Below are 72,089 nucleotides of genomic sequence, written 5' to 3' on the forward strand. Positions count from 1 at the left end.
CAATGATTTCCGTCTCCGATTCCGGAGACGGAACTCGTGTTTTTGAATATATTTTTTAAAAAATAACTTACCGAAATACCTATTGTGCCTTTTCCTTTGCCGTGTTTTGGTGGCATGATGATTTTTATTTGGGTTTTGGAAAAACTAAAAAACTTGAGAGGATTTGAGAGGATTCTTATTTTTGGGTGAAAATTCTGTACTGATGTTTTTTCTGATGATGTTTTTTCTGATGTGTGCAATGTGTGTAGGACCGCTCTTATGACCCTAAAAAGGGTAGGAAGACAAACGAACATTGAAGTAAACATTTTTAAATGAAAATTAACATCCATAATATATTAAATCTTTAAGTTTAACTAAGTATAACAAATTAATTTAATTAGAACAAGAATTATAGAGAACCTCTAGTATACCTTTTAAAGCAATCCTCAGTGGAGACTTCTGAACTCTGCCTGACACCCGTTCTTCATCATCATGGGCTATGGCTATGTTCCAGCATCTCTACACACCTCTTGGAGTCGTCTGAAAGATAACTATTGTTGCTCTATAACTCGTAATCTTTTCAAACTAATATGCTATACGGAAGTTAAACGTAAGTATTTAACAACTATGAATGTTAAAAGGGGGAGTTTAGAAAGCCATGGAAGGAGAGAAAGAAAGAGTTTATTACTCAAAGCAAGTTATATCTCATACATCATATGTCTTCTCCTTATATAGGTACAAGATCAAAGGTGAAATTACCAAAAAGAAGACTACATCATTACAAAAGTTAAAAGTACAAAATTTTAGGTTACACGTGTCGAATGCTTCTTATTTTGCTCTTCCACCTCAAGCTTTACATCTTGCCACTAATCTCTAATGTTTCCACCTCATTCTTCTTATCTTGACACTTGTTTCTTCATGTCTTCATGGTTTGCCACATGTCGATCTTATCGCCACCTCATCCTTAGTTAGTGCCACCTCGTTCTTATTTTTCTTATTTTTCTTATACATATTTATCTCATTTTTTACACAAATGGATCCTCTTCTTTTCCTTGATGGGCTTCTTCTTTGGGCCTTATGGAGTCAATATTCATGGGCTTAGGTCTTATGGGCTCAATTCTAATTAAACATGATTTTCTGGGTCCATATATAGATTCATAATGGGCCAATGTATCTGAACTATGTTTATATTTCTTATCCATCAATTTCGTATGCATTTCTATCAAAATTTGTTGACTCGTTTCATCACCCATTTCCATTAAATAGTTGACAGTTATCATTTCTTCAACTTCTCCATGATTCGATCTGGCTATTATAGCAACCTTTTTATTTCTAATATAGTCTTCGAGTCAACATTTGATCGTATGGATTCCATGTGCTCGTTTTTCTCCTAACCAAGATTTAAAATTTTCTAATTTGCATGGAATTTCCCATTGATGGTCGGAATTATCTACATCAATCTTAGTGTTTCTACCAGTCTTAAAGATCTGAGCAATTATTATTGGTTTCCCTTCTAAGTCCATAGCAGCATCAAAAATTTGAACACAAAATATTCCTCTTCCAAATCTTAATCCAAGTTCGTCAATGGATCTGGGTATGATAGATGAGAGTTTTGAAACACTATTAAGGCTCTCATCAGTCATGACTTTGTCCAGAAATCCATATCGAAATAGTTTCTGAACAACATCTGGACTGCAGTCTTCTGAGCATATATACCTAGGGTATTTGGTCATCTTAATGGTTCGATATACGGTTTGAGATTTTTTATATGTAAAAAATTTCATGATATTCTTATATGCTTCTGTCATTTCTGGAGGAAATTGTATAACCTGGGAGGTTGTGATTTCTGATGAGTTCTGATTAACCAGCTTAGAATGGTTCAAGGTGGTGGCTCCTGAGAGTCCACTCGATGAAGTTGGCATCACAATTGGCTTCTTATGAAGATCTCCTAACAACTCATAAGAGGATCTAGGAGTCATGGTTCTTATATTCTGATTGTTCTGAGACTGGAGTTTCTTGAGTTCTTCCTCAAGGTTGTCCAGAAAGTTCTCATGATTTTTGATCATTGCCAGCATCTGGCGATTCTGATTTCTGATTTCTGATATTCGCTTGATCATTATCTCAATTCCTGCTCAAAAAATCAGCTAAGATATTTCGTTTTCCAGAGATAGGCTTAACAACAAAATTATAGCAATTGAAAAAACTTTGCCAATGCCTTCTTTTGTTCAGTTCTGGTAGGGGATCTATTTTATTTCTGATAAATGCTCCTACTTGTGTATTATCTGTTCTTATGATAAATTCTATGGGTAACAAATGATACCTAAACCCTTTAATTCCATTTTTAACAGCTAGTAATTCTTTCTCATTGATATGATAATTTTTCTCCGAGGGTTTCCAAGTTCCTGATCGATAGCCACATATTAAAGGAGTTTCTTTGTCTATATGCGATGAGGACTGCTCCCCACCCGATATCACTAGCATCTGTATATAATTCTAATTGATCATTATCTTTAGGTAGTCTTAATTTTGGGAGAACTTTTACTTCTTCTTTTATTTTTCTTATAGTATCAGTATGAGTTGTTGTCCATTCAAATACTTTATGTTTTTTAATTAACTCTTGCAAGGGTTGTCGTAATTTTGGTAAGTCTTTTATATAATCTGATGCATAATTTATTATTCCTAGAAATTGTTGGACTTCTTTCTTAGTATCTAATTTTTCTTTAAAATTTTCGATTCTAGTTACTATATGATGTAGTTGTAATCCTTCACTATCTATTATATATCCAGCATCTCTACACACCTCTTGGAGTCGTCTGAAAGATAACTATTGTTGCTCTATAACTCGTAATCTTTTCAAACTAATATGCTATACGGAAGTTAAACGTAAGTATTTAACAACTATGAATGTTAAAAGGGGGAGTTTAGAAAGCCATGGAAGGAGAGAAAGAAAGAGTTTATTACTCAAAGCAAGTTATATCTCATACATCATATGTCTTCTCCTTATATAGGTACAAGATCAAAGGTGAACCAGATTCAGTAGGTATTTTGGTTCGAAGGTGGTTATTTTATTACATTTTATAAAACCATTCGAAAACGATAATTCAGCTGGTTGAACCAACATCCAAAAATCCAATCATGGTTTTACGGTCCAAACGGTTGAACTGTAGTTTTTTTAAGGAAAATCAAAACCATTAATTTGAATAAATAATTACTAAGTATTTTACTATTTTATTTAGTATTGTTATCTTAAATTTAGATATTATATTTTTATATTAACAATTTATTATTATGTTGGCATTTTATTTAATTTATATTTTGGTACTAAAAAATATTGTTATTATTATTAGTTTAATTTTTCATTGATATTATTGACATTTTAGTTTTATACTAGTTTTTGGCCCGTGCGATGCACAAATTCATCTTAACATATAAATATTAACAAAAATATAATCTAATAATTACAATTAATTATATAAAGGTGCTATATAAATTAAATATTATTATTTTATTTTCACATTTACTTTAAATAATCTTTTTATAGATAAATATAATAATATAATTAAAATTAATATATTATATATTATATTATATTTTTTATCAGTAAAAAGGAGGAAGTGACAACTCAGCTACATTGTTACTATTTTATATTATATAATATAGATATACATATGCAGAGAATTAGAGAGATTTTAAGAATTAATTTAAATTCTGTAGAACTCTTAGATATAATACGTATAAAATAATCTTTTTATAGATAAAAATAATAATATAATTAAAATTAATATATTATATATTATATTATATTTTTTCTCAGTAAAAAATAAGGAAGTAACAACTCAATTCCATCGTTACTGTTTTATATTATATATATATATATATATATATATATATATATATATGGTTTTTCTATCATGTGCCCAAAGGGCACATGATAATAAAAGATTTTGCACATATTTTTTTTATATATAAAAGATATGGTGATTATTAAATTTTATGGACCTATCACATTAAATATTTGATTATAATAAAAAAGATGAAATTATATTTTATAGATTTATTACATTAAATATTTGATTCACGCAAAAAAAATTGGATTAGATATTTTTTATCACATTATATAAAAAAATTGTTAATCATATTTATTGGATAATTATCACTATGGATTTATCAATTAATTCAGCCACATTAGATTAGATTAGATTTTATGGATTAATATGGTGATTATTAGATTTTATGGACTTGTCGTATAAAATATTTGATTATAATAAAAAATCACATTAGATTTTATAGACATATCACATTAAATATTGATTCACGTTAAATATCAGATTAGATATTAAATTGAAAATATTTAATAATAATTAATTAATATTATATTTAATCAATAAAAATTAAGGAGTCGGAACTATCGTTACATCATTACTGTTTTATATTATATAATATAGATAGGTTTTTTTTTTATAACAATTATTATTTTTTAGAATTATTTGAATCCCTTCGAATTTAAGGTTTAACTATTCCGGTTCTTCCATAAAAAAAAAAAAAAAAACTATTCCGGTTCTGTTTGACAGGTGGGCTTTTGATAACAATTGGTGGTTGGTTGTATGGCAAAAGGTGTTTAACTTCTCCTGATCAACTCTGAAGAATCAAGCATTTTTAACGACACACAATTCAGCTATGATCGTTATGTTGAGCAGAGCCAGCTTGAAAATCAGAACAAATAAGTTGGGTTTGCATATATATACTCACGAATTTAAACGATGGATGTCAAGCGAGCCAAAGCGAGGAAGATATGCGGCTGTATGGGGCAATGGCGATTTTGGAAGATTGGGATTGGGCTGCTTGAATTCTCAATGGAGGCCTAAGCTTTTGCTTTTTTCTGCCTTTGCAAATGAAGGCCTCAAATCTCTTGCCTGCGGTGGAGCTCATACCCTCTTCTTGACAGGTTTCTCTTTTCTCTTTCTTTTCTGTTCCATCTTTTTGCTTTCATTTTCCGAATTCGGTGAGAGAATTTGTCTTATTAATTGTCAGAACTGTGGATTAGTTATATTTTATCTCGAATTACTTGTTTTTTTAAGTAACAATCTCCATTTTATCTAGATTTGACAAACATATGTTTATGTTTAGTTTTTTTTGTGACTCATCTGTCTGTCATTAGGCATTTGACAGGGGTAAAATATTTGGAATTATGAGATGATGCAGCAGCATCAGAGAAATCTCTCTTGACATGTACGATGTATGCGCACCATCATTGTACAGTTCTAGTTGCATGTTGGTAGAAGTAAACTAAAAAAAAACTTATAACTAATCCATCCTAAAAAGGATTAAGCAAGTCTAGGAAGCAACTATGAAACAACAGGTGGTTCTTCTTATACTCAGTCATTTTCAATAGTTTATTCCAATTTATACATCTAAAGCACCTTTTAAAACTTACAGTGCTGCGCAAGTACTTGGAATTTGAAGTTAGCCCTTTCTCTTTAGATGGTAAGAATGTGATTAGACGAGATCTCATTTTCATAATCCATCTTTACCTTCTAATTCATTATAAGGTGTATCAGTTTCTCTGATGTAATTTTGACGAAACTTCTTGTTTCCATCTAGGCTAGAATTGATTTCTATTATAAACTCACTGCTTTATGCGGGTGCCAATGGCTCTCTCAATTATCTTTGACTTAATATTAAATTGCATTTATAGATTCTGCTCTCCTATCTGGTTTGCATCTTACAATAACTGGTCCATGCAATTTCAAAATTTCTAAGAACTGTTACAGTTCATATATATTCTTAAGGATGCAACAACGGTTGAGAATTCTTAAAAAGATTACAATTTGGTCCTTACTTTAAAAAAAATAGGCAAAAAGCATCTTGACTGATCTTTCATTTTTTGGTTCATTAAGCCTTTCTTTTATTTGAACGCATTAAGCCCCAGATCATTTTTTTGTCCCATCAAGCCCTTGCTTGTCAAATTAGTTTGTTGTGAACATATAATTCAGTTAAAAAAGCGTTATTCGTTTCATCTGTGTTTGAAATTATATTTTTTACAGTTTAAATTAAGGTTTTTACAATTTCCCCATAGCCACATTACACATATCAAAAACTGCTTTCAAATAGTGAAAAGTTGAAATGAATAACACTCTGAGTTTTATGTTCAAAGCTTTCTTTTTTGGTCATCTAAGGTTTAATGTGACCAAAAATTAAATATAGGGGCTTAATGTATCTAAATAAAAGACCGGGGCTTAATGAACAAAAAAAAAAAAAGATTAGGGGCCCCATGATGTTTCTTACCAGAAAAAATCCCTTGGCCCTTTTTTTTTCTTCCTTTTGGTCCATGCTTGAGCAGTAGGAGTTTCAAATCCTTGTTTCTCAAGACCTGTTTAGCCTAGTAAAAGTTTTTCCTTTTTCTTTCTCCAAATGAATGGTACAAAGAAGCTAAATCAATGAAGGGGAATTTATATTAACTTGAGCTTTTGGGCTGAATTGTTCTTTAACATGATATTTTAGAGCCTCTTAGACCCAGCAGATGAGGTTCGAATCCTAGCAACATCATTTATTAATGAAATTTCAACACATAGTAGAGTCGGCTTCTGTTGTATATGCTTCAAGCCTAAGTGACATTTGCATGCCAGGTGTGTCAAAGAAAATATAAATACTATTTTTGGACCTTACATATCAAATTGAGTTTTTGGGTTCAATCGTTTCAAACATTGTCAAGAGCTCCAAAGTTGCCCAGGCAGGCGAGGCAGGGATGCTGTAGTGCCTGGCATATCCTTGGATGAGGCACTGCGGGCTGCAGTTAGGGTTGCCTAGGCAGCGCCCAAGCTTGCCTTTTATATATATTGTCTTTTCTGAAAATTTAAGGGGTTTCGGAAAAGAAGTATATAGTTTAAGGTAACAACATCCTATATAATAACAAAAAAAAAAAAAAAGAAAGAAAGTAAAAGGGTCTGCTTGGATGAAGGTTTCACAAGGTTCACTAAAGTCCAGTATAATAATTTGGTTTTCCCAAAACGTATTTTAGCTTGCAAAAAAAAAAAAAAAACTGTTTAAGAGGAGTGGGAGGTACAGGAAGAGAACAAAATAATAAATGGGGAAAGGAAAAAAAGATGCATCTCTTTAAGAATAAAGAGACTGTTCAGTGCTAACAAGTGACCACCGCTTCCTTACTACTCCCATAAAGAGACAAAGAATCAACATTTATTCGCAAAATGATGAAAAGATGATTTGGTAGAATTAAATGATAATGCATAAGAACATAAGGATTTGTGTGCTTAATTTTAGAACTTAGATGTCTTTATTTAGCTCGTGCTTTTATTCCTTTGGCCTTTTATCTTTTGGGCATTGAAACTTGATGTTATCGTAAGTATAATTTATTTGATTTTATGTTAATCTTGTGAAACTTTTGTACTGTTTATGTATATTTTACCCTTTTTTTAACTAGAACTTTACTTTAATTGGGCAAGGGCCTAGGGTGTTTCCTAGTGCCTTAGGTAATTTGAGGTCTCAATGCCTAGGGAACACTTTGAAGCACTGTATGAGAAATAACCACTTAATTAAAGGGAGGTTATTTTCCTAACCATGCTTGGAAAGGAGTTTAAATGGAGGTTATTTTCCTAACCATGCTTGGAAAGGAGTTTAAATGGAGGTTATTTTCCTAACCTTACTTGGAAAGGAGTTTAAATGGAAATGAAGGTTAGATGAGGGTTAAAAAACCTTGAAATAACCTCAATTTCATTCCCACCAAATTGGTGGGATCTGGAGGTTCTCTAAGTAACCTCCCCTCCCTTTAACGAACCTTGTGAAACCTTCATCCAAGCAGACCCTTATAATAAGCAAGTATTTAACATGACTTCTTCGGTTATCAACAAAGCCAAATAGTAATCATCATATTGTCCATTTGAAATTTGGTTATTCAAATATTCATTTGAATTCCATTTCAGATTTTTTTGGTACCAAAATGAAGTGTTCCCACGAATAATAACTTGCTAGGATTCTCATGCCTTAGAATGTGCAAAGCTCCTTTTTTTTTATAGTGTTAAAATGATGATCTAACATGTATTTTGACATATTTTTGTATTAATTATATAATCTTGTTAAAAGTAAAATAGAGAAAGTGGTAGTGAAGAGTGGGGTGAAGATGGAGAAAGTGGAAGCGAGAAGTTTTCAAATAGTTTTGCTTAAATAACTATACTTTTTGTGTCATGACAACCTTAAATTGTTTGTAATGCTTATCATGGTTGACTAAAAAATTATTCTTCATAAAATTAATTATTGTTGTGATATTATATTTCCATGGTAAATTGAAGTCTTATATATCTTTTTTCCTCCTTTAATAGAAAGTGGGCGAGTTTTTGCCACTGGTCTTAATGATTTTGGGCAACTTGGCATATCATGCAATGACACTCATGCTTTGGTAAGTATGTTGTTGACATTCAGCCTTTTTATTTATTATTTTTTCTTTTGGTTGTGGTTGATTTCAACTAAGGTCAATTGTAGTTATTGTTCATTTCTTCTTATTTTTTCAAGTTAGCCCGATTTGAACTTCAACAGCAAAGGTACAAAAGTGTTTTTCTTTCTCTACTGTCAGCAAACATCAAATGCATCGTATTTGATTGCCCAAATCAAATATAATCAACTCAAACCCCTGCCAAATATGTCCATCATAGTACTCCTTCACTCAAACAATTTCAACCTTACCCCAAAAGATCCAACAAGCAGTTTACTTGGGCATTTTGACATATAGCTTGAAATAATTGTTTCTCTTCTAATTTGAGATATAGTTTCATAAAAATTTATTTTCCCTTACAACTTTTCCATCTAGAGTCATGATCAAATATTTCTAGCTTAAATCACATGTATCTCTTGGTTCATAGTTTTTCATCTGTACCTTCATCTTCTTCTTTTTCTTTGGTATCAAAATGAATTCCAATGTCGTTCTTGATAAACTCCTTATGGTCCACTAACCTGAAGCCAAAGTCTTATAATTTCTTGCAGACATAGTCGAGTATTTTTATTTTCAAGAAACAAAACCAGAGAAATTCATGAAGCTAGGTCATAAATTGCAAGTTTAGAATAATTTTCTTCTTGCATTATAAATTTCTCTTCCATAGTTTTGGTGAAGTGCTATCAATCATGGTGTTCTTTCCCTTTCTTGTCCATTTTACCTCTTCAAGATAAAATTGTTATGACTTGAGCCCATGAACTCATGCATAACTAGTTGATTGGAACTAGAGCAAAGTAATAGAAATTGAGAGAGGACAGAGTGAGAAAGTAAATTGTAGAGAAAAAGAAATGGCAAGAAACAATAAAAATTGAGGAGAAATTGGGTGATTGCATTACCAACAAAGAAATGGCAAGAAAGTCGTGGATTGGACTTTGTTTCATGCCATACAAAGATTTTTAGAGACGGCAAACTTTGCCATACTCCCTTGAGCAGTAGACATTCTTCGTGAAGATCCCTATGTAAGAAAGCATTTTTAGTATCCAACGGATGCAAAGGCCAATTGGAACAAGCTGCCATCAAAATAAAGAGCTGAATAGAAGTCATCTTAGCCACCGGAAAAAAAAAGTGTCAGAATAGTCAATCCCATAGGTCTTAACATAACCATTAGCTACAAGATGAGCTTTTAAACGAGCCACAAAACCATCATTGTTGACTTTAACAACAAACACCCATTTACATCCAACAGACTTCTTCTCTACAGGAAAATTTACCAGATCCCAAGTACCATTAGCATCCAAGCACTTCTATCATTGCATTGTGCCAACCAGAAAGTGTTAGGGCATAAATGGAAATACCGGAAAAAAATAGAACACAAACACTGCTCACAAGGGCAGCTTGGATACCATGTAGAAGCAGTAGAGAGAATGTCCTGTATTGGTAAAGAAAAGGTACAGGTATTTATACAAAGGATTAATGATAAACTGGAAAAGCAAATCAATACTAATTAATTCCTATAATAATGATAATCCTTATCATTATCCCTATAATGTAGTTAACAGCTATGTACATCTGTAACAATAACCAATAAAACACATGCTCCATGATGCACAATATTCTTCTCTTTTTCACTTCAATTATTGTTATATACACTTACAGCAATTGCTTTATTTCTATAGTGCATTCTTGTATTGTTGACTATCATGAAACATGTGGTAGTTCCAAGAATTGATTAATCTGATATTGGTCCATCACGAAACCTCCCTGTTTCATCCATTAAAGCATGAGTATGAAATTCTTTGATATTAAATAACAAATTGTCAATGTCTTATCCCTACTAGATTTGTTAAACTTGAACTAAAAAGATAACCAGAAGTTATGAGCTATTTTGTTTTGTTGGCTTTATCCATGCATTTAGTTATCTGCTATGTGCATGTATCACTTATCTTATTTTTAAAAATATTAACTATATATGATGGAAGTAGCTGTGTTTGTTTTGACTGCATTGTAGTTTGACTTTTGAACTATGATAACCTTTCTGGAGACGGTAGTGTCATTCCTTTTTTATTCTCTTAAAATTCACTGGTTAATTTGTACTAAACTAATTAAGCCTTTATATATATATATATTGTTGCTTGTTTTTTTGGTCTTGTAATTGCAGAAACCTACTGAGGTTTCTGGATTGAAGAAGGAAATTATACACATTTCAGCTGGTTACCATCACTCATCTGCTATTACAGGTAGGTTGGTAGACTGGAGGGGAAGGGGATGCGATTCTGATGATCTGCATGCCTTGTATTTTATGTGATAAAATGTATATCTGCTTTTTTCAAAAATAAATAAATAAGAGGACTATAGTAATGATTTGGTTGCAGAAACTTTATTGTTATAGCTGGAACTAGACATAAAGTAACAAGTTGATTGATTTCATAAACGAGGAAGGGGGAAGGTAGATAAATTGTTTTAGTTGAGTATTGCTCATATTGTAAGTGCTTAGCTGAGCTCTTGATACGAAGTTAGGTAAAATTGCCAAGTTGATGTCCAACTCCTACATGCACATTTAATGCATTTTTCAGTAACTGTGTCTCTGTGTCAAGTTCTGAGATGGACCCGATTATTTCTTTTTAGGTTTGGTTGGGGGCACGAATTAAAATTAAGGTTTTTGACAATGAATCTTAGTTATTGTAAACAGAGAGAGAAGTAAAGGAAATATTCTTTTATTATCACTTAATGTTTAAGGATAGATTACAACATATTTATATACAAATATGAACAGTATATTATCTATGTTAATACTGCCAGCAATTTAGCCTATTATATTTAGTCCTAATACACCTATATAGCTAGTATAGTGTATACAACTGTACATAGTATACTATAACACTCCCCCCAAGCTAGAGGATAGATATTGATCATGCATAGCTTGGTACAAATATAATTGATCCGGTTTCCGGGCAAAGGTTTGGTAAACACATCTGTAACTGTCCGGACATGTGGAGTTTTGATTGTACCGTCTTCTAACTTTTCCCGCGTAAATTGACAATCAACTTCTATATGTTTGGTCCTCTCATTAAACATATAATTGTTCGCAATCTAGATAGATGCTTCATTATCACACCATTAGTTCATTGGTTTTGTCCGTACAACCCCAAGTTCATCGAGAAGGCGATGTAACCATACAAGCTCACATGTAGTTTTTTCCATAGCTCGATATTCAACTTCAGCACTGGATCGAGACACCACACTTTGCTTTTTGCTTTTCCAAGAAACAAGATTTCCTCCAACAAACACACAATACAGTCGTAGAGTGCATCTGAAAGATCCCCAGCATAGTCTGCATCTGTGAACCCTTCTGCAATATGGTGACCATGATTTTGATACAACATACCTCATCGAGGAGCTCCGTTCAAATATCAGGGCGAGTGATTGTTAGATAATTCAATTTCATAAGAACTCTTATGTATTTTTCAGGTTTCTTAAGCAACTCACCTTCATCGCCTTTTAACTTCACGTTTGGTATCATAGGAGCATCACAAGTCTTTGATTCAATTTGTCCTTCTAACACATCTAGACAATACTTTCTCTTAGTGAGACAAATTACCAAGGAAATGTTTCAACTTTGTATTTTTTGATGTATCATTACCAATGATCACTATGTCATCAACATACACCACTAAAAGAATATATCCAGAACCAGATGTTGTAAAGAAAACAGAAGGATCATATGCACTTCTACGAAGACCAAATTCAATTACTGTAGCACTGAATCTTCCAAGCCAAACACGAGGGGATTATTTCAGTCCATTATGGTGACTTCCTCAATTTGCATACCTTCCCAGACTCCACCTAAGCAACAAACCCAGGTGGTTGCTCCATATAAACCTCTTCATGTAAATCTCTATTTTTTTTAACATCAAGGTGATGAAGCGGCCAATTATAAGTAGCAGCCAAAGAAATGAATAGCCGAATAGAAGTCAATTTGGCAACAGGAGAGAAAGTATCAAAGTAATCAATGCCATATATCTAAGCATAGGCTTTGGCAACTAATCAAACTTTTAGACGAGCCACTGTACCATAAGGATTTATCTTAATAGTAAATACCCATCTAGAACCAATAGCTTTCTTCTAGGCCGGTAGAGAAACAAGATCCCAAGTATGGTTACTTTCCAAAGCCTTTATTTCTTCTTGCATTGCTTCCACCCAACTCCGATGACTCAAAAAATAGTCTAAAGAGACTACAAAAGACTTGGAGGAGACTAATAGGGAATCATAGGATACCAAGGAAGAAATAGGATGAGTGTAAGTACGTGTACCTTTTTGAATCAAAAGAAGACGCAGGATATGGAATAGAAGAAGAAATATTGGTGTAGGGATTTGGAGCTGGTTCTGGAGCTGGTGCTACAACTGCTGTACACGTCGAGAATAAACTTAATGAATAACATTCCGATAGGGACGAGAGACTTCATGTTCACTCACAGTTTATATCAGAAATCATCATTTGTGTTATTGGTAGATAAGGACGGGAAAAATGATGATGGAGATGGATGAAAGAATGGTGTATTTTCAAAGAATGTGACATCGGCAGATGGAATCGAGAATAGCCTAGAAGACACACTTGAGAGATTCGGGATCAAGTTTAGATATCTGAGGACGCATAGCTTGAACAAAGCAAGTACATCCAAAAATTCGAGGTGCAAGAGAAAATTAAGATTGAGAAGGAAAAGAATGGAATACGGAATCTGACCATTAAGAATAGTGGAGATTAATAGTGGATACATCATCTACCCAGAAAACCTTAGGGACTTATGAAACATGATTGAGATAAGACTGGAATGTGCTGGATAAATATTCCTTGGCATTGTCGCTTCGCTAGATGCAAATATTTTGTTAAATTAAGTTACAAAACACAGTGAACAAATTAGAACGATACTTCAAAGGATAAAGCCAAGTGGTTCGAGAGAAATTATCCATTGCAAATACCGATAACCAAGTTCAGAATAACTGGACAAGGACCCCACACATCAGCGTGAACTAACTTAAAAACAGAATCAATGATATTTAGTGAACTGTCAAGCTTCACATTGCAAAGTAGATTCCCTTTGAAGACTAGGACATAACTTTAATATTCTGCTTCGTCCCAAGATCCTGAAATAGACAATAAGTGGGAAAGAAAGTAACACAACAATTAAGGAAATTGAGGCAGGCATAAAACAGAAGATAAGTAATGCGGGTAGGATTAGCCGTTCCTTGACCATTTACAGGAGTTGTAGCACTATTGGCTATTGTAACAGGCGGAAGATTGGGAGAGGTATGAAAAGAAGAAAGGATACCTGAGTTACCATTCATATGATTTGGTGAGTCGATAACCCAACTATGAGAGGATGTGGAGAGGCATGCAACATGATTACACGTGTCAGCTAAAACAAAAGATTGAGGAACACCATGATTCATGGGGAGCTGTTGAAGTCGAGCATATTCATTTGCTGAAATAATGAAATGATTGTTAGATCAGAGAGTGGAGGTTTACCATGCAACTTCCAACATATTTCTTGATATGCGCCTCTTCTCCATAATGATAACCGACTTTAGGAGAGTTACGGTTACCAGGAGCATTCTGATGACCACTCGTGCTCCATTGCTTACTAAGGGTGCTGTTTCTTGAGACACTAGAGCTCAAATCACCATCTTCATCCTTGCATACATGAAGTGACCAAGCATAAATATTAGAGAAAGAGGGAAGTTCCCCACTAGTTAATAGCCGAGAGCGAGCTACTTTATACGAGGGAAGCATTGAATGAATGTGCGATCCTCTTTTTCTCGCATCCGTTTGACATTAGCAACAATAGGAAATAAAGCTCGTTTTTCCTCAAAAGCTTGTCTCAAATCATTATAGTATTGGAACAAAGTACGCCCCTTTTGTTTAGCACGATAGATTTTCAATAGCAACTTATGAATATGAGATAAATCCTTTTTACTCGTATGCATAGATGCAAGACAGTCGGTTACAATATCATCGATATTGGGGGGCTAGAGTATTTTGAATCATATTAAACAGCCTACAATCCACCATCCCCCATTTCTTTCCTTTTTCATCATCCTTCTAAGTTAGATGATTCTCTACGTCAGTACTATCAGCAAATAATCCTTTAATTTTCTGTCGCATATTTTCATATTACCAAATGAAATTTCCGTAAAAAATTTCTTGTCTGCCATTTGCAACCAAGTCTAACAAATTAAGTTTCCACACAAATTTTGTTCGACTAGCCCACAAACTAAAAGCCCAACCACTATCAATATAAAAAGGCCAAATACACAACTCAAAACAGAATCCACACCAAAAAAACCCAAACAAAATACTTTCTATTGCCAACCAACCCAAACCATGAAAACGAGATTTAGAAGAAACCAACTGGAAAAAGAAAGGCTGAAAACTGATGTGCCACGCATTGTCACGCGCCCGTGCATGGTGGTCGGGGCGACTAGATAAAGTGGCACGTGTGGATCACACGTTGTGATTCCATTGACCGGATTTCAAAGAGACACCGATCGGAGGAAGGGGAAGCTCACTAACAGTAGCTTACACCGGAAAATATTGCCCGGAACTGAGATACAAAGAGTTTTGAGCCTAAGCTCTTATACCATGTAAACAGAGAGAAGTGAAGGAAATATTCTTTTATTATCACTTAATGCTTAAGGATAGGTTACAACATATTTATATACAAATATGAACAGTATATTATCTATGTTAATACTGCCAACCCTATTATGTTGAGTCCCAATACACCTATATAGCTAGTATAGTATATACAGCTGTACATACTATAACAGTTATAATCATGAGTCTAAGAATGACGTTTGCAATTTCTGCATGGAATATTTTCCTCAGAAATGGCAAATTATGTTACACAACAAGTGGTCATGCAAGAAATCGCGTGGTCGAAAATGGAAATGCGCTTGTAGTCATGTTCTTTTGTAAGGACCAAAGCTCAAACAAAGAGCATTTAGCCAATAATTACATGGAATGCTATGAGAGATTGAAAAAAACCCATGGAATACAAGAAAGATACGCATCTTTTTTAGGGCATTACCAAAGCTTTTGCGTTTTCTGGAAAAGCATGCTCTTGGGATACTGAAAGATATGGCTGTCATCAGGGGACAAGCAAGAGAGGGGTCAAGTTGCTGGCAAAAAAAAGAGAGCTTGAGCCTTTCCTTTGGGGAAGCACGAATGATTTTTTAGCTAAACGTAATAAAAATAACTACCATATTCATTATATGTTAATTAGCTTGAAGGGAACATAAAATGATATTAAGATTCCCATTCTAATATTAGCATTTGAAGTGATAATATAAACTATAACAACATGCTAAAAGACAGAAAAAGTAACTACTTTAACTTCAAATTTGGAGCAAGAAAAAAAAGAGAAATGGGATTCATATTGAGATAGGTTTTAGATTTTGGCTTGCCAAATTAAGTTGGAAGTATGTTCAAGTTTCAAGAGCGATGATTCATTCGCTGTTTTTCAGCATGAGGTACTAGGGAGAAAATGTGACATTATAGTTTTACAGCTTATTTCGTGTGTGTATATATATATATAATTCATATGACTGGTTGATGTATCAGTTAGTAGTGATTACATGACAAAATTGTTGCATCATGGTGTCATAGGTGTTCAATATTTAACTCAATGGTGGGGAATGTCGTAGTTTATCATGTCTCCGTATCAGGCCAGATGGAACCTTTGAAGAGGATTAACGTTTTCATTTATTGCTAGAACTTTAGAAGGTTTTTAGGCTGTAGATGTGCTCACATTTAAGCATTTTTTGTTGTTTGTAGTTTCCTTTTTTTTCTTCTACATTTTTGGGTTAGGATGTAGGGGCTGCTTATATATATATTCTGTTTTGTTTTTGTTATCATAATTCTTATTATTCTTGTAGTTGATGGGGAGCTCTATATGTGGGGAAGGAACTCAAGTGGACAGCTGGGCCTAGGCAAAAGTAATATCTGAACTTCTTACTTGTGAATTCTGTCTTCTACTTGTCATTGTCAATCTTATTTTCCATATTTGCATCCTTATTTGTGTTTGGAGGTCTTCATTAATGTAAGGGTGGGCGAAAACATTGATTAGTAACAGGAAGAATGTTTAATTGGAATTTGGAACTTATTTTCACGCTGGAATGTATCTACTAATATACAGAGGCAAAGAAAGAAGTCCCAACACCAACAAAAGTGGATTGCTTAAATGGGCTTTCCATTAAAATGGTTGCTCTGGGTGCAGAGCACTCTGTTGCTGTTACTGGTGAGCCATGGAATAATTTTAAATCGTTTTTCATACCTCATTGCAATGAAAGTTACGCTTTGTGTAAACATTACTTCAGTTTGGTGTCTTCGGCAGGTGAAGGTGAGGCATTAAGTTGGGGAGCAGGAGGGTCTGGAAGACTTGGTCATGGAAACCAATCAAGCATTTGTGGGTTTCTGACGAGCAACAGGTTGGTACAAATGCTTTTCTCATCTTTGTTTAGATCCCGGTTCCATTCTCCTATTCAATATTTTTGAATTGGGGCTTTGGATGTCAAAATCCCACAATGAAGGTAAAATGTATATGTGTTCCAACCAGATAATGTGATTATATTTATGCTATATTTTCATATAAAAAAATAAAAATACAGTTGCAGGCGCTAGGTGCCATTCTAGGCTCTTGCCCGAGCGAATTGAGGCATTGCTTGAAAAAAAAGATAAGAACATATCCGAAACAGCATTGAAGTTCATAAAATGAACATAATATAATATAAGTTATAATTATCAAGTAGAATTCTTATTACATGAAGAAGATGATGTTTTTTCTTTTTGTTTTTTTTTTATTTGTGTTTTCTAATTCTTTCTGTCACACAAGCAGCAGACTGAAGTATGCAAATTATCTGCCTGCAGTGTCCTTTTTTTTTGTCCAAAGAAACACATGTGCTTGTTCTCTCAAAGCCTGCCCTATACTTGAAATAATCTTCTGCAATCTGCATCCTTTTAAATAGATTTAATTTGTTTGCAAAGTAAATATTTATTTCTGAACACCAAATCTTTTTTCTTTATGATTTTACTTAAATCAAATTATTCCTTACCAAAATCCTATAATAATTAATGTTCCCTTTTGAAAATATTATTTAAAATTTCAAAGAAACCGAAACATACCCCAGGCATCCCTTTTGTTTGCCTAGTGCCTAGGGTATGGTTCTTTTCTAGGAAGAACCTGATTGAAGGTACCTTGCCAGTGTGTTGGGTGATGCTATTGCCTCATCTCTCCTTGCCTGGGTGCCTAGGGAAGCACCTCTGTGTCTTTTAACAACACTAGACCAGAACTTGAATACTGAATGTTGAGGCTGGAGCTTCGATTTATTTGAAATTTGAACAGATAAGGGTTTAGGGAAATTATGAGTATTTTTTTTTTTTGTTTATATCATTGTGATTTTTTTTTTTTGCTCGTTTTTCTAATCAAACTGATTCTATTATTCACATCAATATTCTTAATATCATTTATAGCTAGCTTTAAACTTTTACATTCTACAGTTTAGCTTTACCAATATTTTATATAAAGAAAATATATTCTAAATGAGTGAATTGTAGATAAAAAGAAAAATTAAAGCCAGAATGTATTTTTGAATATTGGTAATTTACTATCCCTTATGGTGAAAGATTTAAAAACTGATGTAGGGACTAAATAGTTGATGAAAACAAAACCTAAGGACATCATAATGTATTTTTGAAATTAGATTGATTGACTAGCTTAATATGCAATAAGTGAGTGGCTAATAAATTGTTTACCATAATATTAGATTGACAACTATTTTTGTTGAAACTAACCAACTTATAGAACTCCATAAAGGCTCAAATGTACTTAACAATGACCCGAATAAGCACCACCATATCAAGTGTCAACTGTGGATCTTGGATATAATTATTTCTTTTTAGTGTCTATGACTACTAGCTATGGTTTTGCTGTTTTCCTTTCTCTTGGTTTTCTTGGATAGTTATATATTTTATCTGCAGTGAGTATACACCAAGGCGTATTAAGAAACTAGAGGATGTTAAGGTATTATATACTTGTTTAGCTCTGATGTCCTCCCTAAAAGTGAAGTTTTCTTGCATTAGTAACTGTTGTAAGTGGTTTTTGACTCCCAGGTGAAAACAGTTGCTGCTGGGTTGCTTCATTCAGCTTGCCTTGATGGTACATATTTAGCCTACATATTATAAATGTTTTTCTTTGTGTTCTTTAGGATTACTATTATTGTGAACTTTATTGCTTGCATTATTGTTTGGCTGAATTTGTAAATTTGCAGCAAATGGCTCTATTTTCGTATTTGGTGAACAAGAAGTGGATAGCTTGGTAAGTTTGAGAGTTAGTTTTAGATTTCACTATTGACTCTGCTTGTTTTACTAAACTTTTTTTTTTTTTTTTTTTTTTAATATCCTCAAATTACTTTTAAAAGTGAACTTTTTTCGGATTTTTACAGTGAACATTTAAAATAAAATAAAATTCTTGAGTGGTTATTTTAACATTGAAATGTAGTTTCTTTTGATGAAGAAAACAATTAACTGCAAAATTGGTGAGGTCCAATTCAGCCAAAATGACCTTATCTGGGAAATTCATCCCTGGATATATATATCAGTTGATTCATCAAAATCTACAGTTTTACAAAACTAGCTTAGTGTCAAGTTGGGCTGAATCAACCAGAAGACACAAGTACAGTGCATTTGCCAAAAAATAAATAAATCATTTTTGCTTAAATTGACCTTTGACTACAAGTTGCAAAATCAGACTTGTAGCATACATGAATTATGGATACCTTTAAAGGTCAGCTAGCAAATCAGTTATTGTGAATACAACTTAATTGTTTGCTAATATGTTTTCCTTAGTCCTAGATAGTGGATACTACAAAATATTTAACATTTGCTATTATACAAAAGAGCTGCTTAAATCTTTGTTTTGATTCTTTTGGCAAAATATTATGTTATTATAACAATGCTTTTAACTTGATGGAAAAATAATCTAGGGCTTTGGAAAGGCAAAGTATGCTGCAACACCATATCTTGTAGGTGAATTGCCGAATTGTGGAGAAGTTGCATGTGGTGGATATCACACATGTGCTGTCACAAGTAATCTCTCTCTCTCTCCATAAATATATATAGACAAAAAGCATCCTGAGGCCCCGATCGTTCATTTTTTGGTGCATTAAACCCTTGATTTTTTATTTGGACACATTAAGCCCCTGGTCTTTTATTAATTTCATCTGTGTTTGAAATTCGTCAGGGGCTTAATGTGACAGAAAATAAAAGATCAGGGGCTCAATGCACCAAAAAATGAAAGACCAGGTGCCTCAAGATGCTTTTGTGTGTGTAAACATTTTAGGGAATGTACACTATTGTTGCTACTCGTCTTGTTTCAAGTGGACATTGACATGAATAATGAGCCTCACAAGTTTCCCTATGTCATTTTGATATATTGTTTCATCACCCAATCCCCCAACTATAATAATAGTCTTACAAACTACATGTATTCATAGTAATTCAATAAAATACTTATACTCTCTGTCATGAAACCGTTTTAGCTAAAAGCTCAAGCTGATAGTTAAAGGTCCACTTCATATTAATAGCTGACACACCCCCACAGGCACATATTACCATGTCCTGCAAATAACTCAACAAATGGGGCTGCCAGGAATCGAATCCAGGACCACTTGGTCACACTGGCTCTGATACCATGTCATGAAACCGTTTTAGCTAAAAGCTCAAGCTGATAGTTAAAGGTCCACTTCATATTAATAGCTGACACTCTCTTGTGGTAAATTAAATTTCCGTTTCATGTAGTTTCGACTTGAAATGGTGTTTTTTCTGACTTTCGCTGCTTATTCTGGTTGTGCACTTAACTAAACTTGTGCTGCTTATTTTGGTTACTAGCATAGATTTGTCCTTACTCCCTTCTACTTATTCTTTAGGTCATGGAGAATTATATGCTTGGGGCATCAATCAAAACGGTTGCCTTGGTGTTGGGTATATAGATAAAGACTTCTTCTTTGGCTTAGAGAGAAATGACATCATTATTTTCTAATAGAGTTTTTATGCTAACAGTTCTACCAATAACATACATTTACCTGAAAGAATTCAAGATCCGGCTTTGAGGTCTCCTGTTGAAAAGGTTAGGAAATCTTTTTATGGTTTATTTTGACTAATATCTTATGGGCATACCTATTTTGCTGTGATATGGATATGAATTTCAGGGCCAATAAGGCTGTTTTGGCTGATTCTTTTTGGGTTAGGATAAAAAAAAGGGCGGCCCGGTCGCATTACGCGTCCCCGCTGAGCGAGGGTCCGGGGAGGGGTCACACCACAAGGGTGTACTGGGGGCAAGCCTTCCCCTACCAATTTATTTGGCAAGAGGCCGCTCCTATTCTTTTTGGGTTAGGATAAATTATAAAAATTCTATAACATTTGAATCCTGCTTTTCAAAATTAGATGAATCATAGTCTGCTTTTAATTGTTTTATGTTTTAATCTTTCCATAAATTTATCATATAATTTGGACTTTTGAGTTATTACTTTGATCACACTTTAGTGCTTCAATTTTGAAATGAGATAACTTATTAGTTTCTAGAATTGAAAAATGTAAATGATGATGTCATTTCATATAATTTTTTCACTTAAAAGGCAAGGTGCTAAACTACAATTGAAGGACAATACTCTTTATTACAATTCTAGAAAAGTGAAGTGTTTTCACAAATGCTGGTCAGGAATTTGTAATTTCCTCCCCTACATGTTATTCTCTATACTTATTTGTCTTCTGACATAATCAGAAATAAAACAAGGGAGGACAGGGTGGGAATCAGCTCAAACTCGTTTAAGTAGCAAGCTATGTTGGATCTTTAAAATAATATGCTTGGACACTTTTTGTTGTTTGCCAAAACTATACTCTTCTGCGCCAGATTCATGTTGATTTTATGCAAATTAACTGATAGGTTTCCTGTGGTTGGAAGCATACTGCTGCAATTTCGGGTAAGCATATAGCTTGTCCAAATTTGAACATGACTAATGATGTGTTGCATCTTTTTTTCTGGTTTACCTTATATCTATCAGATCTTAAGTTCCTGCAGATTTTCTTTCTCATTAATCAGTATTCTTCTATGCAATCTGTTGTGAACTGTGCCTCACTATGTTGCACGGAAACTCTTATTAATTAGCGTGTCTGTTTCCATTATAGTTTCCTAGCTATATTAAATAATGTTTCCCGGTGTCTATTTCCGTGCAACATAGGTGCCTCACTAGTCAGTACCTGGCTACATGCTATGTCATACTTAGGAGAGAGGCCAGCCAGAAAGCATTGAACAAAGCCCAAATAAGACACACCAATTAAGAAGGAACAAATAGGGAAGCCTCAAGAGAGACAAGAAATACATTGTGAGAGAGACCCAAAGATCAGAAGTAGTCCAACCAGAAACTAACCACACTGGAAGAACTAGGGGAAAGAGGCGGCGTCGACGCAATGAAGATGGTCGGATTCTGGTGAGCCACACGCCCTCATACGCCGGTGCGTGGTCGGAGTGTGCAAAGGTTGCGATGGAGCGTGAGCTTTGGGTTCCTGGCTACCAGACTCTGCAGAACGGTCGATCATGGAGAGAGAGAGAGAGAGAGAGAGAGATTTGGGGGGGGGGGGGGGGGTTGAGATGATTGGAGGATTTCGAAAATTCAACCACACTTTTTTTCTTAACAGAACACCTCTAAGAAAATTCTACTAAGAAAAAAATAAAGAATAATATATATTCACTTGATAATGAAGGGTTACAAATACACATGTTTATACACAATAGAAAGGCTATACAAGGAAAGTCAAACAATCACAATTAATACGGTTAAGGTTGATTTCCTAGGATTATGCTACTGTTTGGACTATACATTTTGTAACAACTGTTTTGTCTATTCATTCTGTAACTCTCCTATAATTGCTCCTTTGATTGCTGCCTTGAATTCTTCTATGACAGCTAGCTATGTTCACATTTGTTCATACTATAACAATCTGCAAGAAATTCATGTCACCAGATTGCTTGACATTCTGTTGAAGTTGTAGCCGTATATTTTGCTTGCTTGCTTTGAATTTCAGCATATATAGTCCTGATCCAAGTTAGATGTGTAACTTGTGACTGCTTCTTCTATTCACCAAACATCCAGCCAATCGCTGTCACTGTCAGTGTAACCTAGCAATTTGAAATCTGAAATCTGAAACATGACCATACCACACCCCAAAATCAATCATCCTAGCAATATGGAATCTTTGGAGCTCCAGATGCATTGAAGCAAATGCGTAAAATCTGGAATTAACTCCAACTGAGAAAACTGTAATTAATATAGAGTATCCCCAAGACTGTTAAAGGACTGGTACAACATGCTTAGGCTGCTTGTAGGGTAAAGGTCTCTAGGCTGCTTGTAGGGTAAAGATGTCTCATTGAGATTAGGGTAATATGAGTAGCTAGCTGTGTATATATATGTGTGTGCATGTAATATAGAATTTGTAGAAATACCAATACAGAAATTAAAAAAACAATGTCAATTTTGTACGAGCCAGATAGATTAAGCCACCATACAAACTTCTGGATTTTTTTTTTTTTTTAAACCTTCAGTTTCTCATTCAAATCCATAGGCATAGCTGCACATTTGCAATTGAACATGTTAAACGTTTTAAGCAAATCGGAAGCACATTCTCATTGACATAGAGTTTCAGTCTTCAACTTGCCTTGCTTCTAACCCAAGAAAATAGTGCAGCTAACCCAAATCTTACTTCTCAAATCCTCTGAATTCATTAATGAGAGAAATAGTAGATCACATCATCCACATGAAGGGAAATGATGAGAAAGTCACTTTTACCTTGTTGGCAAATAAGTTCGGCTTACTCTTCTCTCAGTGCCATTCTCAAGAAAATATGCATCAATTTTGTTGCTCCAGGTGCGTGGAACCTGCTTCAACCCCGAGTGTCTTTAATAGCCTGCAAACTTCTTCTTCTTTACCTTTAACTGTAAATCGTCGACTAAGGCACATATACATCAAGTTGTAGACAAATTCGAATGTCATAGATTCAGTTGTAGATGCAGGGTGTGGATGCCGAGTGAAAGTAAGAAACGCAATCAAGGAAAGGTCACAGGAATTGCCTGAAATAAATTAAACCTGATACCAAATTGAGAGTTATGAACAGCTAAAAAAATTAAAGCATTGGGTGAAACTGAAAACGGGTAAGAAGGTTCAAATCTCATTTTGCAAAAGAAAGTGCTTTTGGGTGATTCAACTTCATTTTTTACGGGTTATTATATTCATTTTTATGTCATTGAATCCTGCATTTCAATTGTTGCTGAAGAGTTAGCCCTAAATATTATGATCTAATTATGTTGAAATTACAATAATTGTCATTTATGTGTATTTTTTATGTTTGCACATACATCATAAGTTGGCTAAGCATTAAGTGAATATATCATATAAAACCAAATGGCTTGGGATGCTCATGCTATTTTGTTAAGTCTGTTAATTTTCTGATTATTAAGAATACTAACAAGTAGGGGGCAACATCTATACTTGGGGTTGGGGAGGTTCAAATGGAACATTTTCTGATGAAGGCCATTCTTCTGGTGGACAATTGGTTTGTTTCTTTTGTACCTTCAACTTTTTAGAGTTAAAGTGAATAAATTTATAATTTATGCTCAGAAATTATCACTGCTTTAATTTGTGTAGATGTATTAATTCTCCTCTCCCTATAATATACATACATACAGGGTAATGGAAGTGATGTTGACATTGGGAAGCCTATGTTGGTGGGTTTTGAAGAGAGTGTGAAAGCATTGCAAGTATCATGCGGATTCAACCACACTGCTGCCATAGTCGAGACACTCGATTCTTTTTCTTAGATCATTTTACCCTATCATCTCAAACTCCATTATGTATTGAGCTTTAAATTTTTTAGGGTACAGGTATTAAAAAAAAAAAAAAAAAATCAAGGCATTGGAGCACTCATTCTTAATAAATCCTAGATCTGTCACTTCAAATCTTGCCACAATATTTCTATAAGAAAAGGTTCAGTCAATAATGTTGAGAAGCTCTCGTGTTATTCCGAAATGAAAATAATATTCAAATTGAAAAATGTCACATTTATATTAAATAAGTTTTTCGATTGGTAATTTGAAAATATTTATTATTATTTTGAAAGTAAATCATATTGTACAACAAATTTAATTATCATATATAAAAGGTCACAAGATTTTAAATGAAAGGAATAATAAATAAATAAATGATACTACAGTAAAACCTCTATATAGGAATACGTTTGGGACCGGACAATTTGTATAACAATTGGGAGGTTATTCTTATATAGAGTTTGGTACCCAAAAAAAAAAATCAACACTTAAAGTTTATAAATTTAACAACAATAAGAACTCTCTAATTGGAAGAGTTTTGAGTTTAGTTTAATAAAACAAATTAATGTTTAGCATATCAAGTCTACGAGTTTTATTTCCAATACCTAAAGAATTGGAAGAGTTTTGAGTTTAGTTTCCAATACATAAAGAAAAGAGTTTTATGGGAAAATGGTAAGAATTTATAGTTAAAGTTGGAATTTGTGTGCCAACTCATATTTAATCTCAATAATTTTTAAATTTTTTAATAAATTTTGTTTAAATCCTTAATACATATATACATTATTTACATAATTATTCCTATATAGAGGTATAGTTTCTAAAGATGGGACTTGGATTATGTATAACAATTAACATTTGGGAGGTTATTCTTATTTATAACCGGTCCAAGTTGGGACCGAATTTTTTTATAACAAATTGTAGGTTATTCTTATATAGAGTATTCCTATATAGAGGTTTTACTGCAGTAAACTTGTTTGTGGAAAGAAAATATAATATAGTAGAAAGTAAGGAATTTATAATGGAAGAAGGCATTTGTGTAATAGAATAGGAAATTAAACAGTTTTTTTTTTTTTTTTTCAATGTGGATGTACTTCAAATTCTTGAATTTGAAGTACATTCCTTTGATGCTTGAAGTTGACGGCAATGGACAAAGTGTCAACGCAAGGCAAATATTCCATCTTTTTTAGTAAGAACATTCTCCCGTCTTCGAAATAAGCTAATTGACCTCATCAACATCCCAAATATTGGTGGTCAAGATAACTATATAGGTCTAACTTCGGCTATTCTGAGATTAAAGATGCAAGCGTTCTGGAAGGGTAAAATTGTTAGCGTTGTTGTATGTGGATGTTTTTCAAATTCTACTATTGAATTTGAAGTACATTCATTTGTTACTTGAAATTGTCGGTAATGGACAACGTGTTAACGAAGGCAGCAGGTTCGAAACAAGCTAATTGACCTTATCAACATCCCAAACATCTGCATTTTGGAAAGAGAAGCGTTGATCAAATATGTTGCCTCTACTTTGTTGAATTGAAGGGGAATACTTCCTTTACTCAAGCTTTCTCTCTACCTGAAAATGCTCAATAAATTCTCCAGCAATGTATATGTTTAGCTGTGTAAAGACAAACTTCAACCACTCTGGTCGCATCGCATCAACTTAGCCCTTAGAAATAGAAGGGAGTTTGAGTTTAAGTTTGAGTTGGGTATGGAGAAACGTTATATTGGAATTTGGAAGCAATGTTTAAACCTTCCAAATTCCCTACGTCTCATAAAAGGCTTTAATTCTTGTATTATCTCTTGTGTTTCCTGACTAATCATATTCCATGATGTTTTTTTTTTTTTTTTTTTTTTTGCAATTTGTCTGGATTTATCAACAACAACAACCTCCTTAATTGTACTCTGTTTTTCCCTCTTTTAAATAATCTTTTGTTTCCATTAAAAAATAAGTTCACCAACAATAGAAATATTCATTTGTTCTCGTGCTAATATATGCGATAAGATGTTAAGGATAAGTCTACTATTGAAACTATTAAAGTAGAATCTCCACAATCTCAACCGAATGGTAATATCTCTTACTTACTTGTTAACATTTATCTCTTTCTAGTACGGATCGGTGACGAACGAGTTGATTTTAATATTAAATCAATAAAGATGTTTCTTCTCTAACTAAACTAGGAGTTAATTCCAATATTTCACGAATTAAACCCGTAAGAATTGTTAAAGGGATGAATCCTAAACAAAGCTCTCAAAGAGATAATTTTGATTGATTGATGAAAAGTTAATTGATTACAAAAAAAAAAAAAGAACTCATATCATCTCAAAACCTAAATGACAAATTACATACAAGTCAAATTATATAACTAATTAAAAGGATAAGGTTAAGGGTAAAATAAGGTAAGGGTAAAAGGGTGACAATCTTGTAAATAGGATGGTGGTATGAGTTGTAACTAGGGAGTGACAAACTTGTAATAAAGAGAAAGCTGAAGAAAAGAGTAAATAAGGAGTGACATGAGTTGTAAATAGGGAGTGACAAATTTGTAATAAAGAGAAAGTTGGAGAAATGAGTGCTTGATGATTAAGGAAAGCCACACGCCGTGTGGATTAAATAAGAGACTTCCAAGAGCTGTTCGTTTTAGGCCACACGTCGTTTGGGTGTTTTATTGACACTTCTCTTCATTTCTTTTGGGGTCACATGTCGTGTGTCTATTTGACACGTCGTGTGAGCCCCGTTCTTCACGTGGCTTGTCATTCCTTTTCATAGACGTGTTGTCCCTTGGCTCCGCTTCTCTCACTATCTGTCTCCTCACATGTTGTCGACTGGCTGCCCGCATCATTCAATGTCTATTGAAAAGAACTTGACCTCAAGTTACTTGTTGAGTATGGAAGAAACTCGTTGACCTTGAACGGACTCAAAGTTTTCAAATCGAACAAAGGTGTTATCCGGAATGAATTCATGAAGTCCATTCCACAAATTTCCGGATTCACCTTCTTTACACGAACTTCATCCCATATTTCAACTTTTGACTTGCCCCCGGTTCCCATCCTCATTGCCATTCGTCTTCCACCTTCTACTGGCATCAAATGGGATATATCGACGAAGCTTATCGAACCACTCCCCAACAAAATCTTGCATTATCTTCCAAATTCCCATGGCATGTCAAACGGACCAGTCCCAGAACTTCTCGGTCTCCACTTCACTAACTTGAAGATTAGCCACCAATTTTCTTCGCTCATAGGCAACCTCAAACGAGTGATCCCTTTAGCACTTTTCAAAACCTCAACATGATCTTGAGTTGAATATTCTCGGATCTCTATACCCCACGTCATCAACTCGGATGATATGCTCAACCTCTACTCATCTGTGGCCGACATTAAATGGAATATCCCGGTGGCACTTGTCAACCCAGTTCATAGTGATCCTAAGAACACTCGTATTAGCTCCTCCCTTGTCTTGAGTTAACAATCTCGGGATTTCTAGATTCGCCTCTTGACTAACTTGGGCACTATCTCGCAACTCTTAAATATCTCCCATTGTCTCTGAATCACCCGGGATGACATTCTCATTCATCAAATACTTTATGAAGCTCACACTCTTCCCCATAAGGTTACATTTTATAGATCCCTTCATATGGTGGATTCTTCCTCAACAAACACAAAGTAGCTCCGAACACATATATTTCAACAAAGCACAAAAGAATAACTTCAGATTTTACCAAGTGGGCAACTTGATTCATTTGCATTATGCATGTGTTAGGAGTATTGGTTCTTTCAAGAGGCGTCACATAATGTTCAATACAAAGCATAGAGCCAATGCCTAAGAACTAGGGCACACCAACAAAAGTTTCGATCCCTTTCTCGTACTGGGCATCCACATCCACATAAGTCAATTTAGCCGAGGTCTTATCCTTCTTTTCAAGCTTCTCTTAAAGCTTCTTCATTTCAGACATTTGAAGATTAAATTTATAGTCTTTCTCGCTCTCTTCCTCGTTAGACGATAAGTCCACCTCATCCCCATTCTCATTCATCTTCTTCTTACCCTTCTTCTTCCTCTCAAATTCCAAATTTTCAGGACCCGATGACTCAGGAATATCTCCCCCTGAATTAGAACCTGACTTGGTAGCCTTTACCGCCTCAGTGACAACTTGTTTGAAATCATCACCTCAGAGCATATCTGTCACACTCGACCCTAAACGACCTCAGTCAGCATCAGACGTGAAATAGAAAACTCACAATCAACACTTAGGAGTCTCCAAATTATCCAAATATCATACTATCATATTTTTAAGACCTTCCTCTTCAATATATATTCTAAAATAAATTCATATTCCTACTACAGTAGTCATTCAAGAACCTCAATATATATTTACCAACTCCATTGTATTACAATTGAAATACCAAAGTTCTAACGACAATTCTAACAATAAGCAACCAACTTCCAAACCTCGCCTAATAGATCGGTAACCTTCTCTATATCCCGTACTTTCTCACCTAAAAATATTAAAACATTTAAAAAAAACGCGAGACAGAAATCTTAGTAAGTAATTATCAACTACATAAAATACTTATATTCAAAATAACTATATATATATATATATATATATATATATTAATTTTCAAAATACATCATATAAAATTCATATTCTTAAAGATGAACATTTTATAGATTAAACCATGATAAAATACTCAAAATAATACTTTTAACCAAATATGCAATTTAAAATAGCATAAGCTTTTTTTAAACTTTATTTCTCAAATATCACAAATTGTCAAAATGTAAATCACTTTATTAAAATACTTAATACCAAAACTTGTGTTCAAAATAGCTATACATAGATATTTATTTGTTTAAAATCTCAACTACACAATATAAATAGGTTTGCAATTAACCATTTACTCAAATCAACTGCAAATCAATAAATACTTCGTAAATCGTATATCCATAAATAAGCATAAACCGTATATCAATAAATACGTCATAACCCGTATCTCAATAAATACTTCACAAACCGTATCTCAATAAATATTTCACAAACCGTATCCATCTGAGAGATAATCCCCGTATGTATCAATTCCCACAATATAATAGAATCGAGATATCTCATAATTTTGCCTAACCCGCATGGTCTTACTCAACACTTTTTTGCCATATCCGATAGGTCTTTCAATTGTGTACACATGTCATATTTCTCACTAAATACGGTCTTTAATCAAAACCACTTATCCGGATACTCTTGATGGATACTAAAAATATTATAATTTCATGATGTAATTTAAAATCAGAAATATATATATATATATATATATGTGTGTGTGTATATATATATATATATATATATATATAAAACTCATAAATCAACATCATAGAGTTTTCCTTCCAAGTACTTTTCTTCAATTTCATCTTTCAAAATATCAAATCTTATACAAATATTAACCAAATATACTCAAATTCATCAAAACATCACATATACTCAAATCCAAAAACAGAAATAATGTATATATATATATATATATATATACATACTTGTTCATAAATCAATTATCAATAAAGTTTCTCAATACACTTCCCTTTAAATTCTACTATTTAAATATCAAATCTTACACAACTATTAGTCAAATATACTAAGTTCATCAAAATAAAACCCAAATCATGTATACATATATGTATATTATAGGTTGAAATTTGCATGCAAAGACATATATGTATATATTCTTGAACATAGTCAAAATTCATATTAAAAGTAAATCATAAAACCTCATTTAATCAAATGCACGGTAAAAACTCCCAAAAAATCAATTTCTGGAAAATATAGAGTGATATATACATAAAACTCAAAGGGTAGTTGATAGTTACTTACATTAGCAATAATTGAGAAAATAAACACATTAAGTCTCAAATCTTCCCCTCTAATCTGCATAGGTCGAACCAATGATAGAAAACTCCAAATCAAAATCACACCGATCAGAATGTGTATTAGGATGTCTAGAACCTACTGTCAAACAATGAGATCGATCAGATCATGCAAACTCCGGATATCAAACGATCACTGCAGCTGTGTATGTATGGATGCTTAAATGAGAAGAATGGGAGAAGATGGAGTTGAAAGTTGTAGGGAAAAAAAAATAGATGATCATATGCACAAATTTGCATGTATAGAAATGTGTTGATTATATTCATAATAAAGTAAAATATCTCTTTTGATCCCTCTAAACTTTACCTTTTTTTAAAACTTACCCTAAACTTTTAATTTTATACTTAAAGCATGAAATTAGCCTCCAAACTATATCCATAATACCCAATTAACTCCTCAATCAATAAATAACTATAATATAACCTAATATTAGGGTATAATAACTAAAATTAAGGACACAGATGTGACAGTATCCATCATCATTTGTTTCGGTTCCTCAATTAAAGCCATTGCAGGAGATTCTTATAAATATTCAAAACTGTTCTGAATTGATTCTGACTATTCGTCTGAATCACTTTCAATTAACCCCTCTTGATGTTCCTTTTCTGTTTCTACTTAAACGACCCTTATCCGTGTGAGACCAGACCGAGTTATTAGACGTTCCTGATGAAGGAAAATAGGCAAACGTTTGGCAGCGGAAATATAAATTTTTACCTATTTCCTATTCCCAAGATCCGTTAATCGTTATTTCATATAAGGAGAGATTGAACATTGAAGGAAAATAGACAAGCCTAGGCGTAGCGGAATTATAAAATTTTATCTATTTTATCTATTTCCCTTTTCCAAGATCTGTTAATTGTTATTTCATATAAAGAGGGATATAACGAAATACCTTTATGACGATCTATCTACAGTTGCAAACGAAGTGCCCACAACTTCAAAAGAATAGAATCTGTCAACGAATCTGCCCCCTACCCGAACAGACCTTCCAGACCTCCGAATTAAAATCCCAACGGTGAAAACAAGGAAGAATATGTCTAGAAGCTCCTGTCCAAAAATCGTGACGATCCGACGGTTCAATCTCCGGGAATCCGCAAAATTGTGAACTGACCTGATATAGGAGGAGCAAAACGAATTTCTCATTTTGTTTGTCTTTTCTTCTTTCATGAGAACAACAAAACAAACAACACAGAAAAGAATAACTAATCAGTAATCAACCTTAATAATAGCAATCGCAATGATTGCCTCTAACAGAAATCGATACGAGATCAAAGAGAGAGTAAGAAAGATTGTAATTAGTCGAGACGGTTTCGGAACGGTTCCTCTTGCCTCCTTATTATGTTGGGCGAAATATGTAGGCTATGGAGTCTATTTATAGACTTCTCAAAACCCTAATCCTAGTTGTGTTAGGTAATTAATTAATTAGAATCTTATTCGAAATAGGATTACTAATTAGATAATTAAATAAACACTTTATTATTATTAAAAACAAAGCAAGCATAGCCTTTACCTAACTTAATTATATCTAGATAATATTATTAATCAAATTAATAATTTAATTATTGTTAGGGATAATTAATTAGAGTTTCAATCATATAAAAACTTCTAATTAATATTATCAGATAATACTTTAATTTAGTTTATAATCATAATCTAATTATAATTATTAAATCAAATTAATATCCCTATTTAATTAATGAATTTCGGCCCATATATTGTGTCTCACTAATTTACACTTTCGTCCTCCGATTCCAAGTCCCATATGCGACCCATTAGGTCCTTTATTGCCACTGGCCGTATATATCCTTTGAAATTAATTCATTATGATTAATTCCAACATATGTATAACGGAATACCGTCGCGAGCTGTTACTAGCAGAACCTATGATATTCCTCCAAAGCAATTAAGAAGTCAGGTTGATAACTGACGTTAACCTTTCTGCATTAGGTACAGTATAATACGATCCTTCATCAACTATATCCTGTCGGTCAATTCCTTATAACCATGGAACGTGTCAAGATTACATATAACGAAGAGTCCGGTTTTACTTGTACAGGTTGAATTCACTCTGAAAGATAAGTTAAGTGAAATGTTCATTTCTACTTTTAACTCTATCACCTTGCAAGGATTTCAGTTAATTCACCACAAGCGGCCATTTGGATATATCTCCCACTTATCGGGAGTGACGAATGCTCAATCTGACATTAACTATTCTGTAATCACTTTGTGTGATACCCAACCCTGCTCTCACACACCTCAGGCTCTCACCTGTTGGATCGTGCTCGCACAGAATCAAAGTATCAGACTCCATAATCCAGAATCACTAATTAACGAATGTTTGAGTCTGAGGATTAGTTATACCTACTAATACCAATGAGATGAACAATTGACACTTTTAGATAAATTAATCCATGCAGTTATCTCAAGTCGGGTCCCAGTCCTAATGAACTCATTCACTGGATCCATGTAATTGTCTAGATATCTAAATATCTAAAGCTTGTAAGATTAGCTTTCTGTCTCGACATAAAACACTGTTACATGCAAGTCTCAACAGTAATATGCCAACCCCTATAACATATTACTTGACTTGGGTTGATTTTAAGTCTATTGGTCTATTATAAAGTATAGTCTCACTTCATGCTTGTATGAACACTTTATAACTAATTAAATAAACTTAGGATTACTTTCTTTATGAAAGATTTGTGCCTTTATATATAGTTACATTTTAATGCTATATATCTGATTAAACAAATGACTAAATAAACAATTTATTCATTAATATTTATATCCTAAAACAATTGTCTTTAGGACACTAAACTCCAATAAACATAAATACCTTTATGACGATCAATCTACCGTTGCAAACGAAGTGCCCACAACTTCAAAAGAGATGGAAACTGTCTACCAATATGCCCCTATCCGAAAATACCTTCCAGACCTCCGAACGACAATCCCAACGGTGGAAACGTGGAAGAATATGTCTAGAAGCTCCTGTCCAAAAATCGCAACGATCCGACGGTTCAATCTTCAGGAATCTGCGAAATCGTGAACTGACCTGATGTAGGAGAAGCATAACGAATTTCTCCTTTTGTATGTCTTTTCTACATTCATCAACCAAGTAATAGCAATCAAGATAGATTGCCTCTAATTAATCAACACAAGATCAAGGAGAAAAAGAAAGAGATGAAATCAATTGATTCGGAAGCAATCAGTGGAATTCCGTCCTCTACTGTAGTGGTCGAAATTCTCAGTCTACGGGAGAGACTAGGGTTAGCCGAAATTTGCTAATAGGAGGGGTATAAATAACCTCTTGTATCTAAACCCTAGTTAGATAGGATTAGGTTACATAATAAGAGTTATATTTGGAATAATACTCTTGTTATTATTATCTATAATTATATCTAAATATAAAGATAATAATAACTTATTGATAGGATAATAATAGAAGCAATTTAATCTCATTAAACCTCCTAACTTATTTATCCTATAATTAATTTAATTCGCAATCATAATCTAATTATAATTGTTGCAAAATTAAATTAATTCCTTTATGTTTTATCTACATAAAATCGCCCCCCCTTATGTTACTGGGCCTTGGTGGACTCAGTTGGGCTTCCATCAATTAATTAATATCTGTTTCTTTTTTGGGCTCCAAGTCTTATGTGTGATCCATTAGGTTCTTATTGCTTCTAACCGTATACAACTATTAAATTAATTCCTTAGAATTATATTTAATCTTTGCATAACGGAATGAGTACACAAACTATGATTGGCAGATCCGAAACATTCCCACAGAGCTATAAGAAGACAGGTTGATTCCGTTGTTGACCTTTCCGTATTAGTTACATTATAATTCGATCCTTCATCAACTACATCCTTGAACAGAATCTTATGACTATGGGCAATGTCAAGTCATATATAGCGAGACGTTCGTTTTACTTGTACAGGCCGAGTTAACTCCAATTAGATAGGTTAAGTGAAATCTGCATTTCAAGTCTTAAGCTATCACCTTGCAAGGATTTAGAGTTAAGTCTTCCACAAGCGATCCTTGGACGTATCTCCCATTTATCAGGAGTGACAAATGCTCAATCCAATGTATAACTATCCTGCAATTACTTCCTGTGATACCCAACGTCTTCCGTTCACACCCCAGAGTCATCTCTGTTATGGATCGTGTTACAACAGGATCAAAGCATCACATTCCATAATCCAGAATCACTAATTAACATTCCTTTGAGTCTTAGGATTACTTATACCTATTAATACCAATGAGATGAACATGTGACAAGGATAAATCTACCCATCATGTTGTCTCAAGTCGGGTCCCCAATCCTAATGAACCCCTTTCATTGGATCCATGTAACTGTCCATATATCTGCATATCTAAAGCTTGTGAGATTAACTCTTTGTCTCGATAGAAGACATTATTACATGCAAGTCTCAACAGTGATATGTCAATCCCTTATTCAAAACATATTACTTGACTTGGGGTGGTTTTAAGTTTATTAGTTTATTATAATGTTTCGTCTCACTTCATGCTTGTATGAACACTTTATAATCACTTTAAATAAACTTAGGGATTTCCTTTTATTAGACTTGTTTAGTTCTTTAAAGGAGGTTACCTTCATACAGTTATAAAACCATATCTTATTAAAACAAATGACATAAAGAACAATTCATTTATATTAGATTTATATCCTGGAACAATTGTCTATAGGACACTAAACCTCAACACCTGAAATAGACCACACACGTTAAAGGACGCCTATAACCTCTATGCATGGCATGAATGTCATGAGTGCTACATGACGTGTTTGTTTTTTTTATTAGGTTTTCATGACACAACAAACTTCGTGAGAATAAGTCAAACCAGATTGGAATAGACAATCGACTGGACTTTTTTTAACACTTATGAGAAGATCGAAGAAATCAACTGAAGACTTTCATTTAAAAAGAAATTGTTTTTAATTACATAATCAAAATAAGACAACGACATTAAAAACAACATAAACACACAAAGCATTAAATCTTCAATGCTCAGGAGCAGCATTTGTTGTACGAGCAACGTTGGCCCTTTCAATCATTTCAATGGGTTGCTACCTCATACATCTCCTAAAATGTCATAAAAGTGCTGCATCATAACATCCCATGGAACTTGGGGAGAGTTCACAAAGCAAGATGATGATAAGAACTGGCACGGGCGGCTTGTGTTGGAGCAAGATAAACTTGTCCCTCCATTTTGCAAAATAGTTGCAAAAGACTTGTTGGGCTCTTGTCTAATCTCGACCAAATCCATCACAGTCACTCGAGGAACATTGTGTTCGAACCTCCTAGTGAATTCCATGACAATTACATCAAAAATTTGATGTACACTTTCAGCCAAGTAAAGATACCAATGCAGTGCCACATATTCGAGAGAGGAAGAAAACATGGTAGTAATTTACGATCGTGTGGCATTAGCTATCATCATCCTTCCTGTGTAGCTATTCAAATGTACAGAAGGATCTCCCTACCATAAAAAAACATAAAGATTTGGCATTTGGAACCCACTTAGACGAACTGCTTCCATCATTTCACTTAGTGAAGCATCAAGAATTTAGCATGGAGAAGACATGATTGAAAGATGTACAATTTTTATCCTAAAACATGTAACATATGTTAAGAAAACATTAGGTAATGACCGACAAGAAGGATCTTTATATGACACCAACGATGTTACTCAGAATAAGCTTGGGATATAATGACAACATACAAGGTATGCATCAAAGATCAACTTATAAATGAGACACACAGACGGTATAACAACGTATTTATAAGAATACATCACATTACGAGACATGATGATATACATGGTATATCAAACGAGGTAAAAATAGGACACGATGGTCGACATATATAGTATGTGCCACGGTTAGCTTAGACTTGACTCACGATCCATATAATGGCACACTTTTGAACTATTAAGAGAAACTTGACATACTTGGTATGTTGGGGTTTAGTGTCCTATAGACAATTGTTCCAGGATATAAACCTAATGTAAATGAATTGATCTTTATGTCATTTGTTTTAATAAGATATGGTTTCATAACTGTATAAAGGCAACCTCCTTTAAAGAACTAAATAAGTCTAATAAAAGGAAATCCCTGAGTTTATTTAAAGTGATTATAAAGTGTTCATACAAGCATGAAGTGAGATGAAACATTATAATAAACTAATAAACTTAAAGCCACCCCAAGTCAAGTGATATGTTTTGAATAGGGATTGCTATAACACTGTTGAGACTTGCATGTAACAATGTTTTCTGTCGAGACAGAGAGCTGATCTCACAAGCTTCAGATATGCAGATATCTGGACAGTTACATGGATCCAATGAATGGAGTTCATTAGGATTGGGGATCCGACTTGAGATAACAGGATGGGTAGATTTATCATTGTCACCTGTTCGTCTCATTGGTATTAATAGGTATAAGTAATCCTATGACTCAAAGGAATGTTAATTAGTGATTCTGGATTATGGAATATGATACTTTGATCCTGTTGTAACACGATCCATAACAGGGATGACTCTGGGGTGTGTACAGCAGACGTTGGGTATCATAGAAAGTAATTGCAGGATAGTTATACATTGGATTGAGCATTTGTCACTCTTGATAAATGGGAGATACGTCCAAGGATCGCTTATGGAAGACTTAACTCTAAATCCTTGCAAGGTGATAGCTTAAGACTTGAAATGCAAATTTCACTTAACCTATCTAATTGGAGTTAACTCGGCCTGTACAAGTAAAACAAACGTCTCGCTATATGTGACTTGACATTGCCCATAGTCATAAGATTCTGTTCAAGGATGTAGTTGACAAAGGATCGAATTATACTATAACTAATACGGAAAGGTCAACGACAGAATCAACCTGTCTTCTTATAGCTCTGTGGGAATGTTTCAGATCTGTCAATCACAATTCGCGTACTCATTCCGTTATGCAAAGATTAAATATAATTCTGAGAAAATTAATTTAATAGTTGCATACGGCTAGAAGCAATAAGAACCTAATGGGTCATACATAAGACTTGGAACCCAAAAGAGAAACATATGTTAACTAATTGACGGAAGCCCAACTGAGTCCACTAAGGCCCAGTAGTATAGGGGGCGATTTATGTATAATAAATACATAAAGAAATTAATTTAATTTAAATAATTATAATTAGATTATGATTATGAATTAAATTAATTATGAGATAAATAAGTTAGGAGGTTTAATGAGATTAAATTGCTCCTATTATTATCCTATCAATAGGTTATTATTATCTTTGTAATTAAATATAATTATAGATAATAACAATAAGAATTTTATTCCGAATTAAATTCTTATTCAGTAACCTAATTCTATCTGACTAGGGTTTAGATGGAAGAGGATATATATACCCCCCTTAATGAGAATTTCGGCCAAGCCTAGCAATCCCGGGAGACAGAAAATTCGACCCCTACCGTAGTGGATCGATTCTTCACCGTTTGCTTCCGTTCAATTGATTTTTCATCTCTTTCTCTTAATCATTGATCTTGTGTTGATTTATTAGAGGCAATCTGCTTTGGTTGCTTTTATACGGTTGAGTTCTAATCATCTTTTGAATTGTGTTTTTGTTTTGTGCTCGGGAACTCGGAGTAAGAGTTGTGGGCACTACGATTGCAACAGTAGATAGAACTTCGAAAGGTATTTCCTTCTATCCCTCTTTATATGAAATAACGGTTAACGGATCTTGGTTAAAGGAAATAGGTTAAAATTTTTATATTTCCGCTGCCAAACGCTTGCCTATTTTCCTTCAGTGGTATCAGAGCCTGCCTTAAATCCGTTATTTCATATATGAAAATTAAAAGGTTTTTCAATCAGATTGAATAAATATTTATTGTTAGGTTAATTAACAAAACTGTTTTGATTAATTAATTCTAAAGATAAATAAGTTTTAATTAATTGTTAATTAAAATTGATTATGCATATGTTCCTAATTATTTTGGTTGATAATCATTGTAACAAAATATATTAGTTTTATAGTTAGATTGATAAAAGTTTTATTGATTCCAAAGATAAAACAGAAAATCTTTAAAGCATTTTCTTCTTTTTTGAAAATCGTTTTAAAACCGTTTTAAATCTGATATATATATATATATATATATATTTTATATTTATAAAAAAAAATGAACAGTACGACGCAACCCAAACCACAGTTCTGCGGTTGCTGCCTCGCGGCAGCAACCACATGGCGCCTGGTCGCTGCTGCCGCAAGGCAGCGGCAGGCCAGACGCATGGCTGCTGCCAAACGGCAGCAGCCACGTGTTCGGGCTCATCACGGGCCCATCCCGAGGACATGTTTATTTTAAAATCGTTTTAAAATAAAATTAAGTTTTAAATATAATTGTATATATATATATATATATATGTTTCAGAAATTAATAGTTTTCTGTTTTGATTATCGAATAAACGAATTTATTTAAAAGTTTGTTTTACCTATTTGTAAATCAAAAGTGTTAAATGAATTAAATCAAAATAACTGGGATATGCATAACAAAAAGTTTTGTATAGTTGTATTAATCTAACATATAATCGTTACATTTTAATTAGATTAAATATATAAGATACAGAACTGATAGAATTAAAATTGGATGAAAGTTAATTTGACAAGTTGATGTGATTAACCTAAATATTACATAAAATATTTATGTAATCAACTAATTAAATTTATTTAATTGAGTCTGTGCATATTTGGAGTTATGGACATATTTGGACCCTCTATTTAGTCTTTTGGTATTTTTGAAATAGGACCTGCGTGTCCTGCCTATCTACTATCTATTGTATATTCTCCTCTCATCTAATTCCCTTCAAGTTAATTGAAGTTTTCTTGAGTAGTATAGAAATTAATATTGATGTAATTTTGAGGCGCCATGGAGAAGACGGAAGACCAAAAGAGAAATATGTAATAGTTAGTATTTTCCTAGGGTTGGCCTTTTATTCCGTTTCTGGCTCAACGGAATAATTTAGATAATATGTCCATAACGCCAATGTATGTGTCTCATGTATGCTAAAGCAAATCAAGACTAGGTTAGATTATGAGACTAAAAAATAAAATAAAAATCCCTCACTAATTAAAAGTTAAATAAATAAACAAGTTATTAAAATCGGTTGCCCCTCCCTAATATTATAATTCAGCCGGCAGTACTGGGGGCCTTTGGGTTGTTGAGTAAACTCAAGCTCGGGGTCTTATGGCAACACCTGAATTATCGAAAATCGTTTTTTCATGAATATGGGGTAATACTTAAATTAGATTATGATAATTGGATGGGTAAACTCATGTTGTCATAAACTAATGGGCAATATGGTTAGGATTAATATGAATAACATATTAGTTACTAATGTGCTTAGTAACCCAATAATCTAGGAATCACATTGTTTGATGTGATTGATTGTATGAATCTACCTAACAAATGAGACTAGCTTGTTGAGTAAACTCAAGGTGAAATTTCAGGAGTTAGGATCCTAGCTCACTAAAGGATTTGTGAAATTCTTCGAATTAATATGGAGGGCTATTAATTTGGCAAAATAGTGGGAACAATTTAAAATGAATTAAAAGACCTATAATTTTAGATTGATGTACTTTAAAGCAAATGAATAACATACGTTTACTCTTTCTCACTCTCAGGTTAAATTAAAACACTCCTAAAATCATGACTAAAACCAATATGCAAAATATACTTACCGATAACAAGTTGAACGGTTCAAACTTCACCGACTGGTATCGCAACCTCAAAATCGTTTTGAAGTTCGATAAGATAGGGTATGTACTTGATACATCGATACCCCCTACCCTGGCTGATGATGCTCCCATCGAAGAGATCGATGCTTACCAGAAGCATAAGGCTGATGACGACCATGCGGGATGCATCATACTTGCATCGATGACACCGGAATTGAAAAGGCAACATGAGGAGATGGATGCCTATTCCATGGTCGCGCACCTGAAAGAGTTGTTTAGGAATCAAACTTGGTGCGAACGCTACGAGATATCGAAGCAAGTAAACACAATGGATTGTCAAATCCTTTTACAGACATATACTTCAAGTAGTTAGGAACACTTTTGTATAAATAAACTTTCCTAAATTATGACTCTAAGGTCCTCAAAATGATACATCAACATGGCTGCCTCACATGACATTCAATTTCGAGGCAGTCATGATCCATCTAGGTTTTCTTCCTCTATATATGGAATTAAAGTCCCATATTTTACAGAGGGTTTCATTTAGAAGTTTCGTATTCATGTTGTGATTACCGTGCGATTAGGGGGCGATTACTGTGTTGTTAAGATGTAATGATTGGTTAATTGCGTTAGGACTTAAATGAATGAATGCACATGTCCTTAATTGATTAAATTAGACTTATGGAGGGCTGGAAATGAAGTTTAGTAGGTAAGCACCTCAAATCTGGTTTTACCCGTAGTGTAGCCATCAAACCTGTTACTTCATTTACTTCTAACTGCACATCCATGGCTCGCATCTCCACTAGTGAATTTAAATTATAACTCTTCATACTAGCCACAATATCAACACTCTTTCTACTCAAAGCATCTGCAACCACATTAGCTTTTCCTGGTCTTAACCTAGGAATCCAAAACAAGTCATACACAACCTAATCCCTAGGAAAGTAGACCCGTTCTGATACCACTAAATGTAACCCCCTCACTTGGATCACATGATATCTCACACAATATCAGTTATAGACATGCTTTCAATTCTCAATCATATAAACTTCAATCTCATATAAACTTTACATATTACAATCATCTGTGCTACGGAGGAGTTACACTCAACTCATATATCTCAACACATGTGCTTCCGGCTCACAATATTCGGATAACACTCTCAACTAGGACCATTTCACATATCCATCTAAGCAAGCTCATATTCATTTCTTATCCAACCATTATTCAGTTCCAGTATGTGCACAAGGCTCAACATGCCGTATTTACTCATAACACTGCAGCATACTCAATCATATCACTTTATTATCTATCACAACGTATCACAAACACTCAAAAATTATCCACATCATTCACATCAGATTCAACCACATCTCACACTCAACAAGTTACAAGGCACAATATATTGATACACATATATAAGCAATATGCTTACCGTCGCACTTGGTTCGATCTATTCAACACGATCGGGTGTGCGTTCAATTGCACCTTGCCCTCCTAATGTCACATAACATTTATACAATTAGCCTTAAGATAAACTTAATGAAAATATAAACTAATGCATGCTATATGATTTACAAGACACTAACTCCACGAAGTTCATGCAATCTAATCCTTTTGTCTTAGATCATCACATGACCTACTTGCACACATTCTGCCATAACTTTCTCTATATGAATCCAAATGCCCTGTTTCTTGAACCTACTGAAACTAGACATATATGGGTATAACATATCCAAAATTCACATTAATATCACTTCTACACAATATATGGCATGAAAAATGATTATGTCTTGTTTCCAGCCAAGAAACATACTACCCAGATGTGCATCTACTATAATTGTGTTGAGATATATGAGTTGAGTGTAACTCCTCCATAGCACAGATGATTGTATTCCGAATTTAGTGAGCCGGAATACAGATTGGGCCCAAGGACCATTTTATATATATTGTCTAAGTACAACAAGGCCTTTCTAAAATAAGTATTACTATAGTAAGTGAAACAAGTGAATATCTTTCTATTGAAAATTCTAACTTGGTGCTGATGATATATTTTGATTTGTGCTCTTTACATTACTTTTGTATATACATATATGTGTAATATGTTTATTGAGTAGGCAGCTCACCCCTTGCCAACAGATTTTACAGGTTAGGTGGAGTTCTTCTTGCTTAAGGTCGCACCAGCAGTGTCAGTCCATTTTCATCTAGGCATTTTGGAGTCTTGTGATGTACTTTTGTTTTGTAAATCCTCTATGTAGGATAATGACTTAAACGTGTATTGTAAATACTTTCTCTTATGTATAATATATAAAGTTTATATGAGATTGAAGTTTATATGATTGAGAATTGAAAGCATGTCTATAACTGATATTGTGTGAGATATCATGTGATCCAAGTGAGGGGGTTACAAATTATATCGATATAGGATGCAGGAGGGCACATCTGTAATGACACATTGTGTCAAGATGATTGGCCTTATTACCAAGTTTTCTAGTATTAGAGATGCGATGGATCATGAACTAAGTGTAGACTTACTTCTTCAATCCCTCCCCGAGAGTTATTCACAGTTCATCATAAACTACCAGGTGAATGGCTTGCAAACCTCTCTTGAAGAGCTTGCAAATATGCTCGAGATAGTCGAGCCCAATATAAAGGAAAATGAGGGAATACTGGCCCTTGCTATTGAGGGATCAAAGAAGAGGAAAGGGAACCCCCCAATCCTATCTATCCCAAGAAGGGCAAGGGGGCCATGCTCACCAATGCAAAATGGATGGAAGTGAAGAAGCCCAAAGGAGAGTGCCACTTTTGTGGTGAAGATGGGCATTGGAAAAGAAACTGTTTGGAGTACCTAGCCACCCTCAAGAAGGGAAAAGTCGGAACTTCGACATCTAGTATGTTCTATATTAAAATAAATACAATTTCACAGTCTGAATCTTGGGTATTAGATACCGGATGTGGATCTCATATTTGTATGAATATGCAGGGACTCAGACGGACTAAGGAATTGATGAAAGGAAGCATAAACTTGCGAGTAGGAAATGGAGCAAGAGTTGTCGCGCTCGCCATTGGAGATTATGCTTTGAGTTTGCCCTCTGGGCTTGTAATAGAATTAAGGAACTGTTTGTATGTTCCTGAAATGTCCAGAAACATTATTTCTATTAGCTGTCTTGTTGATGACAGCTTTAATATTTCAATAAAGAACAAACATTGCGAGTTTTTTAAAGATGGGATTTTCTATTTTTCTGGAATATCACTAAATGGGATTTATGTGTTAGATGATAAAATTTATGTATTCGCAATTGATACCAAAAGACATAAGCTAGATAATTCAACTTACTTGTGGCATTGTCGTTTAGGCCATATAAACAAAAGACGTATGCTTAAGCTACATCAAGATGGGCTTATAGATTTAATTGATTTTGAATCATTGGAAACATGCGAAGCCTATTTAAAAGGTAAAATGACAAAGACACCCTTTAGCAATAAAGGCGAGCGTGTATCAGACACTCTAGGATTAATACATTCAGATGTATGCGGTCCTATGTCAGTCCAAGCAAGAGGAGGATTCAGATACTTCATAAGCTTCATAGACAACCATACCAGATATGGTTATGTTTAGTTGATGAATCACAAGTCCGAAGCTTTTGAGAAATTCAAATGCTTCAAGAATGAAGTAGAAAATCAAATAGGAAATAAAATAAAGATACTTCGATCCGATCGAGGTGGTGAATATCTTTCAGGTGATTTTCTGAATTATCTAACTGAATGTGGGATATGCTCACAATGGACACCCCCTTATACACCACAACACAATGGTGTATCCGAAAGGAGGAACCGTACCCTACTAGATATGGTACGATCTATGATGAGCATAGCATTACTTCCAAAGACATTCTGGGGCTATGCCTTAGAAACTGCCCTCTTCACCCTAAATCGAGTACCAACTAAATCCGCCAGTTCCACACCATATGAACTGTTCATTGGAAGGAAACCTACTTTCTCATTTATAAGAATATGGGGTTGTTCAGCATTTGTAAAACGCATAGCATCAGATAAGCTAGATTCTAAATCTGATAAATGTTTCTTCATAGGATACCCTAAGGAAACTATGGGGTATTACTTCTATCATCCAGATGATCAGAAAGTACTAGTATCCAAGCATGCAACCTTCTTAGAGAAAGAGTTTCTCGAAGAAATAGAAAAGGGAAGCATGATTGAACTTGATGAAGTTCAAGAAGAAGAAACACCAGCTGAAACAACGGAGGCGGTTGAGGAACCCGAAGCAGTCCCATTAGATGAAACTCAAGTGCCACCACCTACTCGTAGATCACAAAGAGTTCGTGAACTCCCAGTTAGATACAGTTTTCTAGTGGGAGATGATGATGAGGTTCCCGTGTTAGACGATGAACCCGAAAACTACGAAGAAGCTCTCACCAGTCCAGATTCTAAAGCATGGCTTGAGGCCATGAATTCTGAATGGATTCCATGTACACTAACCAAGTGTGGACTTTGGTTGATCCACCCGAAGGGATAAAACCCATTGGGTGCAGGTGGATCTTCAAGAAGAAGACCGACATGGATGGAAAGGTTAGTACCTACAAAGCTAGGTTAGTAGCGAAAGGATATCGTCAGAAGCAAGGAATTGATTATGACGAAACTTTCTCTCATGTAGCCATGTCCAAATCAATCAAAATAATGCTTGCTATTGTCGCTCACTACGATTACGAGATTTGGCAAATGGATGTGAAAACAGCTTTCCTAAACGGAAACATGCTTGAGGATGTATATATGATGCAACTTGAAGGTTTCACATCAAAGGATGCAACCAAGGTTTGCAAACTTCAGAGATCCATTTATGGACTCAAGCAAGCATCTAGAAGCTGGAACAAGCATTTTGACGAAACCATAAAACAGTTTGGTTTCGAACAAAATTGCGAAGAAGCTTGCATTTACAAGAAAGCAAGTGGGAGCTCAGTTGCATTTCTCATATTATATGTGGATGATATATTACTAATGGGAAATGACATAGCTCTACTACAGTCGATGAAAGTATGGTTAACAGGTAACTTCTCCATGAAAGACCTTGGTGAAGCAGCTTATATACTTGGTATAAAGATCTACAGACTGCTTGGTCTTTCACAAGCTACATACATTGAAAAGGTGCTAAAGCGGTTTAGCATGCTTGAATCAAAATGAGGTAACTTACCCATGGTACATGGGATAAAGTTAAGCAATCATCAATGTACTAAAACCGAAGATGATAAGAAACGCATGGCTGTAATTCCGTACGCCAGCGCAATCGGTTCGATTATGTATGCTATGGTTTGCACTAGACCTGACGTAGCGTTCATGTTGAGCATAACGAGTCGCTATCAAAGTAATCTGGGTGACGAGCATTGGAATTCCATTAAGAACATTCTTAAGTACTTGAGAAGGACTAAAGATATGTTCCTAGTGTACAGAGAAGGGGATCTGAAAATAGAAGGATTTTCAGATGCCAGTCATCTCACGGATAAGAACGATTTTAGATCCCAATCAGGATACCTGTTTATCTTGAATGGGGGCGCGGTCAGTTGAAAGAGTTCCAAGCAAGGAAGCGTAGCTTTCTCTACGACCGAGTCAGAGTACATCGTTGCTGCGGAAGCAGCAAAGGAAGCAGTTTGGATTAAGAAGTTCATTACAGAACTTGGTGTGGTGCCTGACATTGTGAATCCCATTACTCTGTACTGTGATAACAATAGAGCCATTGCACAAGCAAAGGAACCACGGTCTCATAATGCATCCAAGCATTACCTTAAGCGATACCACCTTGTAAAAGAGATTGTTGCAAGAGGAGATGTGAGAATAGAAAGAGTACCTACAGAGGACAACGTTGCAGATCCGTTGACAAAGCCTTTAACCTAGAAAGTACATAATCGTCATCTAAGTTCTACTGGGATAAGTTGTAGAAACAATTGGCTTTAGTCCAAGTGGGAGTATGTTGGGGTTTAGTGTCCTATAGACAATTGTTCCAGGATATAAACCTAATGTAAATGAATTGTTCTTTATGTCATTTGTTTTAATAAGATATGGTTTCATAACTGTATAAAGGAAACCTCCTTTAAAGAACTAAATAAGTCTAATAAAAGGAAATACCTGAGTTTATTTAAAGTGATTATAAAGTGTTCATACAAGCATGAAGTGAGATGAAACATTATAATAAACTAATAAAATTAAAGCCACCCCAAGTCAAGTGATATGTTTTGAATAGGGATTGACATAACACTGTTGAGACTTGCATGTAACAATGTTTTCTCTCGAGACAGAGAGCTGATCTCACAAGCTTCAGATATGCAGATATCTGGACAGTTACATGGATCCAATGAATGGAGTTCATTAGGATTGGGGACCCGACTTGAGATAACAGGATGGGTAGATTTATCCTTGTCACCTGTTCGTCTCATTGGTATTAATAGGTATAAGTAATCCTAAGACTCAAAGGAATGTTAATTAGTGATTCTGGATTATGGAATGTGATGCTTTGATCCTATTGTAACACGATCCATAACAGGGATGACTTTGGGGCGTGTACGGCAGACGTTGGGTATCACAGGAAGTAATTGCATGATAGTTATACATTGGATTGAGCATTTGTCACTCCTGATAAATGGGAGATACGTCCAAGGATCGCTTTTGGAAGACTTAACTCTAAATCCTTGCAAGGTGATAGCTTAAGACTTGAAATGCAGATTTCACTTAACCTATCTAATTGGAGTTAACTCGGCCTGTACAAGTAAAACGAACGTCTCTCTATATGTGACTTGACATTGCCCATAGTCATAAGATTCTGTTCAAGGATGTAGTTGACAAAGGATCGAATTATACTGTAACTAATACGGAAATGTCAACGACAGAATCAACATGTCTTCTTATAGCTCTGGGGAAATGTTTCGGATCTGCCAATCACAGTTCACATACTCATTCCGTTATGCAAAGATTAAATATAATTCTGAGAAAATTAATTTAATAGTTGCATACGGCTAGAAGCAATAAGAACATAATAGGTCACACATAAGACTTGGAACCCAAAAGAGAAACAAATGTTAATTAATTGACGGAAGCCCAACTGAGTCCACTAAGGCCCAGTAGTATAGGGGGGGGGGGATTTATGTATAATAAATACATAAAGAAATTAATTTAATTTAAACAATTATAATTAGATTATGATTATGATTATGAATTAAATTAATTATGGGATAAATAAGTTAGGAGGTTTAATGAGATTAAATTGCTCCTATTATTATCCTATCAATATGTTATTATTATCTTTGTAATTAAATATAATTATAGATAATAACAATAAGAATTTTATTCCGAATTAAATTCTTATTCAGTAACCTAATTCTATCTGACTAGGATTTAGATGGAAGAGGATATATATACCCCCTTAATGAGAATTTCGGCCAAGCCTAGCAATCCCGGGAGAGAGAAAATTCGACCCATATCGTAGTGGATCGATTCTTCACCGTTTGCTTCCGTTCAATTGATTTTTCATCTCTTTATCTTAATCCTTGATCGTGTGTTGATTTATTAGAGGCAATCTGCTTTGGTTTCTTTTATACGGTTGAGTTCTAATCATCTTTTGAATTGTGTTTTTGTTTTGTGCTCGGGAACTCGGAGTAAGAGTTATGGGCACTACGATTGCAACAGTAGATAGAACTTCGAAAGGTATTTCCTTCTATCCCTCTTTATATGAAATAATGGTTAAAAGATCTTGGTTAAAGGAAATATGTTAAATTTTTTATATTTCCGCTGCCAAACGTTTGCCTATTTTCCTTCATGGTATGTCTCACCGACTCGAGACACAAAACAAAACACAAAGACGACATACGATGTATGAGTCAAATTATAAATTTTGACTTGGAAACCAGACAACATAACGATGTATTTTTTGAATACATTAATATTATGTAAGACGACATATTTGGTATGTCTACATGTAAGACCATGTTGATGGTACACGAAACGAATGACATACGTGGTATATCATGACAAGACTGAGGTACTAGTCACAAGTGTTCGACTTGGTAAAGACATAAGAGATATGTCACGACATAAATGATATGCCTCCTAATTGGGTAAGACAGACTTGAAATTAAGTCGACACTATTCTCACATTATTTCAAAAGGTAAATATGACCCAAATCTATGACACTTAAAATGGCTATCAAACTGTTAGAATACTTCTAAATGTGACAATTTTATTCGACTCATTTGGACTGTATTATACATGGACAATAAAATTGAAACAAAATCAACACACAAGTTAGGGACATTAAATCATGCAAATAATGTCACTCCCTTCCAACCTTGTTACCCTAAAATAGTTTAAGTATAAAAATGAATATTGATTTAATTGAACTAATAAGCGTGTTAAGTGTTGTGACTAAAAATAAAAGAGAAAGAAAATCAAAGAAAGGCCTTAAGGAATAATAAAGGCCTAAAGCCTCATTGCTGACCCAGAAGCAAGAAGGATCTAGAAGTTGGTCCAGGCCTAGAAGCAAATCACTCGGAAGATAAGAATCACAGAAGTTGACTCTGTGTCTGACATTGTGAGCCTAAATGAGGAGAGAAGTACAAGCAATAAATATCTTCTCCCCTTGAACAATTTGGACTGTTTACCATAAATGTACAAACAACTAGTCTGCGGACGCAGAAGTCAGAAGTACGTGCTACCTTAAAAGACAGAAGGAAAAGCATCTATAACGATAAAGCTTTTTACCAGAAGACAGAAGTTGAAAGCGACAGAAGGACGTTTTCCCTCCAACGGACTAATCAAATTTTGAAAAGCTCTGCCTTCAAGCTTCACTATAAAAGCCCCAACAAAAGCTATTGTTGACACTTGATCATCAACTGAAATCAAGAGAATTATTCTTCAAGTGAAAAGCGAAAGGCAAAAGCTCATACACATTCATTGTTATAATTCGTGTAATAGCTGATAGAAAAATAGAACTTCATTTTGTGTTCTAAGTTTGAACAAAATCATCGATAGTTAAAAGATCAGAAGCTCTTTTGTTCACTTCGGTTATAAGTGAACAAGTTGAGAGATAGATAGATAGATAGATAACTGAGTGTGGTGTGCAAAGGACGGTACTTTGCAGAGCCTCTGTGTCTATTGTAAAGGTTTATTCTCTACCGATTGAAAGAGTTCTTTAGTGGATTAAAACCTAGAAGAAGGTATTCTAAGGACTGGATATAAGTAGGAGGTAGAACCAGTATAAATAGCCGAGTAACTTCTCTCTAACCCTTTACTTCACTTACTTCTGATATTTGCTTTCTTTAATATTAAATCACTCAAGTAACGCTTCCGACTATTATGCACCAATATATCGCATAACCTTAAGTCTTAAACAGAAGCTCCTATGTGCAAACTGTCTTCTGTTTAGTAAGATCAGAAGCAGAATCAAGCTTCATTAACTACTTAAATTAGTAAACAAAGATTGCCTCTGATTCCAAGCTTGCCTCAACACTGTGCTATTGAATTAAATGTGAGAAATTTTATTAAGGGTTAAATTTACCCAATAGTTCCATTCACCTGCCTCCCCATTGGAACTGATTTTATCTCACAAGGGACCAATAAGTGGTATCAGAGCCTGAGCTCTACTCATTAAGATAAAACTATCTTGAGACAGATCCCTAAATGGCATCTAATAACACATGTTTCCTTTCGGGAAATGAGACAACTCAAATCCTCCTAAAAGGAATGTCCATCACCAGACCTCCTTTGTTCATTGGGTCGAATTATACATTCTGGAAAAATAGAATGAAGAACTTCATCCAAGTACAAAACATAAGTGCCTGGCTGGCAATTATGAGAGGTCCTTATATACCATTTGAAACAGTTGGTGGGCATCAAATACTAAAAACTAAGGGTAAATGGTCAGAGGATGACTTAAAGAAGCTACAAAATAATGCCTCGGCTATCAATATACTTCATTGTGCTCTGGATGCTGCAGAGTAGAATAAGATTTCAGGTTGCGAATCAGCACAAGAGATATGGAATAGCCTGGAGGTCACATATGAAGGAACCAATAAGGTCAATGAGTCAAAAGTAAACCAGAACATGAGATTCTATGAGCTATTTGAAATGAGAGAAGGTGAAGGCATCTCTAATATGAACGCTAGATTCACCAACTTAGTAAATGAGCTCAAAAGACTAGGAAAAGTCTTCTCGGAAGAGGAGCAAGTTAAAAAATCCTCAAAAGCCTTCCGAAAGGTTGCAGGCTAAGAGAATGACAATTGATGAAGCTCGGGATCTAACAAAGTAAAAATATAATGAGCTAATTGGATCCCTTCTGACACACGAGATCTCCATGAAAAATTTCGAGGCTAAGGAGAGGTCAGAAGACAAGAAACAAAAATCAATAGTGCTGAAAGATGATTCCTTAAAGAAAGCACTACTGATGATGAAGAGATGACAATGTTCACTGATAGGGGTATTTTACCCCTATCTTTTAGCGTGATTTACGGGTTAATTTTGGATGAAATAAATAAGTTTAATTACAAAAATAGAGTGTTTTAATAAAATAACAAAATAAAAATAAATTCCGTACTTTCGGTTAATTTTCCTTATGTTTGATTAATATTAGAAAATAAAACGTCAAGCTAACTCGGCTCTTGAGAATTGTATTTCAGGTACGAGCAAGGAGTGGAAATCTACCAAAATACGCGGGGCGTATCGCTCCTCACGCGGGGCGTGGAACACTTAGTCAGAAATAATTGCCTTATCCGCAGACTCCACGTGGGATCCAACCACTGATACGCGGGGCGTACCCCAATCTACGCGGGGCGTACCCCAATCTACGCGGGGCGTAGATGCAATAATGAGCCCAATCATAAACGTCATACTGCATTGTCTCCTAAGTCAACCATCGGTACGCGAGGCGTGTTTTAGGATACGCAAGGCGTAAATGGTGTATTTCAAGCAATAAAACGCCATGAGCTCAAACACGCGCGGCGTATATCACTATACGCGGGGCGTGGTCGAGACAACAAGACCCGAATTAAGTCCACATGTAGGAAATTATTGAAGGAATGGGTCATTATGATCATGTTGCTCCATGCTTTGCTCCATGGTTGTAGGAATGGGAAATATGCACAAAATCATGTTGCTCCATGCTTTGCTCCATGCTTGTACTTTGTAAAATTACAAATCTACCCTAGCTTGATGTGTATAAATAGGAGTGACTAGCACTCATTTCACACACCTCTTTGTATAGACAAGTTTCATATTTTGAAGTTCTTGCTATTTTAGTTTTAGATTCAGATTTTATATAGCAATTCTCTATCACCTTGAGAGCTTGTTCGTTGATTCCGGCATTCCGTCGAAGTTCCGTTCCACCTTCGGTCACCAAGCTCGAAAGTTCCACCTCCAAGCCCTAAGAGACGGCCTTGAGTCCGGTTAGCTAGTTCCGAGGGTGAATTCTTCCCTTTTCACTTGCTAATTAGCTTGTACTCTTCCTATGTACTAGGCTTGGTTGTATTTCATATTTACATTCTCCATATTTATAACTTATGATTCATAATCTCTTTCTTTATATTTGTGTTGATGTTTGCTACTTGTTTTGATATTCGTAATTGATTATTGTGTAGGAAGAACGCGATTTCCGACGCCATTCGGGCTATCTTTAGGGATTCATATAAGTGTTGCCTTACTGGAAGTGACGCTCCGGAAACCGTAGGAATTGACAAACCACGGAACTTACGGGCCCTAATTTCTGGTCCCAAGCATTAGACACGCCTTGACTAGGAACCACGTAGTCTAAGTACTTCACGGGTCGGTCACACTACACGTAGTCGTCATTGCAAGAGTAAATCATCAACCGTTTATATATTGAGAGTCATTGTTTGTCATATTTATAACTTATCGCCTTCCATATCATTTCGTAGAGTTTTGTTATATAAATTTGTCTCACCCGTAGTTAGGAGTAGTTTGTAGTTGGTTACCACATCAACCCCAAAGTATTCACCGCTTAGATAACGTATAAAACCGAGTCGTTTAATACTTGTAATTATAAATCCCGTGGATTCGATACCCGGTCTTAACCAGATTATTACTTGATACGACGGGGTACACTTGCCCCTAAGTAGTCGTAGCGTCTAGTAGAGTTAAGAGCAATTTAGAAAGATCACATCCATAGACATAGAGTCCGCACTCATAATATATATATTTCGTCATAGAAACTCTACCACTAGGCGTCGCGCTATCATTCACCTGTAAGATGAAGCAGATGTTTAGAAAGAGAGATCAGTATAAGAAGCAATACAAAAGGTCTGACCGACCAAGAAGGGAACATGGTGATAGTAAATTCAAGAAAGATTCTTCTAAGCCCATCGCCTATTTTGAATGTCACCAGCATGTGCATATCAAGTCAAATTGCCCAATGCTGAAGAAGGACAAGAAGCATGGCAAGAAGGCCATGGTAGTTATGTGGAGTGGCAGTGATGAATCCTCCTCCTCTGAATGTGATGCTACTGAAACAACCAACGTATGTTTTATGGCTGTAGAGACAGAAGAGCAAAGTGCTGATAAAGCTAAACCGTTAATTGCTTCTGATAATGAAGATCATAATATTGAGGTAATATCACTTCATGTCTTCCGAAATGAAACGATAAATGCCCTATGCGATGTCTATGCACTTGTAAAGAAGTGTAACAAAAAGATGAGAGTATTAGGAAGAAGATGTGATGAAATTGAAGAGATAAAACTTGGAGACATCCGACATCTCCTTCAAGACAATACTAAGCAGGATGAAAATTTAAAAATCATGCATAAGTTTGTCACACAAGTCCACGAGGAGTCCAAGTATTTGGGGAGTGACATGATGGTGAAAAATAGGAGTAGGAGTTGATTTTCTCAATTGTTTTCTTTTATTTATTTCTGATTTATATTTATTTTAAAACTTTATCTTATTTTTATACTAATTTTTTATTTATAAAAAATGAAATTTTATTTTTACCCCCAACAAGTGCAACTATAGTCACGTATAACAAAACTTGATGCTAAATTAGTACCATTTCAAAAAAGTTGAGGTATCAAGTTCCGTTTAACCAGAATTATAGTTGCACCATTTTACAAATTTAAGGTTAAAATGATAGTATTTTATAAGTTGGGATTCAATTGATAATTTTTCAAAAACTTTTGTAATTAGTATCTCATTTTAAAATTTATGATATCAACAAATGATAATTATTCAATTTTGATAATACTAGCATTTATTTTGAAATAAGATATTAAAAAAATAAAAAATATTATACTCGGGAGAACTTGCTTGAGGGACTGCTTTTCGGTATAAGGCGACAATTCTACAGGTCCTCCATCGAAGAAATTACGCCTAATAATCTATACTATATATATATTTTAAAAGAAAATAATAACAATGATTCTAGATATAATATTTTTAAAAATAAAATAAAAAGAAAACAAGAATAATGAACCATTGCATAAAAATAAAAAATCTATATTTTTTCCACAAATTTTATTTCCTCAAGCGATCTATAAGTGTAATAAATTATATCTCTTAAAGTGTAATTAATTATTCACCTGTCTTAAGTCTTAACTTCTATATATATTATTGTCTATAATTTTGTTCTACCAATTTCCTTCTAATTCGATTTGACTTATTTTGATTTTACCAGAATTATATCCATAGTGTTAAAGTATTGTTTTCTACCATCAAAATCAAATCTACATTTTTTTTATTATATGCTATCGTGCGTAGTTTCTTTGCATCAGTTGCTTCATCCCAATTTGAGGTATCTCTTTTGTATATTATTCTAATGTCAATTATTATTTTTTTAAATTCAAATTGACTAATATTTAGAAATTTAATGATCTTATTCCCATTTTGTATGTTTTGATTTGATTAGATGGATAGGTTATTTGGACCATCTACTATTTTTTTTAACTCTTCTTAATTTAGGTATTGAAAGACATTTGTCCATAGAGATGGAAAAAATTGAAATAACACGGTGAATTGTCTGAGCCATGTGATGTAGTTAAGAATTTTAGATACTTCGAATTTATATTTTTAGGTTAGATCCCACATTTTAATTTTTAACCGATTCAGTATTAGTAATTTAATTTTTTAAGCGTATTTTCAGTTTTGACACATGTAATCTTTATAGTTACTATAATTTATAATTTGTAATTTGGTAGTTAATTTTGATGGCGTGTCAAAAATAAAAATGATATTTTCTTGACAAAATATTATACCTTTTACTTCTCTTAATATATAAGATCATCAATCATATATCTCAATCGTTATCTTTATTTTTAAATAAAATATATAAACTTTTTTCAAAAACATATACTAATATATTAACTTTACCTAGTTTTAATAAATTCTAATTAATACCATATAATGATTCTAATTTGTCATCTTCTACCTATATAATTGGTGGATTTTAGAGTTACTTTGTTTTTTTTTTATAAATTAACAAAATAACTTTGCGTATTTTTTACCATTAGATTATTGATATGAAATTAATCTAATGTAGCTTAAATTTATGTCAAATTAAAATGTATATAATAAATTATATAATAATAATGCATGATTCTTTGAGTTGAAATATGTTATTTAGCACCGAAAACTTCCACTCTCAACTAGATTGACATCATGATAGAAACATACTGAATATAATTATCACAATAAGATTATAGTTTTTTTTTAATCAGTTACCATTAAATAATGTTAGGTTTTGTTAAAAGGATAGCAAAAAAATCAATTAGTTAAATGACATTATATTCTGGCACAACAATCGTGCGTATCTACAACTAGTTATTTATTAAAGCAAATGATAATAATTTATCAAAACAAAAATAAATAGTAATTTTTTTTTTTTGAAAAAAAAGGAAAGAGAAATAGTAATAATGGAGAAAAGAAAAGAAAGGGAAACTCTGAGGCAGGCAGCTTTGACCTTGTCCTCTTGGCAAAAGATGAGCTGATCCAATTCAATTTCAATAGGCTGCACTGCACTGCACTGCTTCTAACTTCCCTCTCTTTGATTGCTCATATCGTAAGTCGTAGATCCTTCTCCTACCTTCTTCTAATAACCTACTCTTCTTCTGCTCTATTTTGTGCTATTCGCCTGTATTTCATTTCCACTCGAAACCTCTCTAGCTGATCCTGCCGCACCACCACAGCTGTTAACTTTTACGATTTGGCTTTCCTCATGTCATGTACAGTACATCACATAATGATTCTGTCTTTCTTAATATATGCCTTGCTTGTTTGTGTATGTCAACTTCCTAACAATTGCTTCTCCATTTTCTGTTTATTATGGCCTTTTTGGTTACTTGTATTCAACTTTAATTCCCCTGCTTTAGATACATATAGATAAACAACTCCTTTCCATGTAATATTGGCATGTCTTTCAACTATTTACAATTAAATCTATCGATTTTGTCAATTTCGTTGGAACTAATTGACCTACTATCCTTTTGTTTGTTTCCTCATGTCATTGCTTCAATAGTGGGGGGAGAAGAAACATAATCATAATCATAAATAGAAAAAATGAGAACCTTTTGTGTATTTTCCTAATGGTCAGGTTCTCCTTTTTACTTTAAGCAAACTGTATATGTTTTACATTTTTCTTGTTTGGATACTAATTCATTCCATTGAGACATCCTCCTGCACTTTTCGATAATAGAATGCTACTGCAATTGGAACCTTCTCTGTGAGATAAAGGGATTTATTTTGTCGTGCATTAGGAAGAGTTGCATCTTTTCTCACACTTCAAGGCTAATGGGTTACTTTGATTTTATTGTTTGATTCCAGTTTTCAAGTTCAAGTCATATAAATGGAAAGGTTCATCATGTTCTGATGGCTAAGGAAAATTTATCTCTGTCCCTCAATGTTGATTTTACTGATGCCTGTCACTCACCTAAAAGAAATGAAGATTCTGGTGCTTTTTCACGTTGCAGTCTAGACAAAGAGGCAGGCTTGCCAGTCTGTCGTGTGTGCCAATGTGCTGAATCCGATAAAAGGGGAGATGCAGCATTGGCATTTTTGGGTATAATTAGTCCATTGCAGGAGTCATGTAAAAGTGCCGAGGCAAAAAAGCTTGAAGATGAACAAGTGCAATCACACTTTGAAACTAATGAATTACACAACGCAGATGCCAAAAGAGAATCTCGATTATTTGAATTTGTTAGTCCTGAAGGGGAGGTTTTTATTTGCAATTCAGATCTGGAAGTGGGTTCATGTCATCAAGAGGACTTGTTAATTGAACTTGGTTGCTCTTGCAAAAATGATCTTGCTCTAGTACATTATGCTTGTGCATTGAAATGGTTTGTCAATCATGGGTCCACTATTTGTGAAATCTGTGGGTGTCTTGCAAAAAATGTTAGGATGATGGACTTCAAAAAGGTCTTAGCTTCTCTTAAAGAGTATGAAGAATTAAGGGAAAGGACTGCAAATGGAGATCCCAATCCTGCCCAGGTGCATTTGTGTTTACATGTGGATCCTGACGCTATTGCTGCAATTAGAAGGCAACGTCTAAGTGAGATATCTATGTGGTTTAGCTCACAGAGCCATAGTAGTCACTATAATTCAAGTGGAGTTTCACAGGTTGTTTCTGACCTACCTCTGAATACTTTGACTGAAGTTATTATCCCTCCTGAGAATCATGCTACCAAATGGGCTGTGGAAGGTACAGGGATTTTGCTTGCTACTGGGTTACTTACGGTTACTTTAGCATGGCTAATCGCTCCACGTGTTGGCAAGGTATGTTGACTTGACATAAATGTTAAATTCTTCAAATAAGTTCTCTTTATTTTCAGTATACATTTGGTTGAAGCAAGAAATTGTATGAGGATAAGTCCAGTTTTCTATCAACATGAAGATAATTAATTGCATAACATGACCCCTTAACATTTTAAAATCAACTATTTTTTCTCGAGTGAATTAACAGGTTTTGGTTGTCTCTGTAATTATGTCTCATTTAGATTTACTATCTAGAATATTTGAATTTGAGTGATCTACATAACACATTTTGTTACAAGGATTTTACCTATAATGAAATTGATTGAGAGAGAGGTTAACTGATGCAGTTGGTGTACAACTTAATGTGAAATGCTCTAGGTATTTTAGGTAGTTCCTTTACTTGATTTAGATATATGCTTTAATAATTTGGCTAGAGTTTCATCAAAGCTCGGACAACAATGTGGTGTTATGGTCATAACTTCTAGTCATGATTGATCATTTGGTGGTTGTAATTATTACACAAATTTCTGTAGTGAATAGTCGCACAATGGAGATATGGTTCAGCCCCTATACCCCAACTCCTGCAATTATATGCAAGATATAAATCATATAAGATACATTTGAAGTTCATGAGTTATCCATCTAGTTCTTCCTGTAATGTATAAAAAATGATAATGGCTGATTAAGTGATGAAAAAGAAAAAAGATTAAGAAAGGTGTCCTCGTGGGAATTGGCTGTTCACCACACATTTGTTGTCTTGATACAATGCATCATAGTGCAAACTTTCAAGTTTTTGACTAGGAGGCAGTGAGCACACATCAATTAGAAAGGCCTATTTGATGTGAAGCCTTCCTAATCTATATCTATCAAGGTCAAAGAGTTCTTTTCGCTGTACTTAGTGATGGGATGAATAGTATTGTAGATGCATCTCCGGTGCAAACTGAACTAGTAGTCCTGGGGTCTAAATCTATAATCCTTGCTTGGCCTTCTCCTTACAGAGAAGTGAAACCGTGAAGGCTGATATCACGTAGCATATATCTACAGCTATTAACTTTGCCGAAATACTTCTCTATGGTTTAAGCAGGTCTCTTAGTATGACATAGTTGTTCACCTCATATGATGCCATGATATAGAGCTTCGCAGCTTAAACTATTAAGTTTATGATCTGGATGCACATAATCCATTGGAAGTCCTTTTCTACATGGGGCTTTCCTGATCTGGATTGCAAGGTAAATGAATTTGAGGACAGGGTGAGAACCTTTTGTTGGTTATTCCCTTTAAGTGCTGGTTCTTCCATATGTTAGATATGGAGATTGATCCAGAGGTTGATATCCTATTGGTTAGTTGTATATATTCAGAAATGGATATTGATTTGGTGTCAAGATCTATGAAGAAGATAGATCCCTAAATATCCATTTGAAGAGGAGATGAATAAAGTTCTATCAAATAACAGTATGAAATTACATAATATATACATCTTCAAAGCAAATTGAACTTTAGAAGTATTGGCTTCTTTGACTGTTTCAGAAGTTTTTATTTAGTAGACGCTCTATTTTCCTTTGCTTGATTTCATGCCCTAAGGAAGACCTTGATATCCTATGAGATATATTCACAGCTAACATCTAAGTTCACCATTCTAAAATTTCCTGTAACATAGAGAAAAATTTCAACACTTATTATGTGATGAAAACAAATCAGGTTAGAGAGGCTCCTAGTATGACATACTCATTCAGCTCTCACTTTGGTGCATCATATAGAGTTCCATATCTTAAAATTTTAAGATTTTTATTTGGAGGCACATGGCTTTTCTTTTCAAGGCTAGTTGAACCTAGTATCCATCGCTTTTTTTTGGCTCGCATGAATTTCTAAAGAACCATGAAATCATATATATATATATGGATGTTTTTAGTTGCAATTTACCCTTTCCACTATTGTTATAATTTCATTTTACTAGTTATCCTTACTTTACACAAGTACATAGAACTTTTTATTTTGTTTCTCTTCTACTATATTTAAACATTTCTGCATTGAGTTGGAATTTGATGTGGTACCGCGGAACCCTGACTTTTTTTTTATTCTTGACTGCGTTGCTTTTTCACCATTCTTCAAATGTGTAATTAATATAGAGCATGCCCAAGGCTGCTGTATGTTTGAAAGAGTATGCTCAAGGCTGCTGTAGGTGTATGTTTGAAAGAGTATGCTCAAGGCTGCTGTAGGGTAAAGATGTTTAGGCTACTTGTGGGGTAAACATGTTTACTTGACTTTTGGGATAACTAGCTAGTTGTGTATATAAATACATGTCCATGTAATACAGAAAGATGTCATATACAATACAGAGAGAACTTACATGGTATCGGAGCTTTAGGTTCTCTTATTTTCTTTTTCTTGGTTTAGTGGGTAGTATTTCCCAGGGTTTAATATCAGTGAAGAGCTAGGGTATCTTGAGTGTATTTTAAGACTACAGTTTATCTCACCACCCATTCTAGTCATCTTCTCCGCCTCCGACCGGTCTCTCTCTTAAATCCGACCACCAAATTATTTGTGCGTGAGACCCACGCGCCTCCGCCATTTTCACTCCGTCACCACGCGCCGGCACGTGACACCTCCTACTTCGTCTCCAGATCCTTCCCCACCTTCAGATCCTAGCATTGATCTTCCTATCGCCCTCCGGAAAGGTACCCGCCAATGCACTTACCCAATTTCTTCATTTGTATGTTATGATGCGTTATCACCTTCCTCCAAGTCTTTTGTAGCCTCTTTAGATTCAGTTGGTGTTCCTTCCTCCCTCTCTGAAGCACTGAATCATCCTGGATGGCTCAAAGCAATGCAAGAGGAAATGCATGCCCTTGAACAAACACATACTTGGGATCTAGTGTCTCTCCCATCTCAAAAGCGTGCTATTGGATGCAAATGGGTGTTCACTCTCAAATTCAACCCGGATGGCTCTGTGGCTCGGTTGAAAGCTCGTTTGGTTGCAAAAGGTTATGCTCAGACTTATGGCATTGATTATTTAGAGACATTTTCACCTGTTGCCAAACTCTCCTCCGTTTGATTGTTTGTTTCTTTGGCTGCTACTTACAACTGGCCTCTTTATCAACTTGATGTCAAGAATGCCTTTATGAATGGTGATTTACGTGAGGAAGTATACATGGAGCAACCTCCTGGTTTTGTTGCTCAGGGGAGTCTGGGAAAGTTTGCAGGTTACGCAGGTCTTTGTATGGATTGAAGCAATCTCCTCGTGCCTGGTTTGCGTGATTCAGTGCTGCCGTTATTAAATTTGGTCTTCGTCGAAGTGCCTATGATCATTATGTGTTCTACTCATCATCTAGTTCGGGGTGCATCTTACTAGTAGTGTATGTTGATGATATTGTGATTACCGGAAATAATGAGACTGGCATTACAAAATTGAAAGAATTCTTTGGTACTTGTTTTCAGACAAAGGACCTAGGACAATTGAAATATTTCTTGGGGATTGAAGTTTTCCGGAGCCGTAAAGGGATTTATCTCACTCAGAGAAAATACTACCTAGATGTGTTAAATGATGCTGGAATGGTTGAGGCAAAGGCTTGTGATGCACCTATGATACCAAATGGGAAGTTGAAGATTGACGATGGAGATTTACTCCTAAATCCTGAAAAATATAGACGAATCGTTGGAAAATTGAACTATCTCACAATCACTCGTCCTGATATTTCCTTCGTAGATATTTCCTTCGTAGTAAGTGTTGTAAGCCAATTCATGTCATCCCCGAGAACTTCACACTGGGATGCTGTTAGTCACATTCTGAAATACCTAAAGGGGACTCCGGGACATGGTATACTGTATCAAAATCATGGTCATCACACAGTTGAAGGTTTTACAGATGCGGATTATGCAGGATATCTTACAGATAGGCGTTCTACCACAGGTTATTGTGTATTTGTCGGAGGCAACCTCGTATCCTGGAAAAGTAAAAAGCAAAGTGTGGTATCTAGATCCAGTGCTGAATCTGAGTATAGGGCTATGGGACAAACTACGTGTGAACTTGTATGGCTACGCAATCTTCTTGGTGAGATCGGGTTCGCTCAGACGAAACCTATGAAGTTAGGTGTGATAATGAAGCAGCTATCTATATCGCCAACAATCCTGTATTCAATGAAAGAACAAAGCACATAGAAGTTGACTGCCACTTTACTCGAGAAAAGATAAAAGATGGCACAATCACAACTCCACACATCAGAACAAGGGGGCAATTGGCAGACGTGTTTACGAAAGCGTTACCCGGAAATCGAGTTAACTACATATGTACCAAGCTGGGCATGATTAACATCTATGCTCCAGCTTGAGGGGGAGTGTAATTAATATAGAGCATGCCCAAGGCTGCTTAGGCTGATGTATGTTTGAAAGAGTATGCTCAAGGCTGCTGTAGGTGTATGTTTGAAAGAGTATGCTCAAGGCTGCTGTAGGGTAAAGATGTTTAGGCTACTTGTGGGGTAAACATGTTTACTTGACTTTTGGGATAACTAGCTAGTTGTGTATATAAATACATGTCCATGTAATACAGAAAGATGTCATATACAATATAGAGAGAACTTACAAAATGAATTGTTGAGGAGTTCTAGAGGAACCTTAAATGGATGGTTCAAAGGTTTTTAGAGTTTTGATGAAGTTCCAGGGATGTTACGGCCTGAATGGTATTGTCCTTGTTTTTACATTTGGTTTCCATGATTTTGTCACATATAACGTAGGAAAGGATAATAATGGGGGTAAGGGGTAGTACGTTTTGTTTTTTCTATTTGTTTTGCCAATTATAGGCTAGCTGTTATTCTATTTTTCTTTTAGCTAACAGTTGTGGATTACACAGCTGTGTTCTGTACTAGTAGGGACACCGCAGCAGTAGTACAACTGACTGCTATAAGAGGTCATGCTTTTGCTATTAAATCTATCAATGAAGAATATTACTATTTCCTTCTTAATTCCTCTTCTTCTTCCTTCCCCTCCCACCTAAATTCTTCTAATTCTGCACCAAGTCAGAAATCTCCAGAGATTTCACTCCTTGGCCATCCCTTTTGGTATGGTCGAGAGCAGCAAAAAGAGCACAGCTAGCAGCTATAGGCGCACTAGAACAGAAGAGGCACTGAATGCACAATGAGTGAGCAAGCAGAGGCAACAACGACTCAAATAGAAATTATGCGTGGCCAGTTAGCAGATGTTCAAAGTGCCCAACAACAAAGGGTTGAATCTATCCTACAAGAGAAGATGATGCTGAGAAGGAACATATCAAATCTCATCAGTCTCTACTCGTTGCGCATCATTCTCCTGAGGAGTTAGTCCACACATCCATTTCAACTCTAGCCAAGTTGATTCAACCTAACTAGGAAAATAAATCTTCTCCTCTAAAACTCCTAACCTCCATTTAAAGAGGAGGCATCCTTCTCTTCCTTTGAAGGTATCCTAGGCCCCAATCCGAATAGTTTCACCAGTGGGGAACCTTCTGGCACTAAAGGTCCTTATCACAATAAGCTACTACCTAGATGTGAACTTCCATCATTTTATGGATCCGTGGAAATATGGATCAATAAGTGTTCCAAGTATTTTCAAATTCTTGAAGTTGTTGAAAGATGAGAAGGTGAACTTAGCCCTGTATATGTAAGGGAAAGTTGAGAAATGGTATAAGAATTGGATTCCCAGTCATCCAAGTTGGGGAACCTTTGTGGAAGGTTCCAGGAGACAGAAATAGAGGATGTAATGCAGCACATGGCTCAACTGGCAGACGCAGACCACTACTGTGCTTGCCTATCAGGAGTAGTTTAAGGCTGTAAAACTTTGTATGGAGAAGGTAAGTCCTTTTTTACCTCTAGTTCCATTTCTGGCCAAAACCTGAAATATGATCTGCTGTGAGATCATTTCAAACCCATAACATCGATTCAGCCATCAAACAAGCCAAATATCAGGAGACTCATCTCAAGGAAGTTATTGAGGGCTTTAAACCAAAACTTACTTTTTGTTCACCAATAAACACTAGACCTTGTATCAGTAGTATCTCTAAATGAATACTAATCCTAGCATTACCACCCCCAATCACCCACAAGTTACCCGAACCTAAACTACCTACCAACAACACCAGTGCCAACTCAAAAGAACACCAGGAGCCTACTGGAAATGTGGTGAAAGGTACTTCCTTGGCCATCAATGCACCACCAATGCCTTGAATGCAGGAGAAATGGAAGAGGAGCCAGAATCCATAGAAGAAATAATGGCAGAGGACCATGAGTTGGAGGATAAGGAGGTTAGAAAATATCTTTATCTATCAATGCTCTAGATGGGAGAGTGATTGATAAAACCCTTAAACTTATGGGAGTTCTTTTAAAGAAACCTATTTTGGTACTCATTGACAGTGGGAGTACCCATAACTTTGTGGATCAAAGTCTAGCTAAGGGTGCTAGACGTCCCATGCTACCAGTCAAACCTGTAGCGGCTGATGGCAGGCAGCTAATCGTTAAGGCCAAATGCAATGACTGCTAGTGGTCAATGCATAACAACAAATTCACGTTCAACCTAAGAGTGCTGGACTTGGGTGATGATGACATCATCTTGGGAGTAGACCGGATAAGGGAACACACATCAGTCACCTTTGACTTTGAAAGGAATAGCTGCTGATGCACAAAGAACAAAAGCAGATTGAGCTTCAGGGCGTGGGTAGAAGAGGTAACTCTGAAACTAATGAGCCTTAAGTCCATTAATAAGTTAGTTTCTAAGGGGTGGAAGGGTGTCACCTCTTCCTTGTTTCTAATGTTTGTTTCTACAGTGGATATACGTCAATAGAATTCGAATTCAATACCCCTAAAGTTCCACCTAAATTCTAACGCTTACTCAAGCAATACAACCATCTATTTTAAACACCTACTACCTTACCTCCTAAAAGATCTCATGACCATGCCATACCCTCAAAGAATGCCACTGATTCAATAAATGTCAGACCCTAGGTATTGCCATCACTGAAAGAATGGGATTGAGAAGTTAATAGCTAAGATGTTAAATAGTGGTATCATTCAAGTAAGTCACAACCCTATCCGTTCTGCTTGTTAAAAAGAAAGAGGGTACATGGAGATTTTGTGTTGACTATAGGGAGTTAAACAAGGCCATAATTAAAAATAACTGTTCTATACCATGAACTTATTGATGAGCTTAAGGGTGCTAGAATCTTCACTAAAATTGACCTAAGGTCATGTTATCATCAAATTAGAATGAAACTTGAAGACAGAACCCACATAGGTCACTATGACTTCCTTGTGATTCCCTTTGGGCTAATCAAGGCACCAGCATCCTTTCCATCCCTGATGAACACCATCATCCAACCTTATTTAAGAAAGTTTGTTTTGGTTTTCTTTGATGACATCTTGATGTTTAGTCCCACCCCTGGAAAACACCTCTAACATCTTGAGTAGGTGTTTTAGTTGCTGGAGCATCACCAATTATTTGCCAAGGCTTCTAAATGTGAAATTGTTGTTGCTTCAGTCTCCTATTTAAGCCATATAATATCCTATGAGGGTGTGGCTACTGATCCACCAAAGGTTAAAGCTATAGTTGAATGGCCTATGCCTAATTCTCTTAAGGTTCTCGAAGGTTTCCTAAGGTTAACATGCTATTACAAAAGATTCATTAAGGGATATGGGTCTATTAGTAAACCCCTTCCTGATCTCCTTAAGAAAGATCAGTTTAATTGGTCCCCTAGTGCCACAGTAGCCTTTCAGGAGCTTAAAAACATCATGACACAAGCTCGTATGCTAGTGTTACCTGACTTTAAACTTCCCTTTACCTTGGAATGTGATGCTAGTGGGTAAGGTACATGAGTTGTCCTAATGCAGCAGGGCAAACCCATATGCTACTAATTAGAAGCTATCTGCATATGAAAGAGAATTACTGGCTATACTCCACGCCTGCACAACTTGGAGGCATTACCTAGAAAATTCAGCCTTTTCCTGACTGTGGCAATCAGATGTTCTCTGAAGTTATCTGCCTAGCACTATGGTCCACTTCTGATAACATAACATACTGGTAAGGTTGCCTATAAACTTCCCTTTACCTTTGAGTGTGATGCTAGTGGGTCAAGTATAGGAGCTGTCCTAATGCAACAGGACAAACCATGTGCTACTAATTAGCAGCTATCTGCATATGAAAGGGAATTACTGGCAATACTCCATGCCTGCACAACTTGGAGGTATTACCTAGAAAATCCAGCCTATTCTTAAAATTGCAACCTTACAGGCAGATAACTGTGGCACTCAGACGTTCTCTGAAGTTATGTTCCTAGTACTATGGTCCATTTCTGATAACATAACGTATTGGTAAGGTGGCCTATAAACTATAGTTACCTTCTAACTGTAAGATACACCATAGTTTTAAAAGGCGATCGCCTCGGTCGCCTCAGGCGAGAGGCGACAGAGGCGATCACCTCATCGCCTTCCAGAATGGAAGGCGATGGACCTGCAAGAGGCGACCGCCTCACCCTCTCAGGCGAGAGGCGGCCTGAGGCGAGAGGCGGTCGCCTCTTTCAGGTAAGGCGATAAGTGAGTATTTTTTTTTTTAAAATTCAAAAAAACCCTAATTAATAGACTTTAAGACCAAATAGAAGAAGAATGACAGTAGCGATACTAGGTTCAAAAAAAAGACAGCAGCGATACAATTAAAAACAGAACAGAAACCTTCTCTTCTCCAACGGCTCTCTCTTCACAACCACCGATTCTTCTCCTCTCCACCACCGATTCTTCTCCAACGTTTCTCTCGCCGGCGGCCGGTCATCAATTACCACCAGTATGTGGAGCGGACGAAGATGTCTACCGTATTAGGGCAAAAGGCAAAAGTGCTACCCCTACCACAAGTGCTAATGTCACAAAGACATACGTTAGAGGAAACTCTTCCTGGTCAAAAGCCAATCCTCCTCGAGTTGTTAGAGATGAGGTCCATGATGAGGATGATGATGAGTATCAAGTTGAAGATGAAGAAGAAGAAGAATATAAGGATGATGAAGTGGAAGATCTTGATGGGGATATAGATCTTGATGAGGAGTTGGATTTGGGGGATGACGATGATTGATATTATGCTATTTTGATTTAAGAATTAGAACTTTATTATTAGACTTTAAGTTATTTTGGTTTACAAGTTTAGAAATTAAACTATCCTTAAGTACTACTAGTTTTTATTGAGTTAATTTAATTTTATTTTATTTTCTAATTTTTTGTCGCCTCACGTGCGAAAGGCCGTCGCCTAGCCTCTCGCCTCGCCTCAAGGCGATATTTTGCCCTTGTCGCCTTGACTCGCCGCCTTTTAAAACTATGAGATACACCCAATTTTTCATGTGTCATTGCTTAAAAAGAAGCTAGATTCTGCTACCCCTATGATGACTACTCTACCACCTATCTCGGATGCTGATTGGGATATTCAACCTCTCAAAAGTTATTAATACTCGAGCTGCAATTATTGGAGATGTAGCAAGCAAGCAGTTTCTCATTCAATGGTCTCGACTTTCTGCTGTTGATGCTACTTGGGAAGAGGAAGCCACCTTCAGTCGTCAATTTCCAGAATTTTATCATTCTTGGGGACAATAATGTGCTAAAGGAGGGGGAATTATCACATATAAGTGTAGGAAAGGATAATAATGGGGTAAAAGGGTAGTTAATTCTGTTACTTTCTGTTATTTCAATTCTGTATTCTATTTTGCCAATTATAGGCTAGCCATTATTCTATTTTGTCTTTTAGCTAAAGTTGTTAAATAACAGCTGTGGATTACACAGCTGTATTCAGTACTAGCAGGGACACCTCAGCAGTAGTACAACTGCTATAAGAGGCCATGCTTTTGCTATCAAATCTATCAATGAAGAATATTACTATTTCTTCTTAATTCCTCTTCATTCTCCCTTCTTCCTTCCCTCCCACCTAAATTCTTCTAATTCTGCACTAAATCAGAAATCTCCTGACAAATTTGAAAAAATATTTTGATGAAAATATGTTGTTTTGGCTACATATGACTTGAAACAGAATGAAGATTTCAAAAACAGCAGAAAAAAGTGGTTTATTTTTGTTTCTTCAACTGTTTTCTAGTTTTAGTTTTTCAAGAAAAGCATAATTCACAAACCAGAAATATAACTACAACAACAACAACAACAAAGCCTTAGTCCCGAAATGATTCGGGGTCGGCTAACATGAACCATCATATAAAACCGTGAAATCAAGTCGTGTCAGCGACACAAATTCGCTCCCTCCACTCCGTCCTATCCACTAGTAGCATATTTTCCTCAATTCCCAGTAAACTCACCAGAAATATAACTAATAGCAAATAAATTTGTTGAAGTGATATGCGAAGGTATTGATTGAAGCTCTGCCCAAAGGTGCTTTTTGAAAGCGAGTCACCGGAATAGGAGATTGAGGAAATATGCAACTTAATTAGAAATAGAGCAGGTTGGTCTTTCTGTGATCGAATTGGTATGTGGTATCGTAGAGACTGGCAGAGCATTTTTTGACGTCAGTAGAGATAAACCACTTCAGTCCCATGGTGTCTATGATTTTCTTTTTCACATGTCATGTTGTTATGACTCCAACTTTGCCATTTTTCCATCGCTGAAAATTTTGCTCAACAGTTTTCAGGTTTTCAGTTTTCTGACTACTGTCTATAAGATGTTCATCAATGTCAGCTGGCTGTTGTTTCCTTGGATATTATTTAATTTAACATGCGATAGTTGAAGTAGCACTGAATGCAGTTTTGTTCTTTGAAGTTACTGCAGCTATTGGCATATATATATTGTTGTTAGCTTTTGGGGTAGCCAGGTCACACAGTCTTGTAGTTAAGAGTGCTTTTAGTTTCAGTGCCTGGGATGTTGATTTTAGAATCCTCTAATTTTCTAGTTAGAAGTCAGATTTTGATTGAAAGCTTTTTTATATATGCTGTACCGAATGGATGTTGTGGAATCAGTTGGGGAAATTTAAGCATTCAAGATCTGGAACGAAATTATTCAACTTCACAAGGATGAGCACATGGTTGTGAATGCAGAAAATCTGAAACTTTGTCTGAAATTATGTTCAGAGTTTGTGGAGCTAAAACTTTAAGCAGTTTGTTGAACTACCACGTTTTTGTTCAGAAGTAAAATTTTGTTTTTTGTTTTATAATGAATATGTTGGCTGTGGATTTATAATAAACATGTGTGACACATTGTTCCCAAAATAAAAATCCTGGGCACGAAGTCAGTAAACACGAAGGACATTTTACAGTTGAAATTTATATCTGCATTGACATGTTTGCACCAGCACTAGCAGCAATGCAAATAAGGACTCCAGCTCTAGAGGCAATTTTAGCTGCTATTGCCATTCATAGTTGTGTTAAAACAATAACTGAACTCACCATTCTATGTTCGCATAGAATTACTTGAAGTATGTTAAAACATTTAGAACTAATTGGAAACTTATCATTGTTTCCTTATTTTATATTCTAATTTTTATTTACTTCGTGTTTGTAATGGCTTAGTTAATCAAGTTTTCTTATGTTAACTTTCCCAGTTTAATTGGTTCCTTTGTAATTTTCTTATATTCACTGAATTCAGCTCTCTTGATATGTTCTGTGTCTTAACAAGAGAAAGCAATTAAGTGCTCCCAAATTGACCCCTTACGTTTGCTTATGATAATGTTTAATATGCATATTCACTTAGGTCATATTGTTGTGCAGTTTATTTAAACAATTATGAATTTTGTGCAGAAAACTGCAAGAAGTGGCCTTCATATTCTCCTTGGAGGGATCTGTGCTTTAACAGTTGTCATCTTCTTTCGGTTTGTGAGTAACTCTCTTGCGTTTCATTATAATGTTAGAGTTAACATGGCATTACTATTTATTTGGATATGTTAATAAAATAGGGCCTAAATGGATGCATATTATAATAGTATTTGTCGTATTAAAAAAGAAAAAAGAGATTAATTGGTGGGTAATATGTAAAATGCAGATAGTGCTGAGCAGAATCAAATATGGACCAGCAAGGTACTGGGCAATATTATTTGTGTTCTGGTTTCTTGTATTTGGTATATGGGCTTCAAGAACACATGGTGCACATACTACTTAATTTGTATATCCTTCTTTTACATAACTCTACTAAATTAAGGTGTTCTACCTTTTGTAAAACTTAATTCTTAATTCATGGTCCAAATTGATTTTTTCGGTCAACTTCAGTAATTTAGCTTACTCATGACTTTGAGAGTTGTCATTTAAATCAATAGTTTGATATTTGCTGAGTTTGGATTGAATTTACAAATCGGGTTACATGAGATAAAATGTGTAGGCTACTTGAGGAATAATTTTGATCGAAAAACTTCACTAAGGTACTGTTTGATAAAACTGAAAATTAAGTGCTGAAAAAATAACTACTAAATTTTAAGTGTTGAATATTACAAGTGCGGAAAGTATTGAATGATATAACTTTTATAAAAATATTAGTTGATAATGTTTAATTTAAAATGTTAAGTTAAATATTTTGACTTATCAAAATAAGTGATTTTTAACTTAATTAATTAATTTAAGTGGTGGAGAAACAACGGTTATCAAACGCACTTAAATTAAATAAGTGTTGAACACTTTAATTTAAGTAACTAAGGTGTTGTTTGATAAAACTGAAAATTAAGTATTGAAAAAATAAGTATTGAATTTTAAGTGCTGAATATTATAAGTGCCGAAAATATTGAGTGATATAATTATTACAAATATATTAGTCGATAATGTTTAACTTAAAATGTTAAGTTAAATATTTTGACTTACCAAAATAAGTGTTTTTTAACTTAATTTATTAATTTAAGTGGTGGAGAAATAATTATTATCAAACGCACTTAAATTAAATAAGTGTTTAATATTTTAATTTAAGTCATTAAGTGGCTTATCAAACAAGGCCAAGTGTTTTATCAAATAAGACTTAAGTTTATTAGTCGTTCAATTGCAAATTTAGAGTATTACTTTATTGTTATTTGGCAAGTTTGGTTGTAACCAACCATTAAGGAGGTTATTACTAATTTTAGTTGTTACTACATTTTGTAACAAGTATTTCTCTCTCATACTTTTCTGCAAATAATTATTTTAGTCTTTCAAAAATTATGTTTGTCTCTCAAAAGTGTGTTTTAATCCTCAAAAGTCTATTTTAGTCCTCAATCAATTTTTTTTTCATTTCAATATTTTTCCATACAGTACTATTTTGTTGGATAAACCTTTTTTTATGGTTAATAATAAGTCTTGAATTAATTATTTTGTAGAGTAAAAATTATTAATTATTTTGTAGAGTAAAAATTATTAATTGTACTAGTATTGTGCCCGCGCGTTGCACATGTGGATAATTTTTTTTGTACAATATTTAATATCTTTTAAATTTTATATTGTTTACATGTAGTGATATTAATATTTTGTCTTAAAATAATTTAAATTTACAAATTATAAATAAATTAACATATATATATATATATATATAATTGCTTGATAATAGATTTTGGAAGTTGCTGAAGTCATAATCTATTGGTCATGTTGACATGTTTGCAAATGTCTTTCCTTTCCGTTCTTATATAATACTTTTTTTTATATAATCTTGCAATTTTAAAATATTTACTACATTTTATGGCGATATTTTTTCAATCAAATTCTAGCTCTCCTCAGAATTCTTTTTCTCGTGCTTTTAAAAATCTTTGATAAATCCATGAATTTGAAATAAGTATGTCTTTATTTTTAAATTTTAGTTGGTTTATGGGTTAGGGTTAGGCTATGCTTACTTTGTTTTTAACAAAGTATTACTTTGTTTTACATAGTAGTTTGGAGGTTTATTAATTTGTGTTAATTATTACAACAAAAAATTAAATGTGTTACAATTATTTTTTTTAGTTCTGCTGGTTTTAATGCTATTTATTAAAGTTAAATTAATGGAATTTGAATGAATCTTACATATTTTTTTTTGACAATGTGTTATAAAAAAAAATTAAGTTACATTGGTTTTAATGTTATTTTTTTTTGAATGAAACTAGGTGAGGTGAATCAGCGCCGTAAATCCCAAATAGGTTGGCACCGGTTTTAATGTTATTTATTAAAGTTAAATAAAGGGAATTTGAATGGATCCTTACATATTTTTTTTTGTTATATATATATTTTTTTTCGTTGTGATATTTTGTAAGTTATTTTATTATATATATTAAATATAAATATAAATTTTTAGTAATATTGGTTTTAGTGCTATTTATTAAAGTTAAATGAATTGAATTTGAATGGATCTTTACGTACTTTTATCATCGTATAATTTTTTTCGTTGAGATATTTTGTAAGTTATTTTATTATATCTATTAAATATATATTAGGATGGATATAATATTTATAATTTTCGTTTATTACTATTTTGACAATTAATCAAAAAGATTTCTAAAACTCTTCTAATAACTTATACTAAAAAAGAATGAAAATATACAAATATTTATTTAGTCATTTTGAAAAAAAAAAGACAAATAAAAAAGAAAACATAGATAAAGTAGCGAGAGGTGTGGAACAACACAATTGAGAACAGAATAACTACTACACATAAAAAAAAAATTGAATAATTACCTTCGGAAACATAACGATTTGCTGTAATTTCTGACACATTTGCTTTTTCCGATTTCAGTTGTCTATGCCTCTTCTATTTGCATCTGTTTTTTTTCAATTGGAGATATCAAAGTCTAAATTCTCTCAATTCTTGTAAAAAATTCTATTAATACAGTTTATCAATGGAAATCGCTCTTAAATAAATCTGAATCTCTTAATGAAGTAAGAAAAAAATTATAAGACTATATTATTTGAAGTAAGAACAAAATTATAAGATCAAGAACAAAACTAATACATAATCAAAACTAAAGGAGGTCTTTGATTTTCGGTGGCCAATGAATATAATGATGAAATACTATATGCTTTATATATAGGTTTATTTTGATTTTTACATTTCCTTCGCTTAATGTTTTTTCATCTTCTTGTAACTCATGTTTTCTTTTATTACTTTACTTAATAGGCTAATAATTGACAATAAATAATGTGTTAATATAATACTTATGATATAGAGACAATAAAAGCTCATTAACTCATTTATTATTTTTTTCAAAAAAAAAAAAAAAAACTCATTTATTCTTTTTGCTCCTACAATACCAACTAAGCCAAAAAAGCTTTAAAACACTTCTTGTAAATTCTCCATGCTTCCGCTATTATATATAGTATAGATATTAATTAAATTCATATATAGTGTTTTATGACAAGTGAGTGATAGGGGTCAAAAACCCCTATCTTTGGGTACGGTTTTAGGATGATTTTTAGCTTAGTTTTGCGAATAAGCGAGAAATT

General features: G+C 34.5%; 2 protein-coding genes across 10 annotated transcripts; both read left to right on the top strand.

Annotated features, from left to right (window-relative positions):
• The first annotated feature begins 4,537 nt into the window (after nucleotides 1–4,537).
• LOC136229113 (ultraviolet-B receptor UVR8) lies at nucleotides 4,538–24,530 on the top strand. Of its 7 annotated transcripts, none has more exons than XM_066017683.1 (15): nucleotides 4,538–4,924; nucleotides 8,313–8,389; nucleotides 10,578–10,656; nucleotides 16,352–16,411; nucleotides 16,612–16,713; nucleotides 16,810–16,903; nucleotides 18,453–18,495; nucleotides 18,585–18,630; nucleotides 18,743–18,789; nucleotides 19,457–19,559; nucleotides 20,399–20,453; nucleotides 20,532–20,598; nucleotides 21,415–21,451; nucleotides 23,995–24,077; nucleotides 24,211–24,530. In XM_066017683.1, the coding sequence occupies exons 1-15, from the start codon at nucleotides 4,657–4,659 to the stop codon at nucleotides 24,340–24,342; spliced, it is 1,293 nt and encodes a 430-aa protein (XP_065873755.1). In that variant the 5' UTR covers nucleotides 4,538–4,656; the 3' UTR covers nucleotides 24,343–24,530. The 7 variants fall into 7 exon arrangements, with proteins under 7 accessions (XP_065873755.1, XP_065873756.1, XP_065873760.1 ...); XM_066017684.1 differs by having other exon boundaries at nucleotides 23,998–24,077; XM_066017688.1 differs by lacking the exon at nucleotides 23,995–24,077 and having other exon boundaries at nucleotides 24,211–24,349.
• A 30,360-nt stretch (nucleotides 24,531–54,890) lies between these two features.
• LOC136231182 (uncharacterized) lies at nucleotides 54,891–68,927 on the top strand. Of its 3 annotated transcripts, none has more exons than XM_066020489.1 (4): nucleotides 54,891–55,055; nucleotides 55,817–56,764; nucleotides 68,469–68,543; nucleotides 68,710–68,927. In XM_066020489.1, exons 2-4 carry the CDS (start codon nucleotides 55,862–55,864, stop codon nucleotides 68,824–68,826), a joined length of 1,095 nt encoding a protein of 364 aa, XP_065876561.1. In that variant the 5' UTR covers nucleotides 54,891–55,055; nucleotides 55,817–55,861; the 3' UTR covers nucleotides 68,827–68,927. The 3 variants fall into 3 exon arrangements, with proteins under 3 accessions (XP_065876561.1, XP_065876560.1, XP_065876563.1); XM_066020488.1 differs by lacking the exon at nucleotides 54,891–55,055 and adding an exon at nucleotides 55,062–55,274; XM_066020491.1 differs by lacking the exon at nucleotides 54,891–55,055 and adding an exon at nucleotides 55,062–55,218.
• Nucleotides 68,928–72,089: the final 3,162 nt, after the last annotated feature.

Source organism: Euphorbia lathyris, chromosome 5 (assembly GCF_963576675.1).
Source record: "Euphorbia lathyris chromosome 5, ddEupLath1.1, whole genome shotgun sequence".
In the NCBI taxonomy this organism is placed as follows: Eukaryota; Viridiplantae; Streptophyta; class Magnoliopsida; order Malpighiales; family Euphorbiaceae; genus Euphorbia; species Euphorbia lathyris.

Bases quoted from the DNA above. Each gene is read 5' to 3' on its own strand.
- LOC136229113 (XM_066017683.1), top strand. From the start codon at position 4,657: ATGATCGTTATGTTGAGCAGAGCCAGCTTGAAAATCAGAACAAATAAG. The intron at 8,390-10,577 runs GTAAGTATGTTG...TTGTAATTGCAG, and splicing joins GCAATGACACTCATGCTTTG to AAACCTACTGAGGTTTCTGG. The intron at 10,657-16,351 runs GTAGGTTGGTAG...TTATTCTTGTAG, and splicing joins TCACTCATCTGCTATTACAG to TTGATGGGGAGCTCTATATG.
- LOC136231182 (XM_066020488.1), top strand. From the start codon at position 55,212: ATGTCATGTACAGTACATCACATAATGATTCTGTCTTTCTTAATATAT. The intron at 55,275-55,816 runs GTATGTCAACTT...GTTTGATTCCAG, and splicing joins TATATGCCTTGCTTGTTTGT to TTTTCAAGTTCAAGTCATAT. The intron at 56,765-68,468 runs GTATGTTGACTT...AATTTTGTGCAG, and splicing joins TCGCTCCACGTGTTGGCAAG to AAAACTGCAAGAAGTGGCCT.